Source organism: Zootoca vivipara, chromosome 7 (assembly GCF_963506605.1).
Source record: "Zootoca vivipara chromosome 7, rZooViv1.1, whole genome shotgun sequence".
NCBI classification, from domain to species: domain Eukaryota; kingdom Metazoa; phylum Chordata; class Lepidosauria; order Squamata; family Lacertidae; genus Zootoca; species Zootoca vivipara.
Genome location: NC_083282.1, coordinates 27,659,005 through 27,731,093, shown reverse-complemented (window position 1 = coordinate 27,731,093; position 72,089 = coordinate 27,659,005).

Here is a 72,089-nt window from a genome sequence, read left to right as displayed (position 1 = left end):
TGTATTTAATATCTATAGTTGGCATATTTTACTTGGATTTTGTTTTTGTGTGTGTGAACCATTGTGAGCTGCCTTGGGGTCCATTTTGGCTGAAGGGCAGCAGAGAAATAAACCCTAGCAACAAGAAGACTGGAAAATTCAAGGTTGTACAATTAAAGGTGATTTGGAGCTCTTGCACAACTAACAAGCATTCCCTTACAAGATCACACTTTTTGTGATAAGCAAAGTGATGGGAAAGCATGGCATGACGCTTGCTTTGACGTGTCATCTAACCTCTCTGCAAAGAAATCAGTGTGAATACTCATTAAATAGGCAACATTGTCTAATCTCTCTGCAAACAAACAGAGCACCTGGAAGCATTATAGACCAACTTCAAAGAGGAGAGCTTCCTTATGTGCCAAAAAGAGATTAACAATGCAATCCTATCCACATCTGCTTAGATTTTCAATCCCATTGTGTTGAATTAGACTTACACCAAAGTAAATGCTATGAGATTGTAGCCTTATTTTCCCAGCTGGATATGTTCAGCAAATCGGAGGAATCCTAAAAAAAATCTGAGTGCTAGAATACGATGAGTCAGGAGAAACTTTTTTTTTTTTTTAGCTGGTAGGTCAGTTCCCTGAGAAACCTTTGCTGGAAGAATGATGGCTGGATTTGAAAGTTAAGCTGGCGACAAGAAGGTCAACAAGCTCATGAAGCAGCTTAAAGTGTGGGCCAGAGAACTTTTATGTGTCTTTATAGACTATTGGCTGTGTGCTGTAACAAATCCAGGATTTTATCTGGTGCATGTCCAAGAGCAAAGAAGGAAGCGTTTAATTTTGCAGGAAGCTCCGCCCACAAATTATTGCATTAATAAGGCCCCAATCCTGCCTTTAGTGCATGGAACACGATGTAGAAATTTGTTAATGCTTTAATGCGTTGCACCCTTAGCAGGCTACAGTTCCCAGAATTCATTGGGAGAAGCCATGTTATCTTGTGCTTCAAATATATGGTGTGAATGTGGCCAGTGTTTCTATAAGAATGTTAGTGGAGAAAAAGATACAGTATATTCATTTACCAAGTCTGACATTTCAGGGTTGTCAGCATTTTAGCCATCTTCCCAACACATCTTGAAAACGCTCCCAACATCCCATGCAGTCTAAACACCGTGACGATTTGGTGCGTTTCTCCCAAGCCTCTCCAATTGGGATACATAAACGAGCGAAACAACAGTAGCACATTACTGGAGATAAACTGACAACGGAGGTAATACAGAGAGGTAATGCTGCAACTGCTGAATTAAACCATGGAATGTCAAGAAGGAATGTTGACGGTTCAAAAGCAATGGGGGAAATAAGTAGCCGGTAGCACAGAAACAGGTTGAGTGTGTGTGTGTGTGTGTGTGTGTGTGTGTGTGTGCGCGCGCTTCCAAACTGTAGGGTAGAATCACAAAGGTATACATAACTTGGCTATTGTAATATAGACACACTCTTTATACCTTCTGGAAAAAGTATCATTCTTAGCAATGTCATCATGAGATGTTGAAGTAGACCAATTTTTACATAAGATACACTCCTAGGTAATTATATATAAGAGAACCACTACTCCTATTAAAAATAATAATTCTGCAGTCCAAATTCAACTCCTGCTATTACACTAAAAGCATCTCTCCAGAGAGTTGCTATTCTAAGCAGTAATATCTGCCATTTAAAAGAAAATGATTGTTTGGGAAAGAAACACAGATTATTGTGTTTTCCATCACTGTTGACTTTTTGTTTTTACATTTATGACATAATAATACAAGGGAAGAAATTCAGGAAATGATTCTCTCTCTCCCTGTTCTAAATGCAAAAGCGTTATAATTACCTTGCTGACAATTGCAGCAAGTCCTTTCACTTGCAGCGGTTTGGGGTGGGGGTGGGGGGGGTTGAGTAGCATTACTGAAAAGAATCTTCCGCTTCCACTCTGCACTCAGATATGGGCCTGATCCAATGCCCTTGAAACATTTTGCCTTTCGGAGCTAGCTCAGGAAATGCACAAGAGATCCTCATGCTTAATGAGTTGATCCCTGGAGTCTCCCAAGTAGGGCTGGAATCTCGGAAAGCCACTGCAGGTCATTGCCGATTATCCTGAGCTACATATGGACCAATGGTCCAACTCTGTATAAGGCAGTTTTGAGGGGTTTTCTTTTTTACAATCCAGAGGTGTATAAATTTTATTAATGAAACCAATAAATAATAACCATGAGCAGAAGTGATCTGTATCCCTGTCCCTTTCATTCAACAGCCACATAAAAGGGTCTCTTGCATTGCTGGTACCACATTTTGAACAACATGAAAGAACTGTATTCTGGGATACAACCACCCCAAATTTCATCTCATGACTTTATGGGTTTACAGGGTCGCAAATGGATCCCCCTCAACCTGGAAGCAATTAACGCAGGAAAGAGCACTCAGCTTCCACTAGATTTCCCAACGTGACTTTTATGTTGTGTGAAAGACAATTATCCAGTAAGGTAACGTGAAAATGGAATAAAGTGCTGTCTGGTTTTTTAAAAGAATAATATGTATTAAATTTTCCATTTTAACAATCCAATAAAAACCACATTAAAACATTCCAAATTATAATACAATCAAAAAAGCCAAATATCAACACCAAATTATATATCTTTGGGTGATTCCCCATGCTCAGAATTTTGCTGAGTGCTGATCATCTAATATCACATTGGATTTCATAATTAGTCCAATGTTAATCCTTAATTTATTTTCCGTTTCGTTTCGTTTGTTTTAACAACCACTGGTCCTTTCAACTTTCGCGGAATAAAGTACTGTCTGAATGTGGCCTAAGAATTTCTTGACCAGCAGGCATTTCAAGATAGTGTTCGGTTTTATGATCAATACTTATTGTTTTATAAGTTCATTTTAAGAATGGGTTTTGGGTTTTTTACGCTGCTTAGAAATGCCAATGTTTGAGTGGTTCATAAATTTCTTAAATAAATAAATGTCTGGGATTGGCCCAGGAGATTTAACTCTTCTGAGGACCACCTTCACATGGCGCAGTGCACAAAGGGGTCTTGAATCTGCCTTAAACTGAATCAGAGGTAGGTAGACCAGTTTTTTTTGTAACAAAGTCTTGCAAACATCTGAAGAGATGGAGGAAGAAGGGGGCAGGGGAAGTAATCAAAACCAAAACCAACAATCATCATATCCAGCAAGGCCACTGGTCTATCGAGCTCACCAATCAATTTCTTAAAGAATGTAACCAGAAGCTCCAAAGAAGGTTGCAAGCAGGGCTAAGCATTATTTCTTTAGTCGCTAACTCTGGCCCTTTTAGGCTTCTTAAGGCAGAGTCATTGCAGCCTCTCAGTTACGCTTGTACTTTTTGTCTGCCTCAGAAATAAATGTTGAAAGGTTCCACATAGTAACGTTGCCTCTAGGTACTTGGCTGAAAAAATGACAAGGGTGCTACCATGCTGAGTGGAGCCCTTTGAGATAGATTTCAAGAATAATGTTGTCTGTCAGTTTCTTTAAATCTTTTCCCTCGGTGTCACCAGCACTTTGAAAATTGCTCTAGAAATCCCAGGGAAAAAATATTTCACCATTGGGAATTACATATTATTTACTTCTGCTTGTTGTTGTTTTTTTAAAAAAAGAAGAAAGAAAGATCTTGATTTTGGGGTTTACTTAGATTCTTTCTTACTAAGGAATAACAAATTGGAGACTGAAATGATATTTCATCTTGTAAGCACTTAGGGTTTTGGTTTTTTTTAGATGAGGACTTTGTGTATATAAGATCAGAAATGGAATTTGAGCAACACAAAAGTTTCCACAGATTTGTAATCATGCACAAAGAAGCTAAAATTGCAGCAAAATAATGCTGCAGAAATCGTATCTGGAAAGATTGGATCCTGTAGATTTCTTTTGGGGAGCTTAAAAAACACACATATCTACACAACTTAAAGTATGGCACAGGCTGAAACCAACTGAGCAGGTTGGGGACCATATAGGGTACAAAACAGCTGAACAAATCCTCTGAGGATCTTAAAGCAGGAACAATTTAAACCGCATCTTAATCAATTTCTCCTAAGATCTCCACAATTTGATTATTATTATATATATTTTTTGAGAATTTTGATCCCTGTTTAATTCCTGTGGTTTCACCATCTGCACAGCATTTTTATGAAAGGTAATTTTATCCCCTATGCCAACCTGTTTAATTGTCAGGGGAGGATTTATTAGTTTCCATGACTCCAGACAATATTTTATTCTCACTGAGTTTGGAGCCAGCAGCAACAGCAGCTAGTTCCTAATTTTATCAAATGAAAGCAGAAAAGTGGTTCATTAATAAACTAATTCTGACTGCTGGTTTGACGTTTGCCTTTTTCTATCTCTCCAGCTGGACAGAGGAAGGGTGCAAAACAAAGGTATTTCAGTGTAACCTGGATCTTAAAAAGACAGAAAATGCCTGTGATTTAAGAGTTATCTCCTTCATTTCCTACAGATCTTGAACTTGGAATCCTTTCCTGAACAGCAGAAATAGAATTGTCTCTTAAGTCCTTTAACAACAACAACAATTTTTGATCGTGCATCCTACCCATTGAGGAAAGTAGATTTTTTTATTTCAGAACTCTGGTGTTTTGCTCTTTTAAAAGCTTGATAATAAATGTTTTCCCCTCAGTAGTCCAGAATGTGGCAGCTAGACTGGTGATTGAGAGAGGCCGCCGGGACCATATAACACGGGTTCTAAAAGTACTACATTGGCCCCCAGTACATTTCCTAGAACAATTCAAAGTGTTGGTGCTGACCTTTAAAGCCCTAAACAGCTTCGGCCCTGTATATCTGAAGGAGCGCCTCCACTCTCATCGTTCAGATCCAAGGGTCTTCTGGTGGTCCCCTCATTGCGAGAAGTGAGGTTACAGGGAACCAGGCAGAGGGCCTTTTCGGTAGTGGCGCCCTCCCTGTGGCACATCCTCCCAGCAGATGTCAAAAAGATAGACTATGTGAATTTTACTGTTTTTACTGTTTAATGTTGTATTGTGTTTCTACTATTTTTGTTGGGAGCCGCCCAGTCAGATGGGCATATGATGATGATGATGATGATGATGATGATGTTTTCCCCTGCACTTTATAACTTCCGGTTCTTGTTTATGTTCATCACAGATACTACTAGTGATCACTAGGAACATAAGAGGCTGCTGGATCAGCCCATCTAGTCCAGCATCCTGTTCTCACAGTGTCCAACCAGATGTCTGTAGGAAAACCCACAAGCAGGACCCAAGCACAACAGTACTTCCTGTGGCTTCTAGCAACTAGTATTCAGAAGCATAACCTTCTCCTTGAAAGTTAGGCAATCTGACTGGTCTCGTGGCTACATCAGGAACCGTTCCTCTGAACAATACCCAGCATATCAGCAAGATGTTCCATAGGAGCCTAGGAAGCTGCCTTAGACTGAGTCATTATGCTGGTCTGTTTGCCCCAATACTGCCAACACTGACTGGCATTAGCTTTCCAGGGTTTCAGGCAAAAGTCTTTCCATGTCTACCTGGAGATTCCAGGGATTCAACCTGGCACATATTGCATGCAAAACAGAGGATTTGTCACTGAGTGATAGTCCTTTCCCAAACTTCCATGTTTATATTAGGCTGTTGTTGTTGTTGCTGCTGCTGCTGTTATTTATACCCCACCTGAAGTGTCAGTGGGTTCCCACGAAGCAAGACACAGGGATTGCAGCAAGAACCTTTGTTGAACAACAAAACCGGATAGCTGGGCAAAGCAACTGCTTACATTCCTGAAGGCCTGGGCCAACATGATTGGCTGTCTTCCAAACTGCACATCATGACTCAGAGTCCAAGGGCCAATGGCAGAGGCCCAAATCCTGTAATGTTCTGTGATTGGATATCATGTATGGAAACAGAACACAGGGTCTCAGAATCCTTAGTCCAGACTCAAGCTCAGGCAAACACAGACTACTGAATGCATAATACCACTCATCTGATCGGAATGCCCCAGCCATTCTGGGTGGCTTCCAACATAATAAAAACACCGCAAAACATCGAACATTAAAAACTTCCTGATATAGTAAGTCTGTAATTAAAGGGGAGAAATGTATTGTTTGGTGGGAGGGAAGCAACTGTCACATTGGCATTGGGTTCGGAAAGCCCTATATTGAATCCCAGGCTACTGAATATCTTTCTTGATGAGACAAGCCAAATGTGCCATTTAAAACACTTCTTTTGATTCCCACACCATATTTTTATTGCAGAGTGGCTTGAGATTTATGACGACAATGCCAGGTTTAAGACACTGAATTATTGTCACTGCCTCATCTCCTTCTGCTTCTGTTAAGATTCCGTACTGTAAAGACCTGGGAGTAAGCAACGCTGCATTGCAAAGAGGGGGAAATCTAACCTTTCTTTTGGGGGAAATCTTTCAAAGCAATTCACCGGCCTCCTAAAGCAAGGCAGTTGGGAGGGAGGGGCTCAAGGGAAGACTATTGCAATAAGAACCAGGCATAGTCTCACTGCCATCTTTCACCCATCATTTTTCCAGGTCACTTGTGTGGGCACAGAGGGATTTGAGAAACAAAATGACAGGTCCCTGTGCAGTACACACAATTCATTTCCAGAGAATTTTGCCAACAGCTCCACTCACCTGTGCCATCTAAGCAGGCTCCCTCTATCAGTTGCCGGCTAATGATTTCTCTCATTTTGACCTTTACTTCACTCATGTTGGCATTCCATTCCTGCCCTGTGTTTTTTCTTCATCCAGTTTCCAGGGGATATCAGGGCAAGTGTGTATTTGAAATAAAGGATAAATTTTATGCTTTCCTTGCTCATCCTTAGAAAGGATTAGCTATTCTGAAATAGTTTCCAAGTATTTATTATTATTATTATTATTATTATTATTATTATTATTATTATTATTATTGCTTTCCCACCGGAGGTGCTATGAACCAGAACCGCTTTGGGTAAGCTCTCAGTCCTGAAACAGTGTAGAGTTTAGAAGCGCAGTGGTTCAGGCAGGCTTTACATGCCAAAGTCTGAAATAGCTCATACATTTGTATCACGGACTCTTTTACTTTCCTCCAAACACGTTAAAAAATGCACAGTCTTTGGGGCAAAATCTGACAATGCTTGAGAAGTGAAGAGATCTGCTGATAGCACCATATCGAATAAGAATTCAGAAAGAGCTGCTGCAATAAAGGACTCAGAATGGAGATGAGTTAAACGGGGGCGTCTGGAAAGTTGAAAATCAAACAGATTCTTCAAATTCAAATGTATGGTATTGTTCCTGCAATCCAGAGCCATGATGCATACAAGAGGCAAAATGTTGACAATCTAGATTGTGTGGTTCCTCCCCCCCCCCCCGGCAGTAAGCACCACGGAGAGTGTGTCAAGCAAGATTGATGTTCAGCAAGGATTGTCCAGTGGTAGAAACAGTTTAGGCAAGACTACATTGGAAACTTAGAGCAAAGGCCACTGAATGTGCCAATCTCATCAATTGAGCCCCCCTCACAAACTGTGGCTTTGTTAACAAACGCCATTTCTTTTTGGAATAATTTTTTTGTTGCTGTTGTAATTATTAACGTTGTTTAGAGAAGAGGGATTACAAAGACGGGAGATAAAACAGGAAAGGGAAGATTAAGTTGACTAAGTGTTCGAAGAACAAAACTCAAGTGCTTTAGGATTTCAGTGCCTCTCAGAAATACCACCGTCTAAAGACCAAAAAATAAAAAAATCTGATTTTAAGGAGTGGGAAACAAACAACATCACAACGATCAGCTTTGGAAGACACAGCTCTTTCCCTGCCCCACCCGCTTTGCACTTAACAGGCTGCCCAAATATTGTCTGTCTGACAGCCGAGAGTTAAAGTCTATAATTTGTTTGTGGTAGCAAACAGAATGTTGTAGAAAAATATGTGATGCACAAGAACTAAAGGGTAGAACACACTCAAAAAGGCCTGCCTGATTCCAAAGTATTGATGCTTCTTGGCCGGGGGTGGGGGGAGTTGAATGTCAATTAAAAGCCAGTGACAGGGAGAACAGGATATGGTATTAGTACTCTCTGACTAGTTCTTGTGCTTCTATTACATCCGTCATTGTCAGCTGAAGGGTTATATTTAATTCTGAATCATTAGGCATGTCTTCTCACGGAGCATAGGAAATCCACAAAACCAGAATCTTAATAGGATATCCTTGGAGGACAAGCTCAGTTTCATGTCACCATCTTGGAAGGTAAGCATATGCTATTAATATACTGAGCACCCTAAATGTCACTCAGTAAATTGCATCCATGGCAACAAGCCAGGTGCGGGCCCTCACCCCCCCCCCCATGACACCGGCAGTGCTTTACAGTGGTACCTCGGGTTACAAACCCTTCAGGTCACAGACTCCGCTAACCCGGAAGTAGTACCTCGGGTTAAGAACTTTACCTCAGGATGAGATAACAATTTGTTGAATGTGGCTCCAAATATTACTGTATGTTGACTGTGAAACAGAGTCAACAGCTAAACACTATTGTGTCTAGTTAGATATGAGAAATACATTTCAAATTAAAGGTAAAGGGACCCCTGACCATTAGGTCCAGTCGTGACCGACTCTGGGGTTGCGCGCTCATCTCGCATGATTGGCCGAGGGAGCCGGCGTATAGCTTCCAGGTCATGTGGCCAGCATGACAAAGCCGCTTCTGGCAAACCAGAGCAGCACATGGAAATGCCGTTTACCTTCCCGCTGTAGCGGTTCCTATTTATCTACTTGCATTTTGACGTGCTTTTGAACTGCTAGGTTGGCAGGAGCTGGGACCGAGCAACGGGAGCTCACCCCGTCACAGGGATTCGAACCGCTGACCTTCTGATCAGCAAGCCCTAGGCTCAGTGGTTTAACCCACAGCGCCACCTGGGTCCCACGCTTCAAATTATAAACTATCAAATACTGTAAAAAATGCTAAGTACTATGATGTGATCAAGTACAAGCTCTAAAATATTAGCATAAAAGATTATTGGATGTAAATTGCAGATATCAGACATTTGGTAAACAGGGGAAAAACAAGCAGTCAAGAGAAAATCTGGGCAGTATTCCATACCCAAATTTGTAGAAAAGAATTTTAAAGAGAATGTTAGGGACAATTTCGTTTTGACTGTGCTTAGGACAGCTCAAAGAAAGAAAGTATGCCAACCTCATTTCAAACGGAATGGGGTGGGAAAAAATGGGGCATAATTTCTATAACTTTGTGATGGCGAGAACTCAGGACACAATCAAAGAGGAAAAGGACATCCTTTTCACAAGTCTGCTTAAGATGCAGTTTGAAGAGAGATAGCAACACGCGGCTAAGTTGAGTTTAAAAGCAGCACTCTGTACTAGTCCTGTCATTTGAACATGATCCTGATTGATCACTCCTTCAAATGGCCTAGATTGTAACGAAAAGCTTTGTGAATATGGTAGGGCTGTTTTTAACCGGTCACTGGAGACCAAAGTGTGGAGGCAACATGTCCAAACCTACTTTCTCTAGAAGCTATTCATAATATGATATAAATAATGAGGTGCTATAGAGAGATGGGAGAATATTTTAGCTGGTATTTTTGTTTCCTGACACATAGATTTCTGTGCAAGAGTCCACCATCAATTGATGGAGTGTGGCGAAACTATGAGATGACATTTCAGCAGTTCAACTGATCCCATAGTTTAAGATGCTTCTTCTGCATAGGTAAAGCAGATGGCTTTGTGCGTTAATAATAATAATAATAGTCAGAAATAGATATGAAAGAGCACAGGAAGCTTTCCTGCTTATATTTGGCTGGGAATGTCTCCTTGCAAACAATTAACCAACACTGTATAAAACACACCAGCTGGCTTCTGCAAGAAAATGCTGCAAAACTGCTGCAGAGATAAGTTGAGCGACTGTCCTTAATGTGTTCCAAGCAGAACCTACATAATAGATTTAATCAGTTGACACTGCCTATTCACTCTTTTTTTGGGGGGGGGGGGAGTAAGTGTACAATAGTGCCTTGCTTAACAAATGCCCTGCTTAACGAAATTTCCGCTTAACGAAAGGTTTTTCTAGCGGAGGTTGCCTCGCTAGATGAATTCGTTTTACGAAAAATTCGTCTAGCGAATCGTGGTTTCCCATAGGAATGCATTGAAATTCAATTAATGCGTTCCTATGGGCAAAAAAAAATAAAATTCAATGCATTCCTATGGGATTCGCTAGACGAATTTTTCATTATAAGAAAAGACCCGTGGAACGAATTAAATTCGTCTAGCGAGGCACCACTGTATTCTGTTGATGAGCAAGTAATATTTCCCTAGTTGCTTCATTCTCAGCACTGTAAATGTTAGCAAGACATTTGTGCCAAAATCGGATGCATCTGTTCTGACAATATTCCTAGATCAGGAAAGAGGGTCGAACCGAGTACATTACCATCACATTGTTATGGACAAACCCTTGAAAGAAAGGCTGGGACAAAAGGGAGCTTTTCTCTTGGATCCATATTTTACATACTGTGTTCTAAGTTTCCTTACTTTCTCATTCACACTAGAGATGTGCAAATCTTGCTCCAGACAGACCTGAGACTTGCCTAAGGTAAAAGAAGAAGCCCTCCTTAGGGTTCTGAGCTGAAGCAGGGTCCTCTAGTGTGATTTGGAGATGTGGATTTAAAAAAACAAAACAAAAAAGCAATAACTGGACAGCCAGCGTTTCTGCACAAATTGAAACATTTCCCCCCAACTTTGTTATATGAGGAAAACACCAGTGTGGGGAGAGAGTTGAAGGGAAGCTCTTTCGTGACTGACAAGTCCAGCTACTAAACAAATGCAATGGTTTTACCTGGGCTCTCCAATCACAGTGCTTTAGGGAAGGGGGTGCTGAAGTAATGAGTCACCTTGTTACTGTCCATTCTGTGCTCTTTGCTAGTTCTGCTAGTGCTACTTCCTTGTAGAAGGCTGGGCCTTTCCCATTTCCCCAATCTTAGGTTCATGGAGATTTGCCAGCATTTTACTGCACATTTCTCCAAATGCGCACATTTTTTGCATTCCATTTTCCTTTCAATATAATATATTCAAAGTGTTGGTGATGACCTTTAAATGGCCTCAGCCCTGTATACCTGAGCATCTTCTCCCACATTGCTAAGCCCATTTCCAAGGCCTTTCTGGTGGTTCCCTCACTGTGAGAAGTTACAGGGAACCAGGCAGAGGGCCTTCTCAGTAGTCCTGCCCGCCCTGTGCAATGTCCACCCACCAGATGTCAAGGGGATAAACTACACAACCTTTAGAAGACATCTGAAGGCAGCCCTGCTTAGAGAAGTTTTTAATGTTTAATGTTTTATTATTATTTTATATATGCTGGAAGCCACCCAGAGTGGCTGAGGCAACCCAGTCAGATGGGCGGGGTACAAATAACATCATCATCATCATCATCATCATCATCATCATCATCATTCCTGGTATTGCACCTTCCTGGCCCTTTTACAAACTGCATCACAATTCATTAACATTTGCATTTACATTCTATGAATTGTACAAATACCAAGGAAAGGGAGCTTTTGAAGAGACGTGGGAATCAAGCCAGACCCCACAGGTAATACTTTAGAAATGGCCAATTAGGCCAGTGACAGCAGCTTGAGTTTGTGCTTTTATTTAGCCGGCGGGAGCTATTCATTGCCGGCCTTCAGGAGATAACAAAACTACTGGCACACTTGTGGAGAACAGCTTAAATTGCATAGTCATTCCACACTTCTCATATATTTGTCACCACTGGATGTAAATATTTATGGCTGTGATAACAAACCACTTATACCTTATTTGGCGATGCTGAAGTACCAGCCAAATTCTAGGGTCACCGGTTGAGAGTGCAGCATTTATCAGGGCTGTGGTATCTCCAACAGCTGCAAATGATAATGTGCAAGTGTTTTTCCCCTCCAGAGAAGTTCCACGTCTCACAAAATGGGTGCTGGGGGCGGGGGGGGGATAAGCACCAGTAGCTGTGATTCAGTAAAACAGACCTAACATCACCACAGAGAACTGCTCAAAATATTTTAAGCCCTATATCAAAATTAAAGTAGAAAACCTAATGAATTTTGAAATGGAATCCCATAGATAAGAGTACTTCTCCATATCTCAAGTTGAAGTGAATTTTCAAATACAAAGGCCCAATCTATCTCCAGCTGTAGAAATCAGTCACATGCTGGAACTAGTAACCCCAAAAGGTGATACATTGTACTGTCTACATCCATTTAGCTCAATGGGGCCTAGGTAAATATTGCAATGTAAAAGCCTGCTTCAATGGGCTACTGTGTCTTGCTGGACCATAGTAAATGAAAACTGGACTCATTGCTAAACCACTCTGAGAAATGTAGCTCTGTGAGGGTAATAGGCGCCTCCTAACAAATTTCAGGATCCTTAACAAACTACAGTTCCCAGAATTATTTTGGGGAAGCCATGGCAGATGAAAGTGGTATGATACTCCTTTAAATGGATAGTGCCAATGGGGGCTGAGTTTGCTAAATGAAAATGATTTTTTGGATGCCAGACATTGATGTTGAGTACTAATAGCTGAATATAAGCAATATATATTTTTGAGACTATATTACATCAATATTCTGCAAAGCTGTTCTAGTATTATTGTTTAATACATTGTACTTTCCCCAGCTATAGATCAGTACAGCTAAATATAGTAGCTCTTTCTAGGGACCAATATATGAATTATTACTAGATCAGTTTCATCACAGGTTTCAGCATCAGGTCAGGTGAATCTGAATTGGAACCAAGCATGGAAAAGGATTCAAGGTGGTTGTTGTTCTCGTTAAAATTTATTTGATGCCTTCTCTCACCACAAGCAACACAAGCTATCTTTAGAAAAACAAAACAACAAGCAACACAAAAAATATACATTCATTAAAACCAAAGAGGAAAAAGAAAACATTTAAAACAATCCACCCACCCCATTTTAAAGGGCCATAAATTGTTAACAGCCATTATTCCTGAATATTGGGGTGATAGCTAAGGAGAAAACTCAAGCAAAAAACCTGAAATGTCCACCTCATGCTCTGTCTTAATTATGCGAGACTTCCAGTGAGCAGAAAGTTGTTTTTCACCATAGTAAGCAGATGTAACACTGAATATACAGAGGTATGGAGTGAGAAAAACGCCATTTCTACAGTTTTGTTTTGAGAACTACTGTGAAAAGGACTGCCTTTTGGTTTCCTTGCTTTTTTTTTAAAAGGAACGATGGAAGCAAGTAGACGAGTCTTTCAAACTTAAGTCAAGATTAGCAGAGCACAAACAGGTTTACAAAATAATACACTAGATCAGCAAGTATGATTTTGAAGATTTTGAAGGTTTTTCATGAATGGCATGAAGAAATCTGGAAGACCAGTTTAACTACTGGTAATTAAATGGCTCTTTCAGATGGGAGTCAGAAAAATAAAGTAGGGTTAGAAAGTGTTTAAGAAGTGTAAGAGAGATTGTTTGTTGAACTGATATTTAAGAAAAATATCTGACCTCTCGGTTTTAGTCAGCTGAATCCAGGCTTTACCTTCCATGGATAGAAAGGCCCCAACAAGCTACAGAAAGCTTTTGATTCAACAGAAGGACCTGGCTGGCAGAGAACAAGTATACAACTTTTGTGTATCCTTGCACAATCTCCTAGCACAGTTCTGGAGGGAAGAGATAAGCGAATCTGTCAATTTGTGTTTCTTTCAGTTTCATTTTTCCTTTCTCGAGTTCAGTTCAGATCTCCACTTTCAACACTGGTTAGTGATTTTTCTAAAAAAAAAAAAAAACATTTTCATGAAAATTCATCAGAACTTAATGTGACATTCTTAGTATAGACACATTTTTTTTGAAGTTTTGATTAACACCCATTTTTGCAAAGCGATTTCCCCCAATGCAATGTATTTTTGCATGCTATTTTCACTAATTTGTAGAGCAATTCTATAGTTACTTTAGTATATGCATTTTTGTACACACCAAACAAATTACTTGGCTGGAAAACCACACTGCAAAATTCAGAGAAGTGTGATTTTTCAGAGGATGACTGGGTTTCAGTTTGCTTTTGCTCTCCTTTTGCTCTTCTTCTTGTTTTTGTTCAAATGTAATAATTTTGATTTATTTTTTGCATGGTTATATAATTATAATTCATTCTGATTTGCTTCTGGAGTGTTTTTACTGCAGAATGATTTGTTGTTATTGATTTGTTCATCCCACTCTTTTCTGTACATTTCCCCTTCACTTCCTAACTGCTTTCCTAATATATTTTTTAAAAGTGGATTTTCTTTCTTCTTCTTCTTTTGGTACTAGTGCTTTAATCCTATTTAACTGCACAAACTTAAATTTGCAATATGTGCTTGAGTCCCTCCCATAAGATAGTTGCACTAAGTCCTGTTGTTATGAGATAAGTACTCTAGAAGTGGGACATGAGTGGCACTGTGGTCTAAACCCCTGAGCCTCTTGGGCTTGCCTATCGGCACGTTGGCGGTTCAAATCTGTGTGATGGGGTGAGCTCCCATTGCTTTGTCCCAGCTTCTGCCAACAAGCAGTTTGAAAGCATACCAGTGCAAGTAGATAAATAGGTACCACTGCGACGGGAAGGTAGATGTCATTTCCGTGTGCTCTGGTTTCCATCATGGTGTTCCGTTGCACCAGAAGCGGTTTAGTCATGCTGGCCACATGACCCGGAAAGCTGTCTGCTCCCTTGGCGAGATGAGCACCACACCCCATAGTCGCCTTTGACTGGACTGAACCATCCAGGAGCCTTTTACCTTTTAAGTACTCTAGAGTTTGGGGTTTTAGCAGACATACTGGAATAAGTAGAGGTGAGCAATCGAATGGTATTTTTGTTAACAAATGAACTCTATTAATATGTGCAGAATGACAGATATGAAGATAATGCCTAGCCATATGACTTCTCCTTTTTATGAACTCTTTCTACATAAATACAAAGGGGGGGAACCCACCTCTGCACAAAGATCCAATGATAACCAACTTTCTATTGAAACAGACTAAAGAACTAAAATGGTCCTTGTTGACCTGACTGTGTGATATTGTGAAGGTGAGAGAGGGCCTAATTTTTACCTTGAGGTCTTAAATGAAGATCTCCCCAAATATATACCCGTTTCTCCGAAAATAAGACATACCTATAAAATAAGCCGTAGCAGGATATCTAAGCATTTGTGCAATATAAGCCATACCCCAAAAATAAGACATAGTGATAGATGCAGTTCTGGAGGGCGCCAAGGAAGAGGCTAGGCTGGACACGTAATTAAAAATAAGTCATTCCCTGAAAATAATCCACCATGTGGTTTTTTTAAGGAAAAATAAATATAAGACGGTGTCTTATTTTCGGAGAAACACGTACTTCAGAGAATCTTCTGGCATTAACACTAACAGCTGCAGCAAACACTTTGTATTAAAATAAACCCACCAGGAAAGACAAACACAAGGGTGTGTTTGTGTGTTGTGTGTTTGTGTGAGGGAGAGAATGAGTGAGAGACAGAGAGCGCTGACAGCTACTCTTAATTCACTTGCCAGTGTTTCCTGTTTTGAATTGTCTTGAGAAAAATAATTTGATAAGCATTAGCACGCAATGCATTTCCCCCCAGATATTCGAAAGAGGAGCTACATATTCTTTTTTTAAAAAACCCTTTACATTAAAGGAGGATTTTTTTATAGCAGTCTTGCTAAAATAATTATAGCAATTACATACGTTTGGCAGTGTTCAAGAACATGAGAAATGGCAGAGGGGAAGAATAAACTACTTCCCCTTCGAGGCTGCGTTCTCTACATTCCCTCTTTCTAAGTTTACCCCTGAGAACTACATTTCTACCTAAATCAAATTGTATTGAATCCATCTTGAATTCAGATGTTCCTAATTTTAGGGTCCTTGTCATATTATTTGCCTAATGGGTGCTCTCAGCTCCCATCTTTATGCATTTCAAACCACTTTTGAAATCTTTATGCATTTCAAACCATTTTGCTAGTTCATTCCCCACCCCGACTGACTAGAAACTCTGTACTTATGGCCCTCGGACTTTATCACTTTATCACCATGGATATCTAATGAGAATGTGCTTGTAATTGTTAGATGCTATACTACTGCAATTAAAAACCACAGATAATCACTCCTATTTTTCTTTAACCAAAAAAAAATGTATTAAACTCTGAACAGATTTCCACATAAATGGAGCCCACAGTCCTGTGTACTGAGGTAATCCTCTATCTACTTTGTTCATGGCCTCCATTTATAAGGGTGAACAAAAATAACTTCTCATAGGTATTTGGTTGGCCACTGTGAGGACATGATGCTGAACTAAATGGCTCTTTCGCTTGATCCACAGAGCTCTTATTTCGTCCAACTTTTAAAAAGATTTTCATTTTTGAACAAAACATAGAAACCACACAAACCTTCCAAGAAGTTCATGCAAAGATTCCCCTGAAGTTCACTCAGCCAGGTACAAACCAGTCATAGAAGCACTTCCACCAGAAATTTCTAGGCGTGTGTTGTGCAGGAGGGGGGGGGGGACACTTTCTTTTTCTTTTTGAGGAAGGACATGACAGGAAGTTTATACATGAGAGTGATTTGAAAGTACACAACACCCCTAGCTGTGTCCTAAAAATACAACTTGGGAAACTGCCTAAAGTCTGAATGTGGCAAACATCTCTTTCAATCAGCAAAGGGTTCAGGGAAAAAAAGAAGAAATACTTTGCTGGTTATATTTCATTCTGTTTGCTGAATTTGTTTTTCAGCCCATACCTGTTACCACTTTGAGCTTAAACAAAACTTGCTGGCGAACTTGGATTTCAAATCGACATCTGCTGAAAGCAAATTGGTTAACGATGGAGGTCAGCATTAGAGCAAGTTGTAGACTTCAAATGCAGTGCTGCCATTAAGGCCATAGCTGCCAAGTTTTCCCTTTTCTCACGAGGAAGCCTATTCAGCATAAGGGAAAATCCCTTAAAAAAAGGGATAACTTGGCAGCTATGATTAAGGCTATCCCTCTAACGGCGCTTGCCTCCCCTGTCAATGCCCCACTTGGGCAGGTGAGAGGACGGCTGCTGATATCCCCGAAAAATATCCAAGTGGACAGTCCTGAGATAGGGTGTTTTGAAGGTGCATCCCATTTTGAGCTGGTCTGAAAGGGGTCTGGATCTGACACAAAGAGATGGGACACAAGCATTTTTAAAACAGAGTTCACATGCTGAATTCACATACAAACACACTGTTGCTTTTGCTCCTATCTCTGGCATTTAAAAAGGCAACCCGTTAATGCCTTTATTTGAGGTCCAACTCATGCTCAATTTCTGATATCCATTGTTTACCAATTTGCTTCTCAGCAAATGTAGATTTAAAATGTAAGTTCAGCAGCAAGTTTTGTTTAAGCTTCAAGTGGTAATATGTTTGGAATGAAGGACAAATTCAGCAAACAAAGCGAAGCATAATTAGCCCATTATAGTCTTAATTATTCAATGTATTTCTTTTTTTCTAATTACCAGAATGATTAAAATATTAATTATTCACCAAATAATATCTGCATATAATTATTAGTTTGCAAACTGTGCACATAAGAAGTCCATCACAAGTACTAAAACATTCAGACTGTGAGGATATATGCTCATTTTGACTGGAAGCCTGTTTCAGTTAGAGCCTGCTCAGGAACATGGCACCTGAAAATCCAAACAATGTAGGATTAGGGAAGGATCATCTCTGGAGATTAGCACAGCGAGGTACTTCATAGATTAGATGGAGAGGACAAAGACACCCAAAGGAAATCTCAGTCCTTCAGTTGCTGCTTCAAATGTATTTAGTGCCACTGCCGACACACGCCACGGAAAGTGGTCAATAAGGTAACTGACAGACCTGATTTCTTATCCTGTCTTAAGATGTATCTACACAAGGACAAGAATACAACACAATTTAAGCACTCAGAGACCCACTAGGTTAAAATGTGCTTCACTGTATATTGGGTTACTATAGCTAGAATTCGTGGTCCATAGGAAGCTACCTTCAACTGAGTCAGTCCAGTTATCCCTCTAGCTCAATATTTCTCTACTACTACGACTACTGGGACCCAGGTGGCGCTGTGGTTAAACCACTGAGCCTAGGGCTTGCTGATCAGAAGGTCGGCGGTTCGAATCCCTGTGACGGGGTGAGCTCCCGTTGCTTGGTCCCAGCTCCTGCCAACCTAGCAGTTCGAAAGCATGTCAAAATGCAAGTAGATAAATAGGAACCGCTACAGCGGGAAGGTAAACGGCGTTTCCATGTGCTGCTCTGGTTTGCCAGAAGTGGCTTTGTCATGCTGGCCACATGACCTGGAAGCTATACGCCGGCTCCCTTGGCCAATAATGCGAGATGAGCGCGCAACCCCAGAGTCGGTCACGACTGGACCTAATGGTCAGGGGTCCCTTTACCTTTACCTTACTACTACTACTACTACTACTACTAATAATAATAATAATAATAATAATTTTATTATTTATGCTCCACCAATCTGGCTGGGTTTCCCCAGACACTCTGGACGGCTCCCCAGAATAGTAACAACACCATAAAACTGGTGTCTCTCCCAGCTCTACCAGGAGATTCCAGTGATTTAAATTTGGACCTCCTGAATGCATACCTTCCAGCATTTCTCTGATGAAAATAGGGACATCAATAATAATAATAATAATAATAATAATAATAATAATAATAATAATTTTATTTGTACCCCACCCATCTGACTGGGTTGCTCCAGTCACTCTGGGCAGCTTCCAACATGTATAAAAACATAATACAATTTCACACATTAAAAAGCTTCCCTATACAGGGCTGCCTTCAGATGTCTTCTGAAGGTTATATAGTTGCTCATCTCCTTGACATCTGATGGGAGGGTGTTCCACAGGGTTGGTGCCACTACTGAGAAGGCCCAGTGACAGCATTTCCGATGTTAAAAATGGGCTGTGAATATTCAAATTCAGTTTCATATCATCTCTCCCAAGAGATGACTCCAATAGCTGTTTGACACAGTAAATCAGACTTGAACTTTTAATTGCTCAAAAGGCGTGATGACTCACCTCAAAAGCATCCCTCTACCCCTACCCCCACTCCCAGAAAGCTCCTCCATATTGTTGCTTTTAGCTAATTTGTGCTCCTCCTCAGGCAAAACCTAAATATTCCCTGCTGTAAAGGTGCAACCATTCCTTCTTTTTTTGCCTCAGTGAAGAGTAAATCTCATTTCTAGTCAGGCTCACCTTTGACATTTCCTAGAACATAGCAGTATTCTATTTTGTTAGCTTCTTGGAGAACATTTTCCCTAATCGGGGAGGGGATTGCCCTAACTGGCCCAGGAAGAGGGGCGACGGTCTTTCTTGCATCGCTTTCACAAGCACCTTCTTTCCCCTGCCTTCCACAGAGCACGTTTGGGTTTTGTTCAATGTGAAAGAAAAATTAACAAAAGTGTACTGGTAGGAAGGTTAGCACCATTTCAAGATTTCAGCGATTGTTTTTGCAGCAGCTGTCTCCTCGCCGTGGCCCCGACACACATCCATCATGCCATCATGTATCCATTCAGTGCACAATTGGCAGGGAACAAGATGGAAATAGTCCATCAATCTAATGTCACTGCTGTAATAAAAATCTACAGAAAACCTATAAACAATGGTTATACCCTCAGTTATACAGCTCCAATGTGCTGACTGGTGTGAAGTGCGCCAAAGAGTTGAGGCAGGGGAGGAATTCGTGGGAGGTGGGGACGATGACTCCTCAACAGCCTGCTATTGAAGTCATTTTGCAAGCACCAAATATTGCAGGTTACAGCCTTGCAAAAGCCGAAGAAAGGAGATGGAATAAAAAAAAAATTGCTGGAATTCATACACACAAAGAGCAAATACTCTGGCAGCTACCGCCAGTAGCTACTGCCGTGCATGTTTTTGTTGAATAAACCCTCTTTTACCCACAAATACAAAGACATAAGTGCCCATTTGTTAGGGTTATAAAGCTCTCAGATAAATAGTCAAAAGTACTTTAGGAAGTACGTTTTCCATCTTCTCCAATAAATGGGGAGATGTGTATATATTCCTCCTTTGCACTGTACCTCAAACTGCACTTAGCAAAGCCAAGGGTGATTTGAGGTTTTTCCTTTTTAAAAAAGAAGAAGAAGAAGAAATTGTTCTCACTTTAGAATAAGAGTGCAATACTATCAAGAGTGCAGAACTGAGTAAAAGACTCTTGGTAAGTTTCAGACTAATGGATCATGTGACAAGCAATCCCGTGTTTTAACAGTCCCCACTCTACGTCAAGCTCAACATACAACAGTGCAATGGACTGACAAAAGGAATATATCCAGAAAAATATGGAATGCATTAGCTATTTAGCTAATGTTGGGCTGTTTTGTTTTTTGTTTTTCATGTAAAGTGAACTAGGAAGATATTCCTACAGATGAAATGGTGAAAAGCAGATTACCCAAGGGATAATATCAGGGATTGCCAAACTGGAAGTTATGAACATCTCACTGTCAGGGCATCAGAAATCAAACAACTTGACTGTCCAGAAAAGACAGAAGCTTGCATTTCAACAGAGGATTATGCAGAAATTCAAGGGCAAAAGCCAATTTGGAAAACTTCCTTTTAATTCTTACACAAGTGATATGAGATCTAGAAGCCTCCAATGTGTTGAATAATGGTTAAGGATCTCTTCGCAGTTTATGTTTCTATCCATGCCTATTACTAAAAAATTCAGAATGTGACAAACAAGGGGTTCAAAGCACATGTACCTTATAGGAATGCTTTTCATCGTTTATTATAGACATGACAGGTCATTTCTTTGAATACAAAAAAATCTACTAGATTAACTGTGCTGTGTGTCTGTGTATGAGTGAAGTGTCTGTGTATAAGGAATCCTCACAGTACAATCCTAGACAACGGGAAAAGCTAACCCCCAACCAGCAGTAAGATTCACTTCCCAAGCAAAAAGTTTCTCTTCCCACTGCCCCAAGATCTCACCAATTTTCATGGCAGTGGCAAAAACAAAAGCCAAAATTAAAAATGACATACCACAGCACTGGGTGGAGAAGTTTAAAACTCTCCACATGGCCCAGAACCCCAATGGAGATGCCCTTGATCATTTTGGTGAGCAGGGATGGAGCAGCAGTAACCTCCACTCCATAGTTTATCTACACAGCTAAGCTGAGGAGGAAGGATGTGCCCCCATGTGTGTCTATGCATGTCTCTCTGTGTGTTTGGGACTCCTATGCATGATGGCCTACACATACCCATGTGACATGTACATGTGACACATGCACCATGGCCACTGGGTCAAAAAAGGTGAAAGAACTCAGCCACATATGTCTACTTAGAAGTAAGTCACCTTGAGTTCAATGGGGCTCATTCCCACGTTAGTGTGCCACAGTCTCATGGAAATCAGAGAAACATAAGCTGTTAGCTCTGCTGTTACACAGCATTCGTTTCAATGGGATGACTGAAGAGTGTCTAACCTCCTCTGATGTACACCAAATCTGCTTTTCTTAAATCACCAGTGATTACATTTAAGAACTGCATCATGATAAGGTTGCATTGTTTTGCTGGATGTAAGGCTCCAACAGAGGAAACAACTGCTTTTTGCAGTTATCTGTACTTCACAACTCTTTAGGTCTGGGTGTTTCTTAAATTGCTTAATCTGCCAAGGTTGGGGGAAGGGTGCAAAACAACAACAACAACAACAACAACAACAACCCAGTTTGCATTGCGATGTAGTTTCCTTTGTTTAACTCAACTGTCTTCATACTCCTCTCTTGCCCGCTAGAAGATTGGTGAAAGATTTTTGGAGAAATGTTACTGTTTATGAAATCATAATCAAATACTTGTGGGGTGAGTTGGCAGCGCAGTTGTTGACAGATGTGTCTCAGGCCTTTGTATTGCAAGATAATGGTTTGAGTTAACAAAAATTGTTTTGGTGAGGTCATGGGTCTCTTCAGCATCAAACACAACAGAACAATCTGGGTAATGAGGACCAGCAGGAATGGCACTGAGATGATGCAAATATATAGATTTTTTTTTAATTTAAAAAAACATAGTTCTGACTTAAGGCTTTGCAGTTAACTATTTTGGAAATAAACAGGCTTTTGCTTGCTGACTTTAAATAGCACAATTCTCATCAATTTGTTTTCTACCACGCAGAATCTGGAATAGTATGTGCTCTACAGCACAAGCTTGAGAAATGTCAAGTGCCCATTATTGGATTTTGCCTAATTACCTACCCGGAAGAACACTAGCGCTTATGTTATCAGATAAATATAATAAAAGTATCTTAATTCTTTGGCAAATGAGAAAACCCAAACTCTTATGAATCTCCCCTAATTCTCCATCTCCAGTTGATAGCCAATGGATCGCTCTGTCATGCTGTTCATTTAAGTTATTGTAATACTACTTGAAGCCTTCATCTTTCAAAAAAGAGACTTCATTGTAACTACTTAATCCCTCTCCTGCACCACCCTAAAGCATCTGTGAGAGAGGCATAGCTGGAGACACATCATTCTTCATAGGTTGTGTGGCTCAGAGACGGGTGTGCAGAAATGTTCTGGGAATTATAAATTGCTGGAGGGATTCCAGTGAAACAGAACCAGCCACCCAACTTGTTCTACACTTAAGTAATGATAAAGGAAGTTAATTGGTGGCTGTGGGTTGGCTCCCAGGAGAAACTTTCAGGAATGATTCCCATGAACTGTTTGGGGGTGGTTTATGGGCTCAACCATATTATCATATTGTTCTTGTGAAGACTAACTATCTGATGACAGTGTCTGAGTGAAAGCAGCATCACAGATCTAAGGGATTCTGCACATGCAAACTTCTTTCTGAAATGAATCTGTGGCTGCTCTTAATCATGGGGGGGATTGTCCCTCCTCCCAGTCGGTGTTGAGCAGAGGTGAGACAGTGGTCATATCCTTCATAGAAGCTGAAGCACATATCAGTGTACAAAGTCTTGCCCTTTTGATAACACGAAAAACTACTAGAGCTCAGCACAGCCTTTTCACAGCTGTTGTTGAATGGAAAACACACAGCTATTAATAGCTTTTATTTTATTTTACAAAACTCTTTCCTTGGGCTTCAGGTCATTTCAGTAACAGCGTCTGCTAATCTCAGTTTGACAAAGAGCTTGTTATGCATTTGATGGTATGAATCAAAGTGATGGAAAGTTTATCTTAGACAAATATCCATTACTATCACTTAAAGAATAAGTATGAAAGAGCTTGGGGACAATTGGTAATATAAAAATCGGCACATTGTCTGAGGATTTCAAAAAGAAAAAAATCAGAATAGATAGTGCCTTCCAGAGAGAGAGAGAGAGAGAGAGAGAGAGAGATTTCGAGAGTTTGTAATTCAATAAGTACCACATATTTTTATATTTAGATTATTAAATGCTTCTTTCCATTTAAATATATTCAATTTAGTAGTTGCAGTTGAGGACTCAAGTGTTGTTAAATTTTCATCAGGTCACTACAGTCTTCAGGAGGGCTTCTCCTGCAAGTTCCAAGGAGATCAGAACCACAATAATTCAGAGCAGGGCTGTCTTTGTGGCTCTCCCTCTTCTGTGGTGTAGCATCACTGTCAAGACAAAACAGGTGCCCACTATCTGCACTTTCCAGAAACAGATGAAGTCATTTTTGTTCTGACTGGCTTGGCTTTCCCACCTGGATGAATTAGACTCTGTCACAGGTCTGCTTTGTTTGTGTGTGAAGACCTTTAAAACTCTGCCTTAAATAAATTCAGACAATACTCAAATTTTGGTTTGGTTGTCTGGCAGAATTTAGGCCACAACTTTATTGATTACAGCAATTGAGTGGTTGCATAGGCTCTGGTTCGACTAGCTCCCTGCACCGTTGCAGGTAGCGCTGACTCAGGGTTCCAGCATAGGTCAGCCTAGGGTGAACACCCAGATAGGCAGAAAGCCAGGGACAGGCAATCAATCTATCAATCATTATTTTTATGTGCTTCACTTTTATTTTATTTTTTGCTCCCTCGGAAGGTGGCTAAGAGGACATTGGATGTGGCTATCACCTGTTTCTTCTTTAACAGAGGGAATTGGTTCATTGCAGCTGCACTAAAGGTCTTTAACACCAAAGTAGCCCCAAAACTCCTGTATGAGATTCCATTATGGATTAGTGCAGTTAACCAATCGTTGGAGTACATCCAATCCTATTTTCTGCGGAAAATCCTGGGCCTTAACTGATCACTCCTACTGGTTGTTGGGCAGACTAAATGGAGATTTTGTGATAACCAAATACCAACCCATTCCTTCAGGAAATCCCTCCCACACCTCTTTGGAATGTGGCCCCCAGAAGGTGATCTACAATGGAATGTGGCCCTGTGGCTGTAAAAGGTTCCCCACTATTGCTTTAATAGCTCCTCTACATGCAGCTGCTGGGTGACTTTGGGCCAGTCACACTTCCCTGAAGTCTCTCAGCCCCACCCACCTCACAGAGTGTTTGTTGTGGGAGAGGAAGGGAAAGGAGAATGTTAGCCGCTTTGAGACTCCTTCGGGTAGTGATAAAGCGGGATATCAAATCCAAACTCCTCCTCCTCCTCCTCCTCCTCTTCTTCTTCTTCTTCTTCTTCTTCTTCTTCTTCTTCTTCTTCTTCTTCTTCTAGCAGAGCTTTCCAAACTGTGTGTCACGACACGTTAGTGTGCTGGCTGCAGTGTGTAGGTGTGTCTCACAAACACTCCCCATGCTCCTCCCGGGGCTGGAAAGGGGTTAGTTTAGCCTCCAGTTTGCTAGTGAAACTGAATTACTGTGTCACAAAATGATGCATGTCTAAAAAGTGTGTCACCGACATGAAACGTTTGGAACGCTCTGCCTTAAAGACTTGGAGGTTCCACTCTGCTTTTAACCAAATGAGGTTGCTCATTTATCATTTTAACAGCCGCTCTCCTAAGTTGTTTTTATTCTTTTATTAGATTTTAAAACATCTTTGTATTCCGTATGCAGGATCAGGGCGACGGGAGGGGATAGAAGTTTAACAGAAGATATGAGGAAAGTTTGCTTTGGAACACATAGGGTGGTGCTAATTGTTACAATATTCTCAGAAGGCTTTTAACAGCAAGACCATGGGTAATATGTTCCAAATACTGAAAGAGCTACAGTATTCAAATGCTGGAATACTGTATTCACGTCGCTGGTGCTGAAATGAGTGAAATATGTTGTTACTCAGGGTACAGATGGCCTCCCATTTCTACGCCAAATTAGTGATAGTTTTTCTCCACCCTTTAACATCTGCCCTGAGTTTATAAATTGTTGCATTGTAGTTAACTTCCTTAATTAGAGGAAAGACAAAGTATAATTTGAAAGCACAGCTAGAATTCATTTTCTAAACTGTACCACCAGGGAGAGATTTCCAAGTTTTATGCTGGGGCTGGGGGGAGTCTACCTGCAGATGCATGTTTGTATTTAATTTAAAGTTTCTGATTCTGCTTCAAAAGTCACACACCCGTTGAGACTGTGTCATCCAAAAAGTCCATTGGCAGCTGCTGAACTTGCCATCCAGAAGGCTTTCCACGGCACTTCGTAGTTACTAACCCAGGACTTCACGGAATAGGCACCCCTAGTTCCAAAGTTCTCTTCATCCAGATTTTATGCTCCCATTCTGGATTTCTGAATTACATGGTCTTTCTCTGGTGTGGAATAACTGTTGCATTGGAGGGGTTCTCCCTTCTTGTGGTTTGATCTCTGGATAGTGTGCAATGTGCCATGCTGGCAGAGTTTGCCACCGTTTCCAGTTCCTGCAGCTCAGTTGTATCTGCCCTGCGTTTCCAGGCTATATACATTAGCAACACTGCAGAAAGACAGTCTTCATTTGGGATCCACAGGGATACCTGGCCTTATCCTGAAAGGGTCTTGATCTGTTGCGCATGCTTCACATGAACATGCTAGAAAATGTGTCTGGGCACTCTGTTACCTCTTCCTTTATCCCTCAAGAACTCACTAAGCTTATCCAGAGCAGGAGAATGGGGATAGAGGTGAAGAAAGTAGTCGGTTCTCCCAGGTCCTGACATACAAGTTTAAGCATCTCTGGCAGAAAGCTGATGCTACCCATTTGCACCAGAGAAATCTCTCAGGATACCTACTCTGAGCTGGCTAAGACAAAGAAGGACCAGAGCCATCAGACCAGTGGCATGAGAGAACAGAGGTTTTGGAACTTGACTAGATCCAAAGCCCATTGGATCATCTTGAACCAGGGACCCTAGAACCAGGAACTCTGGTGCCTGTACCTTCAGAACTTGCACCCCTGATGAATGGTATGCTCCACAGAGGCGAACCCTACAGCTTATAGGTCCAGACAAGAAGCCTTGTAGGAATTGTAGGGAAACTGTTAGGCTCCAAGCCAGAGGCTGTCCCTTTAAGGTCTTCCAAGAAAGGGATGGAGCCTGAGAGAAGTGAACTGGCTGGGAACGTATGAAATTGACACGAATCCATACCTTTCCAATATCGCTAATTTTGAAATGATTGTAAACATCAAGCTCCCCGCAATCCGGTTCCTGCTAGATGCTTTTGGACTACATTTCCCATCATCCCAGATCATTGACCATGCCGGTTGAGGTTGACAAGAGTTGTAGTCCAAAAACATATAGAAGGCACCTGATTTGGGGAAAGTTAGTACCGGTATGTATCACCATTTTCATGCTGAATCTTACAGTTGTGCAAGTTTTGTTTACAAGTGTGTAGGGGTGCATATACACACTGTACATGCTCAGATTACATCTCCCATGCCAGAGATCCAATAAAGGAACAAAATGGGGTAAATGGTCTCAAAACTATTTTGTAATCATCACCACAGGATCTAAACTACTTGCTAATACCTGGAAAATCCTGGTGTTATTCTGATCTCATTCTCACTGGGAAGGTAAAGCTGCCTATGGCAAGGGTCAGCAAACTTTTTCAGCAGGGGGCTGGTCCACTATCCCTCAGACCTTGTGGCAGGCCAGACTATATTTTGGAGAGAAAAAATGAACAAATTCCTATGCCCCACAAATAACCCAGAGATGCATTTTAAATAAAAGGACACATTCTACTGATGTAAAAACACACTGATTCCCGGACTGTCTGCGGGCCGGATTTAGAAGGCGATTGGGCCAGATCCGGCCCCCGGGCCTTAGTTTGCCTACCCATGGCCTATGGTCTGTGCCACCTTACATGGCTGAGGCCTACCCTATTAAGAAAACCCCTTCCATATAATGAACTAGATGTCAGAGGAAGGGTGTTCTAGCCTTCTCCCTGATACACTAGATTTCTATATACAAGGACTTACATGGACGCTCATGCCATAATAGTAGCCCTCACCTGCGATGTGAGGAAGTAATTCCCAGGCACGAATTTTCCAACCCTATAAGGGGGGAAATATTTTGTTAGCGCATTTCTTACATGTTGCCTGATGTCATGTTCCAATGGAAAATACGCACAACATAATCTGGCAGTTATTTTGTCTTAATTATGTCCAAGAAAAAGTCTGGGCTCCTCGTATGGTTCAGCGTGTGTGTGTGTGTTTTGTGATATTAATTATCACAGCAGCTTGGTTTCTTGAGCCATTCATGCCTGTTAGCTTGGAAGTAGATGAACTGCCCAGACTTAAATCTGCTATGCTATTACTGTAATGTTGTGCCAGCCATGGGGTGAAAACCCTTATATGGTACTGCACTGCCCTCCACTGGAATTCCATGGGGAGGGGGAAGAAGCAACATCCATCTTTAAAATCAGACTTGGACATTCCCTTATTGTTGCTGCAATGTTGCAACAAGAAAAGTACTTCAGGGAATAAAGTTCTTATTTTGTGTAGGACCCCACCTTATCTGTTGTGATTCAAGCCTCTGTTTACCACAAGTGGTGGAATAGGATTAGATGCAAAACCACCTTGTGTGTTTAATTTATGGCTGTTTTCCAGTTCGTCCCGTGTCAAACGCGTATCTTTTTCCCTCTCCTTAAGAACATCACGAGGAAGAGCTGATTCATGTGCACACAACAATGTTTGGGGTTGCATTTGCTTTTCTTGAAGAAGGCCCCTGGTTCAATCCTTAGCATCTTTAGGTAGTGTCAGGAGAGACCCACATACACATTTGAAATCCTGAAGAACCACCATCGGTCAAAGTAGACAAAACTGAGGTCATTGGACTGATGGTCTTTTTAGCATAAGGCTCCTTCCTAGGATCCTGTGGTGACAACACAGAAACAGGCCTTCTCATTAGTGACACCCACCATCTGAACACGTACCTTCCATGTGTCCTGATTTTCCAGGGATGGTCCTGGAATTATGAAAGCCATCCTGACTTCTGATTGGATCCCGGAATGTCCCTATGTCCCTATTTGCGCCACCAATGTTGAGCACAGGGAGGAGGATGAGCCAGAGCTTGTCCCAATTGGTGGTGGTGGCAGTGCTGAGAGGGAGTATCCTGTTGTCTCTCTAAGGCCTCTGTCCTGGCCATCACTGCTGACCTCCCTTGGGCAGGTTATAACAGCTGCTGGGGAGCAGTTGAGGAGGAGGAGAGGCTGCCTCCGCTGGTTGTCTAGCCCCACAATGATGAGCCAGCTCTGGGCAGGAAGAAAAGGAAAGCAGAGTGGAATGCAAGGAGTCTTGAATTTATTTACACACACACACACACACACACACACACACACACACACACACACACACTTGTGTGTCTGTGTCTAATCTTGCCCCTTTCTAAAATGCTATTTATTAGTGTTTGTTTTTCTTTGTGTAAATCTACCAAAGAATCGAATCAAAATCCGGTTTAAGGGGTTTTCTCGGAATAGTGGAGGGGGCATGTGCTGTGATGAGTTGCTGGTGGCACTTGCCCTTCTTCTGACAGGAAATGCTCTGGGCGGGGAATGGGAGGACGATGAACATCAATTTTGGGAAGGGAGAAATGTTGGAGGGTATGTGAAACCTCTTCCTCAGGTAATTTCTGAGGTGGAAACAGTAATAACTTTTGAACACCTCTTAAAAGCTTACACACTTACCCAATATTTTCTGAGTTCTGGCTCTTAATTTAGGTTTTGTGCACGGCTCAGTTTTCTTGTTGGTTTTATCTTGTTTTACCTGGGTTTTTTAATTTACAAAATCTTGATTTTTTGCATTTTTATTGTAAAGTGGTATGTTGTATATAGTGAGCCCCCCAATAAATAAACCTGTATGGTGCTGTTCTAATGAATGGATAGTCCCACTTCAACTTTTCACACAGGTGACATGCAATTTAAAATCTTTAAATAATAATAATTAAAAAAATCCACCATAGAAAGTTTGCTCATCCAGCCTTTTCACTCTCTGACCAACATCTTCTCCTTCTCCTTATCCTGACCGAGGAACAATTCATTGGAAGACTTTTCAAATGAACTGCCTGAAATGGCATATTCTCTGCATGGGGACAGTTATCACAGTTTTGGTAGGCCCTAGGAATCCAACAATCTGATCAGGCAATTATGCTTTGGTCATCATTCTGCAATCTACAATTTCATTTCCCTTAATGGGAACCGGGAACCCACAGCAGGCGTCATATAACGGCAGTTGCGATTGTTGTCCTTCAGCATTACGTATCCAAGCGCAAAATTTGAGCCTTCGCTAGGAAGGGAACAAGGGAATCCATCAAAGAGAGATGCAGTTCTAGTCAGAAATGTTTTTTTTTCCTGGCTCTTTCCTCCTGGAATGTTTCAGAAGGCACTGCGGAAAATGAATTTTTGCACAGCAGGTGCTGCTCTTCTGCCTGGGTATCTATCATGGTGCCCATCTATTGTGCTCCTCCATTATTTGTCTATTTCATTAACAAAAGGGAAATAGATTATGTTGCTACAGCAACAGCTTGCCTTCCGTGGAACAAAGCCTCCATTGGAAGTGGAAGTGGGATTGAAGTTAAAAGATGACATTTACCTTACTGCAAGGAAACGGATGGCGCAAGGTCCTCTGCTTGAACGGAGCTCTAGGAAAACATCAGAGAAAATGTTCTCGGAGGCAGAAAGGGCTAGTGAGTTACGTAGTGACAGCAGGCCTGTGCAGTGAGCCTCCAGGTCCAATGCATGGGGGATTCATCAACATGGTTCATTAGTAACCTCACCAAGCTATGAAAGTGTGACATCAGAAGCAAATGTCCCTGATGGTGAAGGTAAAGGGGAGGGGAACCCACTAAGGAAATGGAGTGGGAAATTGTATATCCCCCAAGAGTATCAGTTCAATAGATAATGTACATGTTCTCTAGAAATGTGTCGCCCTCTCCCACGCTGTAGTAATTACCCAAACCACCGTACTAATTACTGTTGAAAAGCAACTTCTCTATGAATTTCTACAGTTGTTTAACATGAGCCTCGGAATGGACAAATCAATCCATTTCTGGCCCATCTTGCACATTTTTATACATACTCATTCTGTTCTGTTTCTGCATTAATCTCCTTAATTTGTTTTAAGAAAACCCCTCTCAAAATAGGTATTTAAAATTCTCTCTCTCTCTCTCTCTCTCACACACACACACACACACACACACTCCTGTTTAAATGTGCACTTGGATATATTCAAACTGCCAAGAACTGTGTCACATTGTTATGATATTTGGAAGAAGTGAAATACCTTCACATTCTTCACTGAGAGCTAGATATCAAGTCATTTCATATAGGAATTTTCAAAGGCAGAATTGCGCACACATTCCCCTACATGAGCCTTTGAATTTGTGAGGGGCAACCTCCATCTTGATTCAGAACTAGCTTGGAATTGGCTCTCTCAGATAAATCTTGCGAATTCTGCAAAATTGCCAGATGCATCCTGATGGGCTAAGAACATGCATCTTATCCTATTGCCCCCCCCCCATGCTTCCTGCTTCCAAAGCCTTGTTTAAAACAAAAACAAAAAGGAAGAGTTTTAGATCTGGATGGAGGGGGAAGTAAGAAACAATCAAGAGAATTCAACCAAAAAGATATGCTCATCGAAGAAAAGGTTGCTTGGTTCAGACTGCCTAGTTTCAAGCACCTAGTTTCAAAATGATTAATGAGAGTAAAAAAATTAATATTAAAGACAGAATTTCTTCTCTTGTACCCACAACTTTTGCACTTGCACTGCAGCTGACTTTGTAGTTCAAATAACTGCGCAATGATCAACCACAGTTTCAACAGATGAGAATTTCATCCAAGAGTAAAGGGCTTGTATTAAAGAATTGTTTGCATAAAATCTGCAAAGCAGCCTGGTCTAGAGTAGCACCTTATTTTACATTTCAAACTGGAAAAGAATTTCTTGTGGGAATGGCACTTAGTTTGTAAAACAAATGAGAATTATAACTTGCCAGACGCATTTGCGTCCTGAACTGGACATAAGTTATAACATGATCCATATTATTGCTAGTCAGAAGTAAGTCCTACTGAATTAAATTGGCCTTACTTTCAGGTAAGTGGGATTAGGATTGTAGCTTTAGACATCTCTATTAACCATACCTGCCAAGTCTCCCACCGAAAAATGTGGGATCAGCAGCGGCGCGGCATCGGAAGTTGCGTAGAAGCAACTTCTGGGCCCGCTCTGACCATGTGTGGGCACCGGAAATAGGGCAGAGCGGCACCGGAAGTCGCTTCTATGCATGCCTGGCGGCTATCTTGGTGGTGGCCACATGGTGGCGGCCTTTTCAGTCATGGCCGCATGGCGGCGGCCATCTTGGTGACGGCCACCACCATGCGGCCACCACCAAGATGGCCACCGGGCATGTGTAGAAGCGACTTCCGGTGCTACTCTGCCCTATTTCTGGTGCCCACACATGGTCAGAGCAGCACCCAAAATGGAGGCTCCGTGGCAGGTAGGAAATCCGGGGGATTTCTGGGATTTTTCTTCATTCGGGAGAACAGCGGGAAATGGATTAAAATCCAGGGGTTTCCCGCGAAAAACGGGATACTTGGCAGCTAAGCTATTAACTTCAGTGGGCCTGCCATTTACCTCACAATTGTTGTCTGTAGTTAGTGGGTATAATCCTGTCTTTCTTTCTGATCTACTTCATGGATGGTGCAAAGTCTAAAAATCAGAGAACAGAAGCCTTGGGTTTCGCTTGCTCAGATGTAAGATCTGTGAGTTCAATGAGACTTACTCTCTAATAAGCTTGTTTAGGGCTGAATCCTGAGTGAGTCCCACAATTTGTTCAAACCCAAGTTCGTCTTTTTTTCTCCTTGTTAAATGAGGGATAGTTTGGAATAAGGCCCAAACTCGATCTCAGGATGCAAGGGAGAAACGTGCTAAGAGTAAGGCACACTTGGCAAATCCACACCGTGATCATCTCCCGCCCGGAAACCAATGTCCCCACTGTGGAAGGACGTGTGGATCCAGAATTGGCCTCTACAGTCACTTACAGACTCATTGTTAAAATTGTGCTTATGGAAGACAATCTTACTCGACTACGAGTGATCGTCAAAGAGAGAGAAACTAAATGAATGTCTCTGATTGTGAATAATCTTTTGTTTCATGCAAAATAAATAAATCAGCCCCTTGCTTTCAGAATAACATGCACAGCTACCAATCTTCATTTTCCTACTAGCTGGGGAGAAACTGCAAGTTCCGAAATTAGAAAAGCCACTAAAGTTACAAAGTTCTGTGCATGCGATAATTGAACTGGTTATGAAGAGAACTGTGAAGGGAGCTCACAGGAGAAATGGAGAATGCACCGCTCAACAGAACAGAAGCAGCAAGAGGGAAAGGAGCTGGGCTTTTCTAGGCCAATGAGACACTGAGGGGGACGGGAAGCCAGATAATGAGAGGGAATGCAAAGGAGAATTAGAGAAAGACTTTTCAATAAGATCCATTTTAAACGCATATAGGAAACTGTGACAAGAAATGACCTGAGCTGAGGAATACTAAATCTTCAGATTGGGGGGAGCCAATGTGGTACCCTCCATATTGTTTTCAACTCCAATTCCCATCATCCCTGATCATTGGCCAGGTAAATGGTTTTAAAAAATAGATAATTAAGTGAACAAAATGTGCAGGTCTCCACATGGAAAGCTTATATCAAACATTGCTTCAGCACCTTTTTGAAGCAAGAGGAAGTAGTATGTCTTCTGCATGGAGATATTGGGTAACGGAGAGAAGGCAAAACTGTTGGACGCCTACTTCCCTCTGACTTGGACTACAATTATCATCATTCTTAGCCAGAATAGTCAATGCTCCAGGATGATGAATGTTGAAGAGCATCTACCACTGATTTACCTGAAGAGCAAGGGTGCCTCCATTACTCCTTTCCATGCTAGGAAACATCTGAACAAGGGCTTTGTCTCAAAGTCTGACATTATTTAGACTATTCCATATATATCTTAGTGAATTCAGTTGGGAAGCAAGCAATTGCCAGGTTTAGGATTCTGCGTGAGAGACCCCACATCACCCCAAGATGAAACTTGCTGTTGGGTCATTCCCTGCAACTGACTGAGAACTCTAAAGGCTATAAAAATAATAATCACAAATTCATGGCATCCCAAAAAAGGTCACTAGGAAAATAAATATTATTTTTCAAAGCATTAGCAAAGAAGCCATCTATAGGGAGTATAACAGCAGTTGGCAACTCCATCAAATATCCCCGTTGTGGTATATCTTTATCCATTATTAAATAACATGATTTCTCTATCATTTAAATCTATCTGTTTCAAAGCACAGCTCCCTCGCTGAATCAGTTTTTTACATAAGACTTCTTCTGCTGTTTCAACTCAGAGCTCAGAGTCACATCTGTAATTTCCTTCCTCCCACCTCATTTTTATCTACAAGCCTGGTTCTGTATATAAGATAAATATATCATTATAGACTTCATGAATAAACGCAGCTCCCTAAAGTGCATCTTCAAATTTTGTTTTCAGCATTCGTTTCCCCCCAAAAAGCTTCCAATAAAACAAAATAGGGAACTTGCCTGGAAATTGCTGGAGAAAACCTACACTCTGAACACTTCTACTACAATAGAAAAATGTTTCCCAAAAAAAATCAATGACACTGCCCTTCCCAGTTGGATATGAAAACCACATTAAACAAACAAACAAAAATACCTGTGCTATGTCAAGGATCTTAGCACACAAGCTGTGATCTGCTGACCCCTGCAACCAGGTCATGAAGTGCCATTCAGCAAAAACCAGGCGTTTACTAAGTGCTGTGCTATTGAACAACTTCTTCAAAACCACTGTCTTGAACTCTGCATTTCACAAGTACGCTCAGACTTCTGTGCGGCTCAAGCCCTGCATCAGGCAAGGGAATACAGCAAAGGACGGATCCTCTTTGCCACAATAAATTTAACCTTTGCATCTGGGATTTTCGCCGACTCATAAAATACAGTGTTCTGATGTTGTTTAGGGACATATAATGCTGCCGGAACAAATCTTATTTGCACTTCTCGGCGAATGTTATGGTTTTACCAAAGGGCACAGCAGAAGGTCTCTAGCACAAGACCCACTGAAATGAATGGAGTTTGTGCTAGAGAATTCTGGAGCGGCTCTCAGTCATTTCAAAGGGGCTTGTCCAGGAGAACTCGTTTATTTATTTATTGCATTTGTATCCCCCTTTTCTTCTCCAAAGACCTTAGGCCAGTGACTGGCCTAATGTCAGCCAGTGAGCTTCACTGCCGAGTGGGGATTGGAACTCGGATCTTCCAGTTTCTAGTCCAATATTCTAACTACTACACCACACTGGCTCTCCTTCTGGGTTGATTGGGCCTGGAATAGAGACAGACAAATTTGTTGGTACCTGTTTCTTTCTATTTATCACCCCCCCCCCATCTTAAGATCAATAAATCAAACATTTTATTTGTATGCTGCCTTTGCAAAGTTAAAGCCATGCTCAAAGTGACTTACAACATATTTTTAAAATTATATCATTACAACTATGGCAAAAATAATAATAAACAGCATATCAAATATCAAAAGTTACACAACCGAATTGAACAATTTCCACATAATTTATAAGATTAAAAATAAATATACAAAAAATAATAATAGCAATAGCAACTCCTCACCAACAAACTCACCAACAACAGAGTCTGTTCAGCCGCCTCCCTCCTATTCCAGGTAGGAAAAAAGCCTGCAAAGCAGGGAGCAAGCATATCAGTTCTCTGTATTACTGGATTGTTTTGTCATTTTTTTTAAAAAAAAATGCCATGAAAATTTATCAGCATTTCAGCGAAAATTTTTCCACGTGCACATGTTTGTCTGCAATTGTGCTCGATGTACACATTGTTGAAAGTATTTCCGCCACTATAATTCATTTCTGTGGGTTATTTCTACTAATATATCATTTTTATGCCAACTTTCCCCCAATACATCTTATACACATTATTTGGCTGGAGAATTGTATCTCAGGATTCAGAGGAATGCAAACTTTAAAAGGCAGCTGTGTTTCAGTTCACATGTTGTTTCACAAAGTGTGAATTAGGAAGGCTCGGCTTAAAATCTGAACAAAACAAATTTCTCCTCTGTCCCTAACTGGAAGTCATATTGAAAGTGCAAAATTGGAATTGCTTGTTCTTCTGGTTACAAAACGAAGAATGTGCAGAATGTTAGCAGACCTCAAGACAGACAATATCGTTTTTGCCTTTCATTCAGAATTAAATAATCAGTTGAGAAATTGTGTACAGTTTAGACTGCACCGAAATCATTAATAAGAATTCCTACCAAACATTAGTATGCATGGACATCAAAGGGGTAAAATGGCTGAGTCTGGCATATTTCCCTTCTAACAGGGAAATAGTTGCATGCAACTGATCATAGTTCAAACAACTTCGAAAAATAATCTTTAATATTTAAAGGAAAATGCTAGTCAGAGGTTCCATAACTTCAGTAGATCTTTGTCATGTATTATTTACCTTTTGGGGGCATAAAGAGCTGCACTCCAACAAAAATTGTAAAGATGGCTATCAAAGTAGACCTCCAATAACACTGGGAATAGAACAAAATGAATTTTCAAGACAGGGCATCTTAATGAAGGATACTATGCATAAATGTTAACAGTAGATATCTAGAAAACTATGGTTTGTCTGTGACACACACACACACACACACACACACACACACACACACACACAAAATCAGTGGTCATTATGTGTGATATTCACATCATATGACACAGAATGAGAATCCTTTATGTGAATAGGTTGCAGTTTTGCATTGCCTAAACTAAGCTTTGTACCAGCTGCCCAGAGTTCCTTAAATAATTGCAATACTTCTTCAGCTGCGGGGAGGCTGCTCTCTGGCTCCAATCCTATACAGCCATACCTTGGTTTTCGGACAACTTAGTTCTCAAACAAATTGGCTCCCGAACGCCGCAAACCCAGAAGTGACTGTTCCAGTTTGCGATCTATTTTTGGAAGCCAAATGTCTGACGGGGCTTCCGCAGCTTCCGATTGGCTGCAGGAGCTTCCTGTAGCCAATCAAAAGCCGTGCTTTGGTTTCCAAACATTTTGTACGTTTAATGGACTTATGGAACAGATTCCGTTCGACTTCCAAGGTACGACTGTATTCATTTACCTGGGAGTAAGCCTCCTTGAATTCAGTTAGGCACACTTTGGAACAGACATGCATAGGATCGAACTGTCAAGCAAGGAAAGAATGAGAAGGAAGATCCTTTGAAATAGCATTTATACTAGATATGGGGAGCCTGTGGCCTTCCTTTCTGACCACTGGCCATACTAGCTGTGACTAATGGGAACTGGTGGCCAACAATGTCCGTAGGGCCAGAGGGTTCCCACTCATGACTCATATACCCAGTGGTCTTTTTGACAAACATTTATATCCAAAACTCCTGTCAAGCACCACAATATGGAAAAGTAATTATTTTCCTTGTAATATTCATGATTAAACTCAGACAGTTAGCTGTGCTAAATGAGTAAGGAAAGGAAACTATCAGACAAAAGGGGCGGGCAGTATCTAAGGCTAAGCACAGCCTCATCCAGAATATAAGCTTTTCTGTGAAAGTTTTCTACATGGCACCCATTGATTGAAATTTGAAAATGCCTCCTAAAAGGGATAGCATGACCTCCAACATTTCTCTGATGAAAACAGGGACATCATATTCCATAATAGTATTAATAATAAGTTTATTATTTATACTCCACCCACTCTGGGCAGCTTCCAACATATATAAAAACATAATAAAAGATTAAACATTATATATAAAAAACACTTCCCTGTACAGGGCTGAGGTGTCTTCTAAACTCCTTACCCTCAAACATTTCTCCGATAAAATTGGGACATCCTAAGGAAAAACTTCAGATATGCTGATGACACAACCTTGGTGGCAGAAAGTGAGGAGGAATTAAAGAACCTTTTAATGAGGGTGAAAGAGGAGAGTGCAAAATATGGTCTGAAGCTCAACATCAAAAAACGAAGATCATGGCCACTGGTCCCATCACCTCCTGGCAAATAGAAGGGGAAGAAATGGAGGCAGTGAGAGATTTTACTTTCTTGGGTCCCATAATCACTGCAGATGGTGACAGCAGTCATGAAATTAAAAGATGCTTCTTGGGAGAAAAGCCATGACAAACCTAGACAGCATCTTAAAAAGCAGAGACATCACCTTGCCGACAAAGCTATGGTTTTCCCAGTAGTGCTGTATGGAAGTGAGAGCTGGACCATAAAGTAGTTAAAGCTATAGTTTTCCCAGTAGTGATGTATGGAAGTGAGAGCTGGATGCTTTTGAATTATGGTGCTGGAGAGTCCCATGGACTGCAAGAAGATCAAACCTATCCATTCTGAAGGAAATTAGCCCTGAGTGCTCACTGGAAGGACAGATCCTGAAGCTGAGGCTCCAATCCTTTGGCCACCTCATGAGAAGACAAGACTCCCTGGAAAAGACCCTGATGTTGAGATGGAGGGCACAAGGAGAAGGGGACAACAGAGGACGAGATGGTTGGACAGTGTTCTCGAAGCTACAACATGAGTCTGACCAAACTGCAGGAGGCAGTGGAAGAAAGGAGTGCCTGGTGTGCTCTGGTCCATAGGGTCACGAAGAGTTGGACTTGACTACAGTGGAACCTCGGTTTATGAACACCTCGGTTTATGAATTTTCGGTTTATGAACACCGCGGACCCATCTGGAACGGATTAATTCACTTTCCATTACTTTTAATGGGAAAGTTCGCTTCAGTTTATGAACGCTTCAGTTTATGATCAGACTTCCGGAACCAATTACACCCATGTTTCAGTTTATGAACGCTTCAGTTTAAGTACTTCGCGGACCCGTCTGGAACAGATTAATCCACTTTCCATTACTTTCAATGGAAAAGTTCGCTTCAGTTTATGAACGGTTACTCCGCAGACCGTCTGGAACGGATTAATCCACTTTCCATTACTTTCAATGGGAAAGTTCGCTTCAGTTTATGAACGCTTCAGTTTATGAACAGACTTCCAGAACCAATTGTGTTCATAAACCGAGGTACCACTGTAAATGAATAAACAACAACAACAAGGAAAAGCGGGACATTCTGGGATCAAATCATATTCTGGGATAGCTTCTGTAAATCCAGGACTGCCCCTGGAAAATCGGGACACTTGTAGGGTTTGAAATAGTTCAGTCTTTTCATTGTTGAACGATCCATATTCCATGAAATCGCCCAGAGTACTTTGGCCGTGCAGCCATTGTCAGTACTCTTTTGGCCTGAGTCATAACTGAATTCATCTGCAGCTGAACATATTAATCACTAGGAAAGGATCCATTCTAGGCCAGTTGGCTGGCTGCTGTGGGTTGTGTGTATATGCTTTTCAGGTTCCTCTCTGGTCATCCCTTAGAGTACTTAGGCCAGATGTTTTTATTAGAAATATTGCAACAATACAGTCTCCTGTTTAAGTGTCTCCTGCTGTTAGACCTGGGATCCAGCCCAACACAATACTCTGAAGCATCCTGCATCCAAAGAAAAGTGAGGAATAAGCTGATTCACAGTTAGCAACCAAGGGATCCACATCAAATAATCCAATACTGCCTGAATAGGGAGAGGGGGTTTTCAGTTAGCTTGCCTAGGATGCAGTTAAACCCCTGTAAGGATGTGGCCAACCAGGCACTTTGATCAAGATACTTCAGTGAGAATACATACAACCTCACAAGATATACCAACGGCACCCTAGAGGCCTAGTGGTTCTTCCAGCTTTTTGATGCTTAAAAATATATATAGGAGAATGGGTTCTTCTGTTGCATGGGCAAAATTGCTAAGGATGGTTGCATATTTCTAGCATGATAGTTCTAAGCTACGTTCAGTTGAAAAGAAATGTTTTACCACCATGACCCTACATGCAAACCTGTGGCAGGAGCTAGAAGAAGGACTACCTTGGCAGTGACCAACAGTGCCAAGTGAGATCTGCTGATGTTATTCGCACACAGCCAGAAAGGAGACTCAAGATACACAGCATGGGATGTAAAGGTTATATTCATTATTATAGTGGGGTGGGAAAAGTGGAAGGACAGATCCTGAAGCTGAGGCTCCAATAGTATGGCCACCTCATGAGAAGAGAAGGCTCCCTGGACGGCAGAGGATGAGATGGTTGGACACTGTTCTCGAAGCTACCAGCATGAGTCTGGCCAAACTGCGGGAGGCAGTGAATGACAGGAGTGCCTGGTGTGCTCTGGTCCATGGGGTCATGAAGAGTTGGACATGGCTAAACGACTAAACAACAACAAAAGGAAAACTGGAAAAAAGCATTCACATCTGGCAAACGCTGCAATGCCAACCACTTTTTTTGTTTCATATAGTTCATAGGTAGATGAGTCGAAAAATCCTGGGACACAAATTTTCATGGCCCTATAGCGGCTATATGTGGCTCATGTGCCAGAAATAAAGTATTCAGCATTAACTCTGGAAACATATACTCAATTCTGACCAAACTAAGTCTCCTGGTGTACATTTTGCTCTAGGAGGTTAAGTTTGGTCAGAATCGAGTATATGTTTCCAGAGTTAATGCCGGGTGGGTGCTAAATGCATTACTTCTGGTAAATGAGCCACCACTGCTGCAAGAGGGTTGTGAAAATTAGTGTCCTGGGCTTTTTAGACTCACCTATCCATGTACTAGGGACGCAGGTGGCGCTGTGGGTTAAACCACAGAGCCTAGGGCTTGCTGATCAGAAGGTTGGCGGTTCGAATCCTTGCGACGGGGTGAGCTCCTGTTGCTCGGTCCCAGCTCTTGCCAACCTAGCAGTTCAAAAGCATGTCAAAGTGCAAGTAGATAAATAGGTACCGCTCCAAGCGGGAAGGTAAATGGTGTTTCCATGTGCTGCTCTGGTTCGCCAGAAGTGGCTTTGTCATGCTGGCCACATGACACGGAAGCTGTACGCCGGCTCCCTCGGCCAATATTGCGAGATGAACGCCGCAACCCCAGAGTCGGTCACGTCTGGACCTAATGGTCAGGGGTCCCTTTACCTTTACCCATGTACTATCTGAAACCAAAGGGGCTCAATAGTTTCCAGATGTGAAATATATTGGCATTCTTCTCAGCTCTCCTATTGCACTATATAGAACAACAAGATTTGCAGTCAGTTAAACTGTGAAAGTGTGGGGTGCTGGAATCTGGATAAGTCAGGTAGAGGCACATACTACCAGTCCCAAGCCCCACAGACAATTGGAAGCAGAATAATCCTTCCTTCACTAAGGGAACTATGGGGATATGTGTCAAGCATATGCAACAGCCGCCCCCCAATACTTCATCCAGCACAGGGTAAACATGCCAGGCTCCAAAAAAAGCACCTGCTAGGAATACACCAATCAATGGAAGGTGGTTGGAAATCCTTGAACAAGACTCCCATTGATAGGCCTCCTTAGTTGAAATCTAAGTGAACTAAGTGCTCTTAGTGAACTGAATTTTGCGGTGCAGTTCTCCAGCCAAGTAACGTGTAAAAAAATATGCTGCATTAAAATGCATGTATTGCTGAAAACAACACACAAACAAATGCATTCTGTACTTTTTGCAAAATGTGAATGGAATGCAAATTTGCCTATTCAGAGAATTTTGCACTAAAGTGCTGATGAGTTTTCATGAGGACTTTTTTAAAAAGTCAAACTGATGTCAAAATGTGGAGAAATGAACTGAAGATTTGAAAAAATGAGAAACTCAGAGAAACCAGCATGGACAGATGTACTCATCCCTACCCATCACATTCCTCAAATGATCCCCACCTTACACCGTTATGCTCCGTGTATCTTTTCCAGCTAAGAGTTTGGCCAGCCAAATAACATGCAGCTATTTCATTCGCTTACAGGCCCGCTGCCTAGGTTGTCTATCCGTTCAGGATACTATTAACCTTGTTCGTGCTAAGAGACCTGGAAGATTCATGGCCAAGCACAGATGGAAACGTGGAAGACCTAAAAATTCCACAGGGTATGACAGTACCTCCTAGCTCTCACCAAACACACCCAGAAATAGAATGCTTGAAATGGTATTAGACAATACTAGGTGAACAGGCAGGACTTCATGGGACAGAAGAGGGAGGCAATCTCAAAATATATGCCAGTTTAGACAGTTTCAGACTAATTGTACTTACCTTGTGGTTTTGAACATTTCACCTCTTTAAAAAGAAGCCCAAGCTAAAAGAATTGTTTTATTGGTTGCAAAGGAAAATTCACCCTCACATATGGAAACCATTAGAATTACGATATAGCATAAGTTTATTGTTACAAAAGTGGCCACGCTGCAGACTGAATGAGGTTTGTTTGTTTTTTAATTCGAGCAAAGAAAATTCTCAAGCACAGAAAGTCAAACTCGTTGGTCAGACATGCATCGCAATCCAGAGCATGCTTACTCAGTAGCAAGCCCCACTTTGTTCACTGGGGGTTACTTCTAGGGAGGGGTGAAGAGGATTGACGCCTAAGTGGGTTTACTTTAGGCCTGCAGCCTGTATTAGTTAAACGGGTGTTCTCTCTTTGCTTGTCTTGATCCTGAATGTCGTGCAGAGTGGGTGGGGTGAATGATTAATGCAAAACACTGTGTGCAGGAAGAAGGTGAGCAACACAAGGTTTTTGTGCAAACAAGACTGTATCATTAGGAAAAGTGATGTGATACACTTGAGGGGTGACATGTCGTTAGGCAGTTCCTTAATACATGGTCCTAAAATAAGCACCAGAGCTTTCTTGCAGGCAGTTGGCACAGTCTGGTTGTTGCAACTAATGCTGAAGAAATTTATTTTCATAGAATCATAGAACCTTAGAGTTGGAAGGGACCCAAGGGTCATCTAGACCAACCCTCCTTCAGAGAGCTGAACATGGTATGAAAGAGGAATCGTTGCTCATGGTGCCTACACTCACGCCTCTTTTGCCATGCATAAACAAGTTATGCAGGTTTTCCCAAAACCTACAAAACATGTCCGACAAGTTTCAAGGCAAAAGGTGTGTGATCCCTCTTCCAAATGACAACTGCCTTAAATCTCTTGTGTTTTGGCTAACATTCACTGGGTTATGCCCACTCTCTGGAAAGTATACACACATACATACATATATGTATGTCTACTAAAAAGACTAGAAACTTTTTTTAAACAAGTAAAGCTGAGATTTTTCAGAATTGCATGTGCACTGGAAGAGTTGGCACTAGAGGAAAAATTATGCACGCCTTTCTACAGAGGGGCCATATGCTCAGTTATGTTTTACGTGCAGAAAGTCCCAGGTTCATTCTCTGTAATCTCCAATTTAAAGGATCAGGTAGCTAATGATGGGAGAAATCTCTGCTAAGACCCTGAGGACCTACTGAGGCCTATTGAAATAAACTGTGGTTTGTACCGACAGATAGTCTACCCTAGTATAAGGCAGCTTCCTCTGTTCTGCATAATGTCTGTTTCTCTACTTTACAAGTAGTTGTAGGAAGAATGGCATGCAGAGGTGGATGGTGTTCGAAATGACTGGGAAGACACAAAACACATCTGCACAGACCTCAGCAAAATAATGTATGTCATTCCAATACACACATATCAACCCAGCATGCATAAGCTTCCTGCATTCATGATATATTCTGCTGAGGAAGGGAGAAGGAGAAAGTTTTGCAGAGAGTTGACACATCTCTTTGTGGCAAGAGAGTGGGAAGGATTGTTTCCCACCTCTCAGGACAAGAGTCAGCACCACTTTGCAGATTATGCAGAGAGAGAGAGCAATCTTGTGTTGCGTTCTTCCTGTTCTGCAGTTTCCTCAGATAAGAGTAGCTTTCAGAGCCCCCAAACTTTTTTCAGATAGTTCTTCTTGAGTCCCTGGCTCCTAGTACAAACAATGTGGTAGGGATGCAGGTGGCGCTGTGGTCTAAACCAATGAGCCTCTTGGGCTTGCCGATCAGAAGGTCGGCAGTTTGAATCCCCATGATGGGGTGAGCTCCTGTTGCTGTGTCCCAGCTCCTGCCAACCTAGCAGTTTGAAAGCACGCCAGTGCAAGTAGATAAATAGGTACCACTGCGGCGGGAAGGTAAATAGCGTTTCTGTGCACTCTGGCTTCTGTTGTGCCAGAAGTGGTTTAGTCATGCTGGCCACATGACCTGGAAAGCTGTCTGTGGACAAATGCCAGCTCCCTTGGCCTGGAAGCGAGATGAGCGCCGCAACCCCATAGTCCCCTTTGACTGGACTTAACCATCCAGGGGTCCTTTACCTTTAAGTACAGGAGCACTGAGCACTGATGATGATGGCATTACTTGTATCCCACCCATCTCACTGGCTTGCTCCAGCCACTCTGGGTGGCTCGAAAAGAGTTCCCCTGTGCTTCCTCCTGCATCTCTGACACAGAGGCACTATTTCATTTTCTAGGTGCCCCTTCCTTCCAGATCTATGCTGGTTCTCTAGCTGCCCCACTGGTCTCCATGTTTATAATATGCTGAGAGGGGAAGGTGCTTCCCATACAGCTGTGAGGCTCCAGAGAGGCAAGGTCCAGCTGCATCAGGCCTCTCTGACAGGTGCAGCCAGCTTCTGCCATCTAGATTTGGTTATCACTTTAAAGCTCATCAGCCCTGGCCATGATTCCCAATGTACAATTTATTCAATATGTATCTATTATTGAGCAAGATTTATATACTTCTTAATAAAAAAGTGGTTTATAAAACTGCTACAAAATACTCATTTTATAAATACAGTTGAACCTTGTGTTATGGACGGGATCCGTTCCGGAGGCCCATTCATAACATGGAACTGACATAAACTGAAGCGTACTTCCGGGTTGCCGCGGGACGCAAGACGAAAACATGCAACCTGAAGCGGACGCAACATGAGGTATGACTGTAACAAAAAAGCAATTTTAAAAACAGTAGACGTAGAATGATCAAAATTCAGATAAAATCAACAGTTTTAAATGTACATAATGAAATTACATGTCTAGGTTGCCTATATTAGATTTATACACATGCATACGTTATATCAGATACCGTAATTCAAAATAAACTCTGAGATTGTTGGGTGTTGTTTTTTTTAAAAGCAACAATAACACTGACAACCATTGACTAACACACACAAACACATTATACTAAGGGAAACTAGGTGGCATGTATTTGAGGCAAAAGGTCATATCCTGAAGTCAGCAAACTTTTTTTTTTTGGCCAGATGTAACAAGATTGGTCACACTGGCAAAAGGGTCATGTCAAACATTTTGGGCTCAGGAGCTTTAGCACTGGGTGTGGAAGCTGGCACCATTAACTCAGAAATTTCATCAGAAAACATGATGTTGTTTTATTAGCAAAAATTCTGCCACATTTCCCTAGTTTGTCAAATGTCATTTCCCCCCTCCTGTTAGAGACAAGCTTTACACATTACCGGCTACTCTATCAAATTACAAGAACAAATATATCAACTCAACATACTGTTCTCCCATATAATGAAAAATTGATTTCAAGTGAAGAATTGCATACAGGGCTAGAGCAGTAAATTGCCTCCTTAGTGGCTTTTTGCATTCCCCATGAACATAATTGAATGTCACTCATCCACATTTGCAGACATAGTCCCTTTGACATTACATGAAGGAAGAAACTTGCAGGGTGCAAGTTCAGGAATCCACTGTATGGCTTGTGGACTAGATGGAGCCTGTCCACACCTTAAGAAGCATTTCAGGGCAGAGGCATAGTAAGGCCAGGTGGTACCTGGTGCGGAATTTTTTTGTTACCTCCCCCTCCACTTTGACGGCTCAGGGTAGGCTTGGGAGTCACGGGTGGGCAGCATGCCAAATGTCACCCCCCTCAGCAATGACACTCGGGGCGGTCCGCATCCCCCCGCACCGCCTTCCTACGCCTCTGTTTCAGGGGTCTGCTTCCTTAGCTCTTCACAGTGGTTTAGAATAGATCTATTGATTAGAAGTAGCATCTCTGGAAAGTTGCTGCTGCAAAGGAATTTGAACTTCCTGAGCAACTAAAACATAGAATTACCAGCGGTTCACGGCAGGTCTTCTATCCTTTGACCAAACCTCCTTAAGTGCTTTCTTAAAAGGCTGATGTGGCTAAAATTAGACAGGGTCAGTAGGAGGGAGGTGTGGACTTCACAGAGAAGTCCCTTAAGTTTCCCTGCATAATTCAAGCACTGTGAAGAGGCAACACCAAAGCCTTTAATAAGCAATTACAAGGCCAAGAAAAAGGTGTTGCAGCAGGTGTGGTGCAACCAGAACCTGTCTTCTTCTCAATTACCTCCAATTTGCCCACCAGTGGTCCACAGAACAGTGTGATCAATGAAAGTATCATCACATATTATGTAGTCAAAGTTTCCTTAGCAGCTTTTCAGATCTCTGCCTTATACCAACTCAGCTGACTGCCACTGACTCTCCAGGGTTCCAGAAGGCATATTTCCCCACCCTGGCTGGAGATACCAGGGATGGAGCCTGGACCTTCTTCATACAACCCATCATCTCTATCACAGAGCTGCTGCTAAAATGGTGGTGAGGTGAAGTCCAATTCACACTTAAAGGCAAACCCACCTAATTTACGTTTACCAAAACAATACAGAAACTGAGATACAATTATCCCTTCCAAGTTGCACTTCTGTAGATTTTGCAGCTCAGTTCTCCTGCCAAGCAATGTGTGCATAAATGCGTATACCAGCGCCAAATGTGCATTAAAATGCCTATATTCATGACGATGCAACGTATTTGGGGAAATTGCCTAGTGAAATGTCTTTATTGGGCAAAATTGCACACAAAAAATGTGTGTCTTCGGATAAAGTAGCACAAGAATGTTCATCAAATGTGGAGAACTGAACTTAAGAATGGAAAAATGAGAGCCATAAAGGAACCCAAATTGACTAATGTGCCCAACTGTGTAGCTGCAACCTCTCAGTCAACATTAGTAGCCAGAGCTTCTGGCTTCTTCTGCATCCTACTTGGGCTCATGGTACCTCAGTTGCTTCTGTTAACTTTTTATTCTTCAGCTGAGATCCCATGGATTCTCAGGCAATTTAGCCCGCTGCTTTTTGCCCTGCACACACGTGTGTACGCACGGGGGGGGGGGGGACACACAGGCACAAATGCCAGGCAGATTGGGTCCTCTCTGCTAGGGTTGCCAGACTCAATAGAGGACATGACTTCTGTGCCTTTAATTGCCCTGCTCTCTTTTGAGTCTGGAAACCTTAAAGAGAAACCAGCAGACCCTTTGTTTAATTTCCAAGCAAAGGGCCTGCTGGTTTCTCTTCAAGGTTTCCAGACTCCAAAGAGAGCAGGGCAATTAAAGGCACAGAAGTCCTGTCCTCTATTGAGTCTGGCAACCCTATCCTCTGCTTAAAGTCTCCCAGAGGTCAACTCTTCTTCTTTAAATCGAGCCTGCCATTTACTCCCAGGTCCCCACGGTGTGCAAAGTCCAAGAACAGTCTTTCGAGTCTCCTTCAGTGAAGTAAGTGCTGGAACCTTAGCATACGCTTGGTAAGCCCCTGCACATGCATTTAGAGGTTGAAAACTAATAAATGGAAAGTTGAGAGCAGCAATCAGCACAGCCAGAGTTTGCCCCAAGGCAGCATCCTTGGCAAGAAGGCAGCAAGTGCTAAATGAAACACATTACCAGGCTCATAGGTAAGGAAGCCTATGTGCAGTGCTCCCCTCCACGCAAAACATAAAGGATAAAAAAATAGGATGTGTTCCAGATTTGCCCTATTAGTGTTAGCCGGACCCCTTTTTTTGAAAAATAAAAATGGTGCATTGCTGAATGCTATCCCAAGTGTGTGTGTACACACATACACTTACAATAAAACAGAGGGTAAAAAGTAAATTTTACTAAAAAAAAATTATACAGAAAAAAAAGATTGGACACCAGTCAGACTGGCAAAAATTTACCCCCCCCTTTCCCCTTAAATTAAAGGGTTGTGGAAAACTTGGAAGAGAGTATTCTCTATTATATCTGCAATTACAAGCCAACCTCTTTTTCCAAATCCTGCCTTAGCACTACTGTATTTGGACATAGACCTGGGCTCCACCACCCTGCACCACCGTGAACTAGCAGCACAATTAGTGATAGCTCAACATGGATGAACCAGACTGAAATACTCCTCAATATATGGGAAAATAATATCTGGGATACAGCAATGTCTGGGGGTCTCACCAGACACAGGAGGGCAATTAAAGGCATAACGATAAGGGACACCTTCCGAGAAACATGGGCCCCTTTCTTTAGCTATGTTATCGACCTAAATCAAGACCTTGTTAAACCTACTGCTCAATCATCTCAGTGAAGAGGTTACATTCAGAAATATGTTTGAACATTGAAGCTCATGTCTAAGGTCAATGCATAGCCCAAATACCATTAGCTGTACTGCTGGATAAGTGTTTAATAGTTCTTGCATAATAAAAATAGTTTTTAAAAAATGTTTTGAATATATACCTTTTCAATGAATATGAGAAGGAAAAGGAAAAGCTTGACACACAATGTTGTTCACATTTGGGCTCTCTCTTTTTTTATTGGATAGCTTTTGCTAATCGCTAACACTTTCAGCAGGGTTCCTGCTTTGTGGAAGTGAGTGTGAATTCCCCTAAATGAGAATGTCTATGAACTCAACACCTGCTAGAAATGCCAGAATCTGCAAATGAAAGCAAATGCTTGTTGTTATTCGATTAGGATATGAAATAGTTAGAACTGTAATGCATCCTCCAGATAGTTTGGTTAGAGTAGATGGGGTTACTCCAAGGTAAGTGGGCTTTATACTTTCAACATTCTCTATTTTACTTTACTTTATTTTTTTAAAAAAAATCTTGGCAACAAAGGCCCTCTTAACTGTATCCTGAAACACTTTTGAATTGATAACCTCAAAATGAATGTGCCTCGGCCAGATTGATGTAATTCATTCTGCTTTGAATGGAATAAAATAGTTGAAATCTGGTTCTGTAAAGTGATAGCATGCTGTTAGGACATACTGAAAAGATAAAGCCATTCTTTCTAATGAACTCTTTTAAGTGAAATTGATCTAGAGGACAAAAATATTCAAGTTGCTGGCTGACCTTTCCCATCCTATAGACGAGGATGTGCATAATGTATTATTCTGCCGGGTATGCATTTCTTATTACACAGTAATAGGGGGCCTCGGTGCTTTACATGTGACCATTAGAAAGATAAGAACATAACCCAGCCTTCATAATGTAATTGAGTGCTTCAAAAATATCTCTAATGATTAATATACCAGACATTATGCAATGCCCCTGCAAGGTAATTTTGGCTTGACACAGAATAATGAATGTTATAGAACTTCGGTAGCGTAAAAGACATTAGGCCCCCAGGCTGCCATAGCCAGTCACGAGCCAATCACAATACACAATGCGGGTGTAGAAAGCTACCTCATTAATATCAGCGAGACTCCAGTTTGTTTACGTAAAGCCACCCAAAGAAAACCCTGTGCTCACGTAATACAAATATTACTTCGGCCAACATTCAGAAGTCCAGGCTTCAACTTTTACTCCTGCTGTTTTAAAGTTCTACTGTCCCTGGACCTTCGTACTAGAGTGAAGTCAACACATCAGAGATATCCAGTCTCTATTTGGCAATCGGGTGGGATGAACATGAGTGCAAAGTAATGCTGCTTCTGGGAGATCTATTTTGCATTCATACTTGAGGTCAAACTGATCATTCTACATGTCTTGTGTGTGTGTGCATAAATATTCACTCGCCTGAAAATGCACATGTTACGCTCAGCATTGCGAAGACATCGAAACAGCCTTCCCAAGGCAAGTGTTCATCTCCTAACCGTAATGAGTGATATCCAACTTATTTACTTAAGTCTACGGATATTAATAGATCTGCTCTGAGTAGGACTAACATTGGCTAACACACAATGTCTACAACAACTACTACCATCCATCAGCACACTGCTTTGCCTTGGGTCATAACACTGATCCACACAGCATGGCATTCTCTGTGTTTCAGCCAAGGAAGCGAAAGAACTACACAACTTTTAGAAGACATCTGAAGGCAGCCCTGCATCAGGAAGTTTTATTATATTTTATATGTGCTGGAAGCAAATCAGATTGGCTGGGGAAACCCAGCCAGATGGTCAGAGTATAGATAATAAAAATATTATAAATAATTGTCATCTTCAGCAGCGTCCTCTTGGTTAAGGTCCTAGTTCTAAATCCAATGGCTGAAGCGATAAACTGAAGTGCTGAAGCCTCGAATGGGAACTATTCGTGTTAACTCATCGTCCGTTGAGTAGCTCTGGAAACAGCTCTGTCCTATTGTCAAAGAAAGGGGGTGGAGGCAAAACAATTCAGCCCTAAAAGATTTTCAACTTCAAGTGCTATAACTTTAAGTGCTCATAACAGCCTCCATCCTATTCTAGCAAATTCGTCATCTTACTCTGAGGACCACAGTGTCATCTGCATGTTTGTCATAGGCAAATACTCTTCTCTCTCTCTCTCTCTCTCTCTCTCTCTCTCTCTCTCTCTCTCTCTCTCTCTCTCTCTCTCGGAAACACAATGTCTTTACAAAGTATTCAGTTTTTGAGTGGCTCTTTTTTCAGAATACTGTACACATTTCATTAGTTGCAAATTGCTGGAGGTCCCCTGCTCCCCAATCACCACCCCGGGATATATATTTTTACTCTTTCTGGGCTCTCTTTGCCAAAATCATACCAGATGGTAACCCTGTCTGCATATTGAAAGTACCATCTACATGATAAATAAGATCCCCATGCCCACATCTGTATTTCACAGTCTACATCTGGAAATAGCTATCACACTGTTGATAGCTTGCATATTCATCACTGAAATCAGATTCCGAGGCACCCCTTCTGATTCATGCTTTTGACCCAAGTCTAGGGAGACCATTTGTTTAAAGCAGACATTTTATAATACCTGAGAAAACATAATAAATCTTTGGCTGTGTAATAGTAAGCAGGGTTGTTGGGTCTTGGTGTGTATATGTGTGTGTTTACTTTTAGTCCCACACATTATTTGTAAGACATTTTAATATCAGCATTTTCTGGCTTATTGTCTTCTAGTCTCTTTTGCCATTTTTTGATGTTTTTTTATCTTTTGCTCTGTGACTTGACTTCCTTCCCTGCTTTCCCCTCTTCCTTAAATAACACCCAAGGATATAAACGGAGATATAGATAGAAGCACAAAGAAAAGCACACAAGGGTTAAACCCTAACGAATGGGGATCTTGACTCCCAAAGGCATCCTTTCAAAAGCATAACTATCTTGGGGACTTCGGGACAAGGTCACTTTTGTGTGTTTCTGATATAGGCATTGATTGCTGACTTCTCATTTGACCTTTTGTTATACATGCAATCTGCCATGCTATCTTGGTTAGCTTGCTGCAAATTCAGAAATGAAATAAAAATATGAAACAGAGAAGATACAAGTTTTGAAGCCATGAAAAATAATAAGTTTAAAACCTTTTAAAACCAACCAAATTTGGGCTCTAAATCCCAGCGAACACAGGAAAGGAGCAGATGAGATATTTGCCTGTATCCAAGTCTCACACAGCCTAATTGGAAGCTGTCTTACTCATAAGTAGGTGCTATTGATTTCAATGAGAAACAGAAGAAATCATCTGCAATTGCAGCCTTAGTATTCCTCAATGTTATTCTCTGGCTTTACATTTTGTTGCACCTGCTACTGTTATCATTTGTGTGTGTGTATATCTATGCAAAAAGAGAGAGAGAGAGAAAGATACACATATCTTGATAAAAGTGTTATGTCAGTGCTAAATGACTCCCAGGGGCAGCAAAAGAAAAGAAAAGAGACCACTGTTGCAAAAAAAAAGCAAGCACTGATAGTGATGATTTAATTTATATATCACTTGCTTTCCAAAATGGCTTCTAAATAGTTTTAATGAAGGATTTAAGAGATGCTTTAAAAATGACTAATGAATAGAACCTAAAAGCTTGAGGCATGTTCAGCAACGTGTACAAGACTAACCAAAACATCAGAAAACGTTGCTAAATTTCAGAGGGTAAAATGGTCTCTACAGAATCAATTTTGGCACCTTTCAGGGTCATGCTCAGCAGAAGGACAGGCTAAAGGGGTCATAGATATGAACCTATAAGGCAATGTTTATGTTCTCCTTGAGTGATTACAGACCTTTCTTCACAGGACACATTTAACTGAATGCAGGTCTAGTTCTTTGTAGCATCAGGAAAGACACCGAGGTTATTCTTAATGCACCCACCTACCAACTGGAAATGCAAGAACATGGAAGTTGGATGTGGAAGTGGTCTTCACCTCATGGGTGGAGCAACTGATGACTAGCTCAATCCATCTGATTGTATGTGTACTTTGGTATAAATAGTAGTTTGCATCTATGCATTATTAACTTTCTAGATTATACTGCAGTACAACTGATTAGTAAAGTTATTATTCAGAGAGTTATATTTCTTGAGGTTACAGATGTAAGGTGATGGAAAATATGGTTGATTTTAGCATGAGGTATTTCCAATTGAAAAAGCCCTTTGAAATACCTGATAACTAAAGAGTGAGACTAAACACTTCCAATAAGTTTACAGTCTAACCATGGTCAAGGGCAAGTTACATCAAAAACCAAGAATGAGAGAACTCAGTAGGATAATGAGCTAATGCAATTTAAATTCGGTTCAGATATTGTAAAGGGAAGAAAGAAAGGAGTTGAGTCATTGATAGGTTTTCTGAACTCGTGGGCCTTAAGAGTCATTTCAAGGATAAGAAATGGGGGAGACAGCATTTGCACATGGGAAGCATAGCTGCCAAGTTTTCCCTTTTCTCGCGAGGAAGCCTATTCAGCATAAGGGAAAATCCCTTTAAAAAGGGGATAACTTGGCAGCTATGATGGGAAGATGATCTCAGGCCCTGGAAGAAACAAGTGAATGAGGATGGAGGGTCCCAAAGAGCAGAAATCTTAAGGAGGAACATAATAAGCCTAAGAAATAAGAGAGAAATGAGAGTTTAGAAGGGAGAACTGCATAAAGCTTTGAAGTCACGGACAAGGAGTCTCTGTTAAATATGAAAGAAGGTAGTATAGACATCAAGAAGCACAATACGGTCTGAAGTATTAGTATTAGGCTGCAGTCCTAACCGCATTCCATTCAATAGGACTTACTTCTGAGTAGATATAGTTAGGACTTTGTATGTGCCTACGTGTGTGTGTTTTCTGGGAGGTTTCTTGGGAGTGTCAGGGAGTAGAGTTCACAATTTAAATCACTGTAGATCTCTGGTGCTTTATTGTTTTCATTATCTTTCGGCATTTTATATACTCTGTATCAGTGGTTGGAGAACTGGAGGCAGGGGCTAAGGAAGAGGGAAAATGTGGTGTGTGTTCTATAATTATGGAAATTTCTCAACAACATGTTAATTAGAACGCAGAAGGAGAAAGTGTGGAACTCCTTGAAAAAGGAGGTAAAACCAAACTACACTGCAACTAAGTGCTGCTTCTTCTTCTTCTTCTTCTTCTTCTTCTTCTTCTTCTTCTTCTTCTTCTTCTTCTTCTTCTTCTTCTTCTGCGATCACTCGTATCCGAGTAAGATTGTCTTCCATAAACACGGTTTTAACAATGAGTCCATAAGTGACTGTGGAGGCCAATTCTGGATCCGCACGTCCTTCCACAGTGGGGACATTCGTTTCCGGGCGGGAGTTGATCACGGTGTGGATTTGCCAAGCGTGCCTTCCTCTTAGCACGTTTCTCCCTTGTGTCCTGTGCTCTGAAGTATACCAAACTCTGCTGGGCTGTAACCATGAGATATTATTGTTGAAGAATTAGCTCAGGAATATTGTCGTTGAGCTAAGTGGGACTACCTCAAGATTTCTGGTGCTAGGAGAAGAGCAGCTAGTTGATTTTGCATATGATGTGGCCACAGAACAAGTGCCAATAACCTTTTGCCTGGCAGATGCATCTGAACTACAATTCCCATCAGCCCCAACGAGCAAAGCCAATGCCTAGGGGTGATGGAAGTTGTAGTTCCCCACACCTTCAATGGCAGACAGCCTGTCGAGGTCTGCAAACATAAATAAACTCTTCTTGCAGCATCACGACAAGAGCAATTGAATTCTTCTGTGATTGTTTGTGACACTCCGCCATTATAGCAATTGAGTTTCACTGTGCAGGTGGCTGAGGCAAACCGATAATAGCAGCTGCATCCAGCAGTGCCGAGAAGAACATAAATCCTACCTTGCGGCTGCTATTATTGCTTTAATTGTTTAGGTATTATACATAGTGGCAATGCACCTCACCGCCCACCCCAACACACCATATAGCTGTCCTTGCATGATCTCAGAGCAAGCATGACAATGTTGTTCGGTGTGCTATTGGCTGACAACAACTAACAGAAACACATGCTGTTACCTGTGTATGCAAAGATATTCCCATTCAAGAGTATGTTGTCTTCTCTGGGTTGCTGTGAACTCCGCTATGTCACTTTCATCTCTTTGGATACTGCAGGCAGCTCAGATCTCCCAGCTCTTCTTTGCATCCATTCATTCCCTTGGATGTTCTATCTTCTTCAAACAACCAGGAAGACTTTGATATTTTCTCAGCCGTACTGAACATCCTCACTCAAAATCCCTCCACTGCTCTGGCCACTTAGCATAGCTGCAGTGGGCAAAGGGTGTTGTGTAAAGCCTTTATCACATCATCTTGAAAATATCAAAGAAGAAAGCCATAGAAGCCTGCTGAGCATAACAGCGACAACAAATTAAATTTAAAAAATGGGGAAAGCTGTTGTGTCTGCACCTCATTATAATGCCTGTCAGGTGTCCTGGGTACTTGTGAGGTGTTTAGCTGATACGCTAAAATGGAAGGGCTGGTGCTGCAGTCAGAAATACTTGAATGGGAGTGGAATGGACAGGCTACCATAGTTTGTGACCTGTTAAGTGAATGTGTAGGCCAAATTCAGATTTCCCATTCCTACATGGGCACATGAGGAGGTGGGCAAAGAGAGCAGGTGTGTGTTTACTCCTGTTGACACCTTGGATCACATTGGCCGGAACTCACTGGAGCTCAGTTCCGGCACCTCTCAGGTGGGCACATTACCGTTATAAGAGAACAAGGGAGATGCTCGTGGTGAATTCTGACACCTCTTTTTCTGGAAAAATATACTGGGTTCGATTGGATGATACCCAGTGCTAACAATAACAAACTAAATTTGGAGCATGACACAAATCTGAAGAAAGAAGCTAAAGAAAGTTTTCCCACTTCTGCCAATGGAATTAGCACTGTGTAGGCACAAAACCTCTTCCTTCAGTTTACATTGGTTGGTTTTAAAAGTTGCAGGGTTTCCCCAAGACTTGTGTGCTATAAACCAAAGCCCTTCTTACCCAAAGTCAAATGCCTCTTCTTCAAGTCAATTCGAAAACAACATGTTGCTAAGATTTCCAAAGTGCTTTCTTTTCCTGTGTAAATATAGTTTTATCAATATAAATGACTGTTTATCGCCAGCTGTTTAAAATATCTATGATTTTGTAGGATGAGAATTGCTAACCCCCTGCCATTTCCCATTTAAATGAATTGGGGAAAACACTGGGTAAATTGCTGCCTGTGATGTACAAACACAAGTGAGTCAAGTGCTCATAATTGTGGGAGTCATTTTAGATCATTCTAATTTAGGTTTCTTTCCAGAAGTTCAATTTCCAGTAGCATCAGCTTAACCGTCACCCTGATCTATGGCTCATTCACAAAGCTAATGGAATTATCAGGGAGGAATTCATAGCAGTGGTTCGTGGCCTTCTGAGCACACCTTAAGAACTTAAGAGGTGCTATTTGCCGGTGTCTAGAGGCATAAATGGATGCCCACTAGCCTACACTGACTGCTGTAGAAACTCAGGTACCAAGAAACCTTTATACGCATTTATAGCACAATCTAAGGCATGTTTGCTCAGAAGTGAGTTTCACAGTGTTCAATGGGATTTTCTTCCTCATAAGTGTGTCCATAAGGTGGCAGCTTTAAATTGCCAGCCACTACAGCAAATAAGGTGAGTCATTGCCACTGTAGGGCTTGCAGGGTGAGAGGGTAGCAGTCTGTTTACCTCTTGTATGATTTCTGGATCCCAGCTAGACCTCCCAACTGCTTATGTGTGCATTTAAGCAGCCTACGAAAGCAGAGTCTATGCAACAGACACAAGTAACTAAACCTCCAGTCACAGAGACATGATTCAAAAAGATTATAAGCATCTAACCTCCCCACTATAACTTCATACCACCCAAAGAGATAATATGCTTGCTCTTCAAATTGTTTACCTTTCTATCAAATTTTATTCATACTCCTTTGCCTTGGTTTCATTTAGCATTTATTGTTACAAGTGAGACCCACAAGAAAATGTGGCCATACACAGTGTTCCGCTTCAGGATTCTCAGTGCCACTCTCTACATCAGACCCTCCAAGTGCCCCCTTTTCCAGGGACGTCCCTGATTTAGAGATGCCATCCCGGTTTCTGATTTGGTCTTGGAATGTCCCCCTTTTCCGTAGGGTGCCCTTATAGTCATTGGAGAAATGTTGGAGGGTGTGGAGTTATCTGACCCCTGAGCCGTCCAAAGGCAATCCTGTATAGGGAAGTTTATTTAAAAAAAATGTTTAATGTTTTCTTATGTTTTTCTATATGTTGAAAGCTGCCCAGAATGGCTGGGGCAACCCAGTAATATATGTGGGGTATATAAATAGATGCAGGCGGCGCTGTGGGTTAAATCACTGAGCCTAGGGCAGGGGTCCCCAGACTACGGCCCGGGGGCCGGATGCGGCCCAATTAGCCTGCCAATCCGGCCCGCGACGACCCACGCCGCACGCCGCCGCACGCTCTTATGGCGCGCAGCGCGGCAGCGCTCTTCCGGGTTGGGAAAAAGCGCCGAAAATCCTTTCTGCGCATGCGTATGGGCCTCTCCCAACCCGGAAGAAGTCATTTCTGGTGCACTTCCAGGTCGGGGGAGGCCCACGCGCATGCGCACAACGGATTTTCAGCGCTTTTTACACCCGGGAAGCGCGCCATCGCGCGAGTAAGCGCCCGTGCGCATGCGCACGGGCGCGCACTCCCCCGCCCCCCCGCCCACAGCGATCGGCGCGGTGGGAACCGGCCCAAATGCCAGTAAGTCTGGGGACCCCTGGCCTAGGGCTTGGCAATCAGAAGGTCGGCGGTTCAATTCCCCGCAACGGGGTGAACTCCCGTTGCTCAGTCCCTGCTCCTGCCAACCTAGCAGTTCGAAAGCATGAAGTGCAAGTAGATAAATAGGTACTGCTTCAGTGGGAAGGTAAATGGTGAAGCTGCGTCTTCACTGGGTTGTCTAGGGGCATTATTACTATTTTTGAGAAGCTTGCGTTTCCCCAAGCATGTTGCTATCTTCCTTGCTGTCTTAGCTGCTGACTAGGAGTGGCCGCCTAGACCATATAACACCAGTCCTGAAAGACCTACATTGGTTCCCAGTATGTTTCCAAGCAGAATTCAAAGTGTTGGTGCTGACCTTTAAAGCTCTAAACGGCCTTGGTCCTCCTGAAGGAGCATCTACACCTCCATCATCCAGCCCTGAAACTGAGTTTCATCATTGAGGGCCTTCAAGTGAAGCTACAGGGAACCAGGCAGCGGGCCTTCTTGGTAATCGCACCCTCCCAGTGGAACACCCCCCCACCAGATGTCAAGGAAATAAACAACTATCTGACTTTTAGAAGACATCTGAAGGCAGCCCTGTTTAGGGAAGTTTTTAAGGATTGATGTTTTGTCACTTATTATTATTATTATTATTATTATTATTATTATTATTATTATTATTATTAGGAGCCGCCCAGAGTGGCTGAGGAAACCCAGCCAGATGGGCGGGGTATAAAAGATTTGTTGTTGTTGTTGTTGTTTGTTGTTATTACAGCATGCCTATGTGAGGGAATGGGTTTCCATGCGAAGACCCACCAAAAAGCTGAGGCCCAACACAGTGTTTTAGAAACACTGTGGCAGATGATGAATAAACGACTGGTAGGAAGCAGCAAAAAAAGAAAACGAAGCAGGCAGTTACTTAAGGCGCAGCACAGATTGTAGGGGATAGCAAGGCATCTCCAATCTCCCCTGCAAGGAGATATTTTCTGTGACCCACGATATTTCGAACTTTGCCCCCTTCCACACAGCCTGACATGGGGCTGGTACCAAATACATGCTATCCAGCTTCTCTATCAAAGCAGCGCTATTTCCACAGTGTCAGTCACTGTAATCTCTAGTCACCGAATGCCTGCTAGAGGAGCAGAAAATAAGTGGCGTTTTCAGATACGGTAAAAAGTCCAAGACTTTTCTATTCCACACTTCATTCCCCTCATTCCTGTAGGGACCGCAGATACAGAACAGAGGTCATCTGTACAGCACTCCTTGTCAAATCAAAGTTCATTGGCCTCAAGTTCCCCACCAGAAGCCATCCCATTAAAGCCACACTTCCAGCAGAAATACCAGTAAATAACATTTTACTCTAGAAGGCGGCATATCTCAATAACATGTAAGTGAAAGTGAAGAAAGAAAAAAGAGAGATACCATAGTTACATCCCATGGCTGATGCTAGAGACACAACTTCTGATATCCTGGCGGTTGAACCAAATTAAGAGTGCCGCCAACAACACCATTTTCTGGGAGTTCTGAAAATTGCGAGTATACAGATTCTATAGGGTAAAGGATTAATTGAAATAGGATATTGGTAACCGCATTGGAAGCCAGCAGCCAACCTCTGTGAAAGCCATTTTCTAGATTTGCAGCTGAGTGTGTTTTTATTCCATTCCATTTATGAATCACGTCCTGTGAAATTGCTCAAAGCAATTTAACAATAAAAACACATGTAAAACAATTTCATATATAAAAACCAATTAAAACAATTTCATATACTGAATCCATTTTGAATCCAATGCAGGTATGGACTGATATAATATATATATATATATATATATATATATATATATATATATATATATATATATATATATATATATATGTCCGCTTAAAAAGTTTGTTGAAAAGATAAAGTTTTAAGAAGAAAAAGAGTAGGTATTCAATAGGCGCTGAAGAGATAATAGAAATGGCACCTGTCTGATGTATAATATATGCATAAAATCTCAATAAATTATGCAGTCTTTACTAAAACTCTTTTTGTTGATCTGTCCCCGCCTTGTAGGTTCCACTTGAGGAACGCACAAAACTACTTTGAGTTTTCCTTTTGGCAACTTTCTTTTTTCTTTTTCTTCACTTTTGTTAACTTTCTGACTAGAAATGTGCATCATGTCCTCCATTTTCTGCTTCTTCTTCCCCATGCTCTCCGATAACCACAGGAAGTCAATGGAGATATTATTGCTTTTGCAAATGAGTTCTGTGCAGCTGGGATTCTTCTCCCTCTCCCCAATGTGCAAAATATAATTTCCCAAACCAGTGTGCAATTTAGTGATGTGCCGGCACATGAGTCTTCTGTTAAATTTTTTGCACATGCATGGGCAACATTGCTGACTGCACAGATATCCACTCGGTTTTGCAGCTCATGTTTTGAAGCCTGAACATATGCAGAATTTGAAAAAGGGAAAGTCTCCGCAGCTTCAACCTAAAATGTACACTGTGCCTGTGTTGTCCATATACGTGTCAGTCCAGCCTGTCGTGTAGTTGTGGGTGGGAATGTACATACCGATGAGAATACTGCAGCAGTGATATACATTTGCACTCAGATGCACGTTCAAATAATACTCTTTGACATTTCAACCCTCTGCCTAGTGCACACAATAATTTGATCATCCAAATGCTGCTGTTGTGTTTTCCCTGGTGCTAAAAATATTGGGCAGAGTCAGAGAGGGCTATTGGCTGCACTAGTGGAACAACAGTATCTATGCCCAGTGCTTGTCCAGTGCACACTTGTGCATTATTACCATAGAGTTTGGGGAAAGATACGAAGGAACTCAAAGCAGAGGTGCATGTGCACAAATTGCAAATTTCAGAACTTTTCCTACTTAAACTGAAATTCGCACAAGCCTGTTGGGGCTGACGGGATAGTCCAAAACATCAGGAGGGCTGCTCTGCACAATATCTTTCTTTCATGTTCAGGTGCCCAAGCTATGGAAATATATTTGCTTCTGATGGAGGAGCCATAGTAAGGGTACATTTACATTGCAAAGAATCAGTTATATATACCACTTTGAGTGGCATTCCCCCAAAGCATTAAGGGAACTGAAATCTAGAGACAGGTCCTAAGAATTCTCTGTTGGCATCCTTAGCCTCCCCCACAGAACTATTAATCCTCAGAGTTCTCTGGAGTAAATGAATTATTTTTAGGATGCAATTCTATATCCATTTAAAAGGTAAAGGGACCCCTGACCATTAGGTCCAGTCGTGACCGACTCTAGGGTTGCAGTGCTCATCTCGCATTATTGGTCGAGGGAGCCGGCGTACAGCTTCGAGGTCATGTGGCCAGCATTACAAAGCCGCTTCTAGTGAACCAGAGCAGCACATGGAAACGCTGTTTACCTTCCCGCTAGAGCGGTACCTATTTATCTACTTGCACTTTGACGTGCTTTCTAACTGCTAGGTTGGCAGGAGCTGGGACCGAGCAACAGGAGCTCACCCGACCATGGGGATTCGAACTGCCGACCTTCTGATCAGCAAGCCCTAGTCTCTGTGGTTTAACCCACAGCGCCACCCACATCCCATTTACCAGGGTGTAAATCCCACTGGACTTCATGATACAGTCATACCTTGGTTCTGGAATGCCTTACGACTCAAATGCCTTACGGTTCCCAAATGCCGCAAACCCGGAAGTGAGTGTTCTGGTTTGCGAACTTTTTTTGGAAACCGGATGTCCGACACAGCTTCTGCAGCTTTCGATTGAGTGCAGGAATCTCCTGCAGCCAATCGGAAGCTGCACCTTTGCTTTCAAATGTTTTCAGAAGTCGAACGGACTTCTGGAACGGATTCCATTCAAGAACCAAGGTATGACCATACTTACTTCTGAGTAGGCATAAATAGACATACGCTGTTGAGGCTACCTATGCCCTAAATTAGGAGTGATCAACAAGTTGCAATCCAAATGTTGTGGATTACAATTCCCATCATTCCTGAGCATTGGCCATGCTGCCTTGGGTGGAGAGAAGGAGTAGTCCTTAACACCAGGAGGACATGATGTTGCCTACCTCTGCTCTCAATGTTTACATCAAGCAATGGCTCATCTGTATCCACACCTCCAGTTTCCATAGAAAATCTGCTTGTTGTCAAAGTATAAGTTCCCACATAATTTCTGTTACTTCCTTAAGTTGCATTCCTACAACAAGACACTGCCAGCTAGATGGGATTCTGCGAGGACTTTAATGTTACATGACTAAAGAAACAAGAAAGGAGCCCTCTGAAAGTAAAAGAAGAAAGTACTGAGGATGAAAGCATGGGTGACAGTCTTGGGGTCCCCTAGGACCTCTGTCAGCAGAGAAGAGAATTGCCTTGCGGAAAAGACCCAGCTGGCAAAAAGCATGTCAGCTGCAGGAGGTAAAGAGGGGAGAAGTCAGGCAGGAGTAGAAACTAGTGAGGCACTGTGTGGACATGTGGTGCCAAGGAACAATGCCCCACAGGCTGAAGGACCCATGATTCACATGTATTTATCATGGACCACAGAACTACGCAAGTGTCCCTGCCTGTCAGAAATAGCACCTGCGCTTTCCACTCCACAGAGAGATTCATGGTGCCTCATTTCCTGAAAAACAGGTTTACTTCAGAGTCTGCAGCAGGCCCAAAGGGAGTTCACCAACAACCTCAGTCATTATCTCACAGCTTTCCCACTTGACTGCTATTTTCCCATATATGCACCATCTCCCTGCCCTCTCCATCAGGAGCTGCTTCAGAGCACACCCTCGGAGTCAAGAGGGTAGACAGATTCCTCTGAAGCAGTTAGCACCGCATGGAACCAGTCAGCAGGGATGCCCAGTAATGAGCCCATCTGTACCAGCTCCACCCTGACCAATAAGAATTAGCTCCATTGCGCTACAAGGCCCAGCAATACATGGCAGCTTCATATGGGAGCTGCTATTAGACGTGCTTTGTTTTCTTTCCCGATCCACATAAGAGAAAATTCTTGTTTTCGCACACCGCCAGAACGATCAAACATAAATAACAAATTAAGCCAAGATTAACGGTTAACAAATTGCAACTTTAACTGCAAACCGAGGATTACTTAAGAGTTAACCAACACTATTAAAAATTCGAAATGGGAGATAAGAGAGCAAAAGTTATGCTAATGTGTTCCAGTACCATTGTGCCATAATAATCTTAATAAATTCCAAGAATCCTTGCCCTATGATTTTGTTACGCTCATCTGTTATTATAAAGTGATGTCTAAATCATAATGTGGAGATGATGCGGAGCTGGTGGGTGCAACTCTCTGAGGTAAAAATGTATTTGCTGAAAGAGAATTCGGCTGTCTCTGCCTCATGCAGTTGTGTGTATGAGGAGGATCACTGCTGGGGCAAACGGTCATTTGCTGGGCAGGAGAAGAACAGTTACTTACTGGTGATTTTGAATGGCATAGAAGGCTCTGATTGGCTGATCCAGAGGAATGTCAGCCCATTGAACCAGTCAAATGAGTAAAAGGCTAGAGCTTGCTGGCCATTTTCAGTATCTGAACTCACACCCTCACTCACCTTATTTCCCCTCACCTCAACATTTTGTTACACCATGACCTGGATACGTTTTTAAAAGGGCTTTTTAAGAGACAGCATCATGGCAGTGCAAAGCTCTGAGGCTGGAGGGATTGCTCTTTCCCATCTCTTCATTTCACCATTTTTCTGAACCACAAAAGACTCCCCAAAGTTTTGAGCATCCTCACAGAAAGACATCAGAGAAACCAAGCAACTCATCTTGCTCCTATGTGGCATGACAACAGTTTGAGATGGTTATATACAGTACGTGGTTTCCTTGCTGCATAATTTTCTTTTATCGACAACATTTTTAATACTGACATTTCTTTAGAACATCCCTCTTCTTCCATTACCGTTTTAGATTGCCCCATGTTAAACACAGAAAAAGCACTGCATAGATAGCTCTTTAAGGACATTGTCTTTTGCAAATAGCATTGCTTGTCTTTGTTTGTTGGTTTAGTTGGAGTCCATGACTCCACTGTGGCCGGCGGCACGGAGCTAAGGAGACCTGTGGTTATACTATAGAAGGCTAGAATTCTGAACAAACACCATGAAATTTTGCCAAGAGAAGAAAACAGCTGGCGTTCGGTTTTGGTATGCATACATGTTAAGGATCACAGAACATGTAAGTGGGATAAAGTCACATTTATCCTGTGCCCGACACAGTCAAAGTGCAGCCAAGGAACTCTATGAAGCGACTTATGTGGCTCTGCTGTGTTTGCAAGAGGTTGTGACAGTTTCCCAGCTGGAGCCTGGGATGTGGTTGCTCTTTGCCTTCATTCTTGCAAGACTTGTGTCATGGGAGAATAAGGAAATGCTGACTCCAGCCGGCCTACAGCTGGTCTGAATTCAGGAACCTGAGCATACATCATCGTTTATTATTTTAGCCTTGTGTGAGTGCTCTTCCTCTAGGAACCTTCCTTTCCCAGATACCTTTAGCAGATCCATCCCTAAATGAAACGGAACTTGCCTGTTATGTCCCTCTGGGTCCAATTTCAACATCAGAGGCTGTGTTTTTAAGAAAAATAATGGCAAGTTGCTGTTCTGTGACATTATCAGTCAGAAGCAATGGAACTATCTCTCAAGTTGACATAGCATACGGAATTGTGTTGTTTCACATCAGACCTTAGTGTGGTTTTTTTCCTTGATGTCTAATTCTTTGGCTGAAATTCAGTTTCGGCTGGCTTGTAATAAGCTCTTGGCCGAATCCTGCTAAGACTGAATTGTTATTGATTGGTCTGAAGCATTGGTGTAGAAGGGTGTGCTCCCATGACTTGCATTTGGAAGGGTCAGAGCTTCTGACAGGTGATTTTATTAGAAATGGTGGGGTCATTTTGAAGCTCAAAAGATTACATAACCAAGCATGTATTTATTTTTTTGCTTGCCTGCAAAAGCATGCTCTTTTTGTGTGAAAGGTATGTCTCCTTCATGTACCTTCAAAATGATTCAATCCTGTGATCTGATTGTCATCAGACTGGCTGCCAGGATTGCATGAGGCTCTTAATAGAGCTTTTAAAATTATATCTAAATGTACAGATTACAGACCAGGCATAGGCAAACTCCGGCCCTTCAGATGTTTGGGACTACAATTCCCATCATCCCTTACCACTGGTCCTGCTAGCTAGGGATGATGGAAATAGTAGTCCCAAACATCTGGAGTTTGCCTGTGCCTTTTACAGACCCTCCAAGTGTCCCTATTTTCCAGAGACAGTCACAGATTTACAGAATCCGCTCTGGTTTCTGATTTGATCCTGGAATGTCCCGCTTTTCCTTAGGATGTCCATATTTTCATCGGAGAAATGTTGGAAGGTATGGAGTTATGTGACCCCTGAATGAAGGAGATAAGTAACTATACAACCTTTAGAAGACGACTTCTAAAGGCAGCCTTGTATAGGGAAGGGTGTTGTCTCTTTTTGAAGTTTAATGTTTTATTGTGTTTTTATATATGTTGGAAGCTGCCCAGAGTGGCTGGGGTAACCCAGTCAGATGAGATGGGTATAAATAATAATATTACTACTACTACTACTTCTACTACTACTGCTGCTGCTGCTGCTGCTGTTATTATTATGGAATAGGACATCCCTATTTTCATCGGAGAAATGTTGGAGGGCATGCAGATGATAATAAAAGCACCATAATGCATGCTGATCTTTGGTGAAATGCACTGAGTAGTTTTCATTCATTTTTGCAGAGTGTGGATCAGGGGCAATTTTAGTGGATTCTGATCCATATCGTTACTGCAAGCAGGAGAAGAAAGAACACAACAGCACTCTCCCCACTTGTGATGCTCAGCAAATGGCATTCAGTCGTACCGCCTAAGAGAAGGCATGACATAGCCATTGTGGCTAGTAGCCTTGTCCTCCATGAGTTGGTCAAATCCTCTTTGGAGGCTGTCAAAGTTGACAGAGAAATAGTGGCTGTCCCAAAGTGAACCGAGCAGGGATTTGGGGTGGGTGAGGGAGTCTTTCCATGCCAACTGCCACACTTTCTCCCTCTCAAAAGTCAAATCTTTTGTTAGCACTGTTAGATGCAAGGAGCAAGGGACCCTGTGTCTCTCTATCATCACTGACCCTGGGGTTGGTGGGAGTTGCAGTTGAATAACATGAACAACATTAGCAGATGACAAAGAGAACCCTGTTGTACTTCAGGGTAAGTTTCACTCACTATAGAAGTATCAGAAGAAATAATACGTTGGCGCCTGTGGCTATCCTAGCATTCAATCACTCGTTCTTCTCCAGTGCGGTCTTTAGCATATGTGCCGCTCAGCGCCCCCAAATTTAGTTTAGCCCCCAAATTAACTTTTATTATGATGTAAGAGTTAATTTCGCATGCACGGCGCCGTTGAGAATGACAAGCACCGTTGTTGAGTCAAGCGCCGCCGTTCTGAATGACAAGCGCTGCCACTGGTGCGGCACATCTTTGGTAAATGAGCGCACAAAGTCGAAAGTCCTTTAGTGAAGTAGGTATAGATTTTTGTAATACCAATGTATGTATATATATATTTGTTTTTCTAGCTGAATCAAAATTATTTATCATTTCATAACAGGTAGATAGTTAACAGCTTAGGCGGCTTCAGCGGCGGGCGCCTGGCACCCCCCAGAATTCAGTGCCTGGGTGCCCCGCACCTCTTGCACCCCCGGGTAAAGACGGTCCTGTTCTTCTCAACACCCCTAGCACATCTAAATTCCAGCCCTTCTCTTGCCTTTAAGAGCTTTTTATATACTTTGGTTTTACTTCTGTACTTATAAATCTCAAACTTATAATTTATGTGTTTGACTTGAGAAGATGCATGGATGCAATTAACAGCATTAGACTTATTTTATTACTGTGTCTTTGATTTAGGTTGCAAATGGTGTGAAAATCATAATTTTGCAGTGAATTATAGAGTGGTTTTTGTTGCCCATTTAAATTTGTCAGGGGGTTGGGGTATAATTAGGAAGGAGCCATTTACTTTTCATCTTTGTTGTTTAATTGAGCTAATATTGTCTGCTGAAGAACATGGGGACATGTGACTTGACCACTAGCTGGAAAGTGAGGCAAAGCTATTTTGAATGGAAGAAGGGATTCTGAAGGACAATGCTTCCAGAGATGTTTTTTTTTCCCCATGAAAAAGAAAGCATTTTGTTGGCAATAGAAACTTCTCTCTCTCTTCTTCTTCTTCCTTCTTTTTTCTGTTCTTCTGTTGGACGAAATCCATGTGTCATTTGGTATGCTATTCTAACTGTTCCAACGTAATGATCTATTATTATGCCAAGTCATCATTGTATTTCTGCTCCAACAACAATGCAGATAACATTGCATCACACTGAAAAGACCACGTTGTGTTTTTGTGTGTGAGAGAAAGAGAATTAGCTGGCTTTACCCCCAACAACATTTTTGCAATGCTTCCCAACATCACATATATGAAAGTGCCCAGCATTAAGCAAGACCATGAGAGAGGGATTGCTACTCCAGTGCGGCTAGTCTGTTGTGTCAAGTATTCACCAGTTACTCAGTAGTCCCCAGGTAACCAGCTTGAATTCCAACTGCATGAAGAACTAATGGCTGATGCTGAGGGAGGGAGGTGCTACTACATAACGCTGAACTTCCTGGAAAAAAATAGATGTTGTTCCTGCACTTGAGAGCCATTCACTCCTTTAATATATGCATTCAGCCTATACACAGAAAGGAGAGGAGATTTTCACCTGGTAGACCCACCCCTCACCTACATGAGTTCAGTGAAAAGGGGGAAAGAGGATTCCATGTATACATAACTGTACAGACCCAGGCTAGCCAATGGGATAACTCCACCAATTTCACTTAATGGTTATGCTTGTATTCAGTTAGTGGCATTCCCTGACTTCATCATGGGACAACTGCTGCACTTGGATGGATCCTTTTTACTGGTATAATGGGAAGGTTGGCAAGGGTTAGACTAGATGACCCTTGGGGTACCTTCCCACTCTAAGATGTAGTGGTAGAGCGCAAGATTAGGGAGGAAGAGACCAAATGGCACTGTGAGCCATGAAGCTCACTGGGTGATCGTGGAGTTTCCATTGCTTCTTGTGGACTTTCCACTGCCCCTCAGCCTAATCCACACCACAGAGGTTTTGTGAAGATAAATTTTGAATTTGGGTGGGGAGAACCGAGAATGTGGCCTTGAGGAAAGGCAGGAGACAAATGAACAAATTATATCAGCCCAGGAAGGGCTACTTACATGGACAGGGTCGTACTGAAACTGGGCTTTGGCTGTGCACTCTGATCTGTGGTGTTAAATTCCTCAGCAGACATTATTAACTCAATTAATCAGAAAGGGGATAAATTAAATTACTAATTCCTAATTATCTAAAAATAGTTAAACACGAAATGAACAATTAGGTAATTTGCCCTAGAAATTAAGATCTTTTTAAGGCAACAACATTCTAAATCAAAATGATGGCATGAAAATAAGTGTAATGTTGCTAATTGCACCCATTCATCCTCTCAAGTCAAGTATGTAAATCTGCAGCGACCTTATGCATTTTGACAAATGACTACAAAAAAAAAAAAAGAACAAAGGCTCTTCAATAGACCAGCCTCCCTAATAAAGAGATGCAGGCAGGGACAGAAGCATGCCTTTGCCTCTGTCTCTTCACTGTCGTTAAAGAATAGTGCCGGAGACGCGTCAACAAAAGCCCTCATCAGAACTGATAGGAACTGCCAATTCAAAGGAACAACCTGTTAGCATTGCCCCCTCCGCTCCACGTCTCCTCTTATTATTTTTTGTGCTGAATTAAATTAAAATTCTGATTTGCAATGCACTTTGTATGCCAGGGCTCTGCCTGATTATTATTTGTTATTATAAGTGCATGTTCCCTCTTCACCACTCTTTATTAGCCTTTTCTTCTGAACACTCGAGAAGAAGGTTAACAACTTCAATAATCTAGTAATCAGCTTTTGTTTACACTGGATTTATTATTATTATTATTTTGAGGGTGAGCACATGGAACATAGAAGATCCATCTCATCTGCATAGTTCGTGAAGCTGTGTTTTACCATTTTATGCAGCTTTACACAGATTATAGGGGGGTTATATCAACAGCCACGGGGTGATATAATACACAGCTGAAGCCATAAGGCACAGACTGCAGCCCGATAACCTTGGTTGGCTCACAAGCTGCATTTTGGAAGGAGACTGTTGTCAACATGTTTTCCTATTAGGGTTGCCAGACTCAATAGTGGACAGGACTTCTGTGCCTTTAATTGCCCTGCTCTCTTTTCAGTCTGGAAACATTAAAGAGAAACCAGCAGACCCTTTCCTTGGAAATTAAACAAAGGGTCTGCTGGTTTCTCTTTAAAGTTTCCAGACTCAAAAGAGAGCAGGGCAATTAAAGGCGCAGAAGTCCTGTCCACTATCGAGTCTGGCAACCCTATTTCATATAGAAACTTCCCAAAGCGACAAGAACACGTTGCTTAAAACACAATGATTTGGCTTCTTAATTTCCACTCTGTTCGTGGAATGAATCTCCATTCATTAAAGAATAGTCTCATCCACACCTGCTCACTGTGGGTCTGAGCTGCTCTGCCACCTTCGCTGGGAGAGGGGAGACCCTGTGGAAGCTGGTGCCCTCAGAATTTTGCACCCAAGGCCACCTTTGCGCGCGCCGCCCCATGCTATGCCTTCCTGCTACACAGAAAGTTTCCACCACTTTCAGTTCACAGCCAGATGAAGTTTTTGAAGCAGAAATCCTCTCGTTGCCTCCCAAAGTCTTCAGATAAAATGGGGTGTACTGTGAATGGCAGGCTGCTTTTATGTTAAGGTCAACTAAACTATAATTGAAATGTGTTGCATTGGATGATGACCTAAGCTCAGCTCAGGTCCCCTTGAGAAAAATATTCACCACAGCAATGCCGTTGTGTCTGTTTGTGTTACTATTGTGATATGTTCAGAACTTGATATTTGGGGCTGGCTCTACCATTAGGTAGGGCAAGGTGGCTGCCCCAGACAGCTAATTTGGGGCAACATAAAAAGGGCAGCAAAATGTCTCTTATTTAGTGTCGTCTTCTTGGGAACGCAACAAAATTAGAATCTTGGTAACTGGTAAACTGCCACTCAGTCCACCGAGGCTCAGGCGATCGTTCTTATCTTGTCCATGTTGGCTGTTCCATTCAGTCGTCCATTGAGAGTGAGTGCAGTGGCACTCAGTAAAGTGTTGCCAGATTCTCCAAATTTGGAGGTTTTTAAAGGCCTTGGCAATAATTTTGGAGATAATCTTTCTTTGGGTCTTTTTTTTGGGGGGGGGAGCAAAATATTAGCCACATAGATTTGGGAGGCCATCAATGTGTCAACTTACGATATGGGAGCACCAAAATGTTCTGTAAGTGCTAAAGGTCTTAATGCAGCCCTGCAATGGCATTTTGATGTGCCATGTGAATGAAACCAACTGTCTGTGGCTGATGTACAGACAAAAGGCAAGCAACTGTGCCAGCATTAAAAGAGAAGCAACAGAAAGCTCCTCTGGAAAGGGATCACGCCTACCGCTGGCTGTGCCTTCAGGGCCCGACTGCTGATGCTAGCTGCGTTTAATGGGAGCAGAAAGTTCACAACAAGGGGCCAGATCAATCCCTCTGAATTTATGTAATGTTATTTATTAACAATTGCGAACCTCCCTCACCCTTCCATTCATCCAGGTCAGCACCTGAGATGCATCGGCTGCCCAGAGAAGGGATAAAACAGAAAAGTGCAGATGCCCTGGTTTCCTATAAGGTCGTTGAGGTCCTGCCGAGTGTGCCAGATTCCTGCTGAGAATCACATTCAAATGCATTGTTCTGCGCAACAGGGGTCTGTACACTCAGCAGTACCTGCAGGAACAGGCTAGGCACTTTATAGCAATAACCTGTATAGCTAACCCTTGCAAGTTTGCAGAGAAGGCTTAAGGGTTGTGCTTTACTTTGAAACTCTCAAATTTATGGAGCTATCACACCTGTATCGAGCGTGTGCATCATCTTGGCTGCTATTGTAACCTTGCAGTGCATCAAGGCACCCAAATTGCTGCCCAATGGGTCTATATAGATTTTTTTCTCTTTTTTGACAGGGAAAGAGATCCTATCTTTTATTCCGGGTTAGGGATGACTGGCTCTCCTCCCACATCTAATGCAGCTTTTGATGTTATGGGCTGATTAAATTTGAGCCCAATGTGCCAGACTGTTGTAACAAATAATACATCTTCTCCCTTTCTTTTCCTTTTGTTGAAAATACAGTCTGGCTTCCAGAAATCATTATGGCAACTGTAAATGATGTATGAAATGAAGAATCCTGCTCACTTTGTTAAGAAGGGAAACCTGGCAGGGCTAGGCTGCACATTTGCTGTTGTGCTTTGCTCTTTGCTGAAAGATGCAATCACAGGAGTTCACCCTGACTGGCACCGGGCAACGCTTTCCCCCCACCAAATGAATGATGGTTTGCTGCTAAAGTGAAATGCAAATTGAAATCTGAGCACCATGTGGAATTTCCAGGACCTAAATCAACCGAACACAGCACCTATTTGGTTCCATGCTGCCTCATTTCCCTGCACCTCATGCCTGTTTTATTAATATGACAAGCATTCCAGATTGGGAAGGCAACTATTCTTTCTGTTTGACTGTACTCCTGTGGCTGAGAGAAATTACAGTAATCATTTCGATGGGGATAAGCTTCAAGCAAATGCAAGGTACGTCACTGAGTGCTTTTGAGGTGGGGGGAGTGAATGTAAACAAAGCAATAAGAGAAAAGAAGCCAGAATTTTGATTTAGATGGGCCTCGTTAGGACATGAGGAAAACAACATGGTCTAGTCCTCCCAAGGAGCTGTGGCCATAGTTTATGGCACATCTAGCATGCAGAATGTGCCAGGTTCAATTTGTGCCATCCCAAAGAAAACAACCACACACACACAGAGAGAGAGAGAGAGAGAGAGAGAGAGAGAGAGAGAATCAAAGAGCAGGTGATACATTCAAGATCTGCCGTCTTTCAGAGTAGACAACACTGGGCTAAATGGACAAGTACTCTGACCTGCTGTAGGGCAGTTTCCCATGTACGACAAAGTGATAGACTCAAGCCTCAGTATCTCTACACAAATGACATTAGGTAGCCAATACATCTGGGAGTCTTGGTCAGTTAAGCTATAGAGAGATCCTTGGTCCACTACAGAAGGAAGCTCAGATAACCTCTCCCCATATGAACCAACCCAGACCCTGCACTTATCATTTGAGGTCCTTCTCATGTCCTCCATCCCAGAGATGTTCAGAGGGGGCCAACAAGAGAACAAGCCTTTTTGTGGTGGCTCCCCAATTGTGGAATGCTCTCCCCAGAAAGCCTTGCCTGGAGCCATCGCTTGTCTTTAGGTGCCAGGCAAAAACATTCCTCTTTACCCTAGCCTATGGCTATTAAATAATCTATGATCTGTGAAAGTGGGGGTTAAAGGTAATGGGACCCCTGATCATTAGGTCCAGTCGTGACCGACTCTGGGGTTGTGGCGCTCATCTTGCATTATTGGCCAAGGGAGCCGGCGTACAGCTTCCGGGTCATGTGGCCAGCATGACAAAGCCGCTTCTGGCGAACCAGAGCAGCACACGGAAATGCCGTTTACCTTCCCGCTTTTAATGTTGTACACTGCCCTGGGATCTTCTGATAAAGGACAGTATATAAATTGAATAAATCATCATCATCATCATCTTAGGGCAGGCTTCCTCAACCTTGGCCCTCCAGATGTTTTTGGCCTACAACTCCCATGATCCCTAGCTAGCAGAACCAGTGGTCTGGGATGACGGGAATTGTAGTCTCAAAACATCTGGAGGGCTGAAGTTGAGGAAGCCTGTCTTAGCGTATGTTCATCTTACTGTTTACTTTCCACCCATTGCTCTCCCACTGCTAATTTTGAAAGTTGAGCCACATGTCATTTGCCATTAGCAACTTCAATCCCATTAGAACACTGAATGCGGGGTAAGCAGCCATGCGAACATACCGTGATGTGAACTGTCACCCCACAGATGAAGGTGAACGAGCAAGCGCACTTGACAGCTTAAGGAATAGGAATTCCAGGAAGGTTGTAGGGGCAGGGAAACCCAAATGGTCAGGTGCGTTGGGTGAAGACATCCCCGGCCACTCTCTGATGTGAATAACTCCTTGCAAATGCAGCTTGAAATGCATTGGGAGTAAATAACCTCATTGCATTTCAAGTCACTGATGTGAACATACCCCTAGTCTGTCACACAGCATATGGTTCTATGGGCAACTCTCGAGGCAGCAGTGTAGAAAGGCACAGTAGCAAAGAAGCAAAGAAACCCCGGCTTGCATTTTGGTCTCTGAATTGCATTGCCTATGATGACTGTGACCCTGACTCCAAGATGCAGAACGTGCAGCTCCTATGGGGCTTTTTTTCTAAAAAGAGCCGTATTCATGAATCTCGTTCAAAGATGATAAAACAAGCTGAAAATTCATATTTCTCTGTTCTTCCTCCATTCTCTTCCACTGAACCAGCTGCAAAGGTTATATACCCGCCACCTCCCCTGCAGGCAACCTGCAAAATGGATGATCAGGAGGGGGGAAGACAGAAATATCTAAAACTTTTCTTTGTGTATAAGCAGCTCGTTTCTGGTTGGCTTCAGAGATGGCTCCCTCAGCCCCTTCAGTTCACAGTTTTCATGTATGGCAAAACTAGTTTAAAATGCAAAGTCTTTAACCTTCCAGGCATTTTTTAAATGGTTGTTGCTGCTGTTATT